Below are 69,637 nucleotides of genomic sequence, written 5' to 3'. Positions count from 1 at the left end.
TAACACAAAAACTCTGCGGTGATATGTACTATGATTTCCAGGAACGAATTGAAACTTTAAAAAACACCTATGGTTTGAATGTACTGGTGATTTGGGAACACGCGTGGACGACCCTGAAGCAACAGGATGTGGGGGTACAACGGTTTATGGAAACCTTGGACTTTCCTGAACGTCTAGAGCCCAGGGATGCGTTATTTGGGGGTCGTACCAACGCCCTCTGTTTACATTATGAGGTAAAGGAGGGTGAGAGAGTAGATTACTATGATTTCACCAGTCTGTACCCTTATGTCAACAAGACCAAAATGTACCCGGTGGGGCATCCAACCATTGTTTATCGTGACTTTCTCGAAATCGGACAGTACTTTGGTTTGATCAAAGTCAGCATGTACCCTCCTCGCGAGCTGTTCTTACCCGTGTTGCCTTACAGGTGTTCGGGAAAATTGATGTTCCCTCTGTGTAGAACGTGTGTGGAAACTGAAAATCAAAATACCTCTTGTCTGCACAGTGATGACGAGAGAGCGCTGACGGGTGTCTGGTGTAGCATTGAGCTTGACAAGGCGGTGGAGAAAGGTTACAGAGTCGGTAAGGTGTATGAGGTTTGGCATTTTTCTGAAAAATCTGATACTCTTTTTGCTGAGTACATTATGACCCATCTGAAAGGGAAACAGGAGGCATCGGGCTATCCCTCATGGTGTGTTGACTCCGCTGCCAAAGAGCGGTACGTTCAGCAATATTTTGAAAAGGAAGGGATCCGTCTAGAGCCGGGGAACATAACTGTAAACCCCGCCAAGAGACAAATGTCCAAACTGATTTTAAACAGTCTGTGGGGTAAGTTTGGGGAAAGAAATAACCGTCTAAACACAACCTTGATTAAAACCCCTGAACAGTTTATAGAATTTATGTTTTCCAAACAACATGCAGTATCACACTTTCAATTCTTAAATGACCACGTGGCACAGGTCCAGTGGAGGGCCCCTAAAGATTTCCCCACCAAACAGGGAAACGTTAATGTTTTCATAGCGGTTTTTACCACGGCTTACGCCCGGCTTGAACTGTACAACTTAATGGATCAGCTGCAGGAACGCACGCTCTATCATGATACTGACTCTGTAATCTTTGTCACCAGGCCAGGGGATTGGGTCCCTCCCCTCGGGGACTACCTTGGGGAGTTAACGAGTGAGCTAGATCCTCAGGACCACATAGTTGAGTTTGTTTCAGGGGGTCCTAAGACTTACGCATACAGAACGGCTGCGGGTAAGACCTGTATGAAAGTTAAGGGTTTCACTCTGAACCATTGTAACAACAAGCTCATTAACATCAAGTCTCTGACGACCCTGGTACAAAGTTTTGTAACCGAGAAAGACGCGCCTCCTCGCGAGATTATTACAGCCGGAAATCAGATCTATCGCAATAAAAAGGGGTACACATTGGAAAATAGATCACTAAACAAACGGTTCAGGGTGGTGTACAATAAAAGAGTGTTGAAGACTGATTATACCACTCTGCCTTATGGATATTAGCGGTGGTTTTGATAACAGACTTCAACACCCTTTCTCCTGTATTATAGCCGGTCCCTCCAATTCGGGTAAGAGCTATCTTATAAAGAACATCATAGAAGATGTGGACGCAACCGTGTCCCAAGCTCTTGACAACATAGTGTGGTGTTACTCTTGCTGGCAACCTCTCTACGATGATTTGGCATCAAAAAAAAATAATCTGAAATTTGTGCAAGGTCTCCCCGCCTCGTTGTGTGACGATGACCTGTTCCCGCCCGGACAAACTAATCTAGTGATCCTTGATGACCTGATGGAGCAGGCCGGTGACAACAGTGAAGTGGAAAAAGCTTTACAAAAGTACACTCATCATAGGAATTTAAGTATTATTTATTTAGTTCAAAATCTATTTTTTCAAGGTAAAAAAAGCCGCACTATTAATTTAAATGCCAATTATATAATTCTTTTTAAAAACCCCAGAGATAAACTACAGGTCACCGTCTTGGCTCGTCAAATGTACCCTAACCAGACCAAATTCTTTTTGGAGGCATTTGAGGATGCCACCAAAAAACCCTACGGGTACTTGATTGTGGACTTAAAAGCACAAACCCCAGAAGACTTTCGCCTCAGAACAGGTTTGTGCCCGCCCGATTGGCCGGCAGTGTATGTGCTAAAGAAAAGGAAATAAATAAGAATGTCTGTTCGGATTAAAAGAAATCTGCCGCTTTTGCAAATGTTATTTGAGGGGAGCCCGTGCCATAGGAAAGCTGTGCTGGCAGGGGCCCCCTCGGATTTGATCGAGACCCTGTGTGAAATAGCTTTTAACATCTTACGCGGTAATATACCCCTAACCCCTTCTCAACATTCTAAACTCAAAAAACAAAAAGCGGTTATCAAGATCATCGCTAATAAGAAGTATTCTATTAAAAGAAAAAGAAAGAAGATTAATCAAACCGGAGGTTTTATAGGACCGCTGTTGAGCATAGCCGTGCCTTTCCTAACCAGTCTTCTAGCTTCCAGAGTGGGTTAATAATGGAATATGCTCAGAAAATGTTTTTGATCCCTCAGGAGCAGCTTGAGAAACTGAGAAAAAATGTTGTCGGGCCAGAGCCCATTAGACAAACGGCCGAAAACAACCTGGACTCTGAAATGAAAGCTATACTGGCCAGGGCCGATTTAAATCAGTATTCCAAAGCCCAGATGTATAGCAACACGTTACAGCTCTACCTCCGTCTGGTTAGACAGGGTGAAAAAGATCAAAACATTTTAACTTTAACCATGGCCTCTCAAGAAAATGGTTCTGGGACTGATGCGGGGGGTACGGTTGATAAAGATGTTGCGGTGCCCGAACCTGTTGAGAGTTCAGAGGGAGATGTTGTAACGGATGTTTTGAGAAACATGCCGGCCAGAAGCAAAAGACATGCAGAATATATTCTGCACAAAATGGTTCAGAAACCGCGGGTAACGACTTGGAATGAACAGGGTGAATTTGTTTTTAAAGGACAACTGCTCAAAGGTTCACACATGTTTGATTTGTTGAAGAGTGTCACTAGCACTAATAAGGTACCCGATAGTCGCCGACCTGTAGGCTGGAATGCTTTCCTACAGGCGATGGCCTGTCTGAACATACCCCAATCAACAGTCCCTAACCAGGAAACGCGACAAAAAATCCGTCTGTGTAAAGAGGTGGTGACTGATCTGACGCCGATATCTCATTACTCTGACCGTGTTGAGCAACCCTCCTCAGGATCTATCCATCGTTGGGAAGCTTATTAATCTCATGTTTTTATTTGTCTCCCCTGTAAATAAGGAACCGACAAACCATTTTTTTTTTTTTTTTTTTTATTTTCAAATGTTGTACATTTATTTATAACATAACCCTGCTTTGTATAAGATTTGTGCTGAATAAAAACAAAACTAATGATTCAAAGGCTGTTTTCATTATTTTTTCACTTTAACACGCATGACATCTTTTAAAATCCTCACAAGAACACCCCATCTGTATACATGGCTGGCTAGGGTCGTAAGTAATTGTGTTATAAGGGGGGGTCCACAGTGTCCTGACAAACTCTGCCACTTTTTTATCATTTTGGCCTAAATCCTCACTGTACAAGGACATAATATCGGGGTATGACCTTCCTTTAGATCTATGATATAAGAAAAACACACAGTGTTGACCACAAGTGAAGGTCTGAAGACTTTGTACTTGACGACCGCTGTAAATGGTTTCTTGACAGTTGTTGAGCAGAAAGTTATTGATCTTCCGAGGGAAAGGTCTGAAATCCGGGGGGTTTCCATAGGAATCAAAAAATTCCCCACGGCGGTCCTCCCTTAGATAAATAGCCAGCCAATGTTCTCCGGGCATATTTTTAGGGTGTGTGTTGATTATGTACATTGCAGGTAAATTCTTGATCTTAAATTTAGGCTGCTGGTCGCAGGCGTAGACTCCTTGAAACACTTTCCGTGAGCCGTCCAGGGCATTCATGATGTGGTTGAGCTCTCTGGTGTTCATTTTAATAATAATCATACAGAACGTTTCTCCTCTGATTCACCTCAATAATGTTGTCAAACACAGCATACACGACCATATTTACAGTGCGTGGTAGAGGCTGCTTGAAACGCATCTCCAAACGCATATTGCCCGTCTTCATCAGTGAAAAATGTTGTCCACACTCTTCGTCAGGGGTCAGGTTGAAACCGTACAGGGTGTAACCGCTGCAGTATTCCCGGCGATCGATCAGCAGAGGTTGATCCTTGAGATGGCGACCCGTAGCCAGTACTAGACTGTAATATTCACGAACCGCGTTGCCGTTTTCAAAGTCAGGTTGAAAAGGTCTGGATGGAACCTGCACACCATCGACGTACAGTGCTATAAATTCCGCGTTATAATGTTTAAAGTTAAAGGGGTTCTTGTTGTAAACCCCGGTAAATGCATCATTATCCACGAGACCTATAATAACCTGTTTTGGGAGCTGGCCTAGAAACAGATTTTCCTGGTTCATCACCCGTGTCCCTGCGGGGATACTGTGGACTTTCATATAGACTCTTTCGATCGGGTACTTGGCGTTTGCCGTCATTAAAGCCTGCGCATGTCCTAGTTTAACCGCCGGGGAGACGGATACTTTTTTCACAAACAGCGAGGCCGATAATATGGTCAGTTTATATTTTTCAGTATCAGGGGTCATCAGACAAAAAGCACTTTTACTACGGATCATTTTAATTTTAATGTCTACCCCGTTGAGCATGAGTTTTTCTTGGAAAAATATGTCTGCATGAATATGTCCCATTAGCTCAAAGGTCCTCCCTTCTGTTGAAAAGGCCGTTCTTTTTTGCAAACCCTTATTGAGTCCCTCTGGATCCTGGTCGTCCATAGCTTCCGGGGTGTCTTTGAAGAAAAGGCCGGGGCTGAACTGTTTGCTTAGGGTCTCCTCACTATAATTAAGGATACACTCCATCATGGCCCTATAGGGGTAAGTATTGCTGCTTTGACTAATGAGCCGATCTCCCAGGGTCACATCCACCTGTGAAAACATGGTGGCCACCGGGTAATTGATGACCCCAGCGTTGGCCGTCTTCTCGATTGCATCGCCATCCTCATCAGTCACTTTACAGTTCATTAAAATAAATGTGTTATTCAAATCAATATAATCCTCGCCATTGCCAGCTATAAAAAACTCCAGAGGGGCCGTATCTGAAATTGCGGAAAGAGGGGGTATCTCTACATATATGCTCTTATCTATACTCGTTTGAGTGTATGGAACTGTAAACAGATCCAGTTCTGATTTGACGCATTCTTCCGATAGACTGTGGACAAAAGACATTTTTAAAAGATGTATCCTGAGGCTCTATTTGTCTTTCTTTGAGATTTTCTTTTTGCAGGTTTTTTCTTGTGCTGCTTCCTTCTCCGAGTGTTTCCACGATATGTTGGAGAATGAGAGCTTCTTCGTTTTTTGTTAGCCACGGATCTTCGTCGCCCTGGTGGACACATACTGTTTCTTCTTTTACCCCCCCTCCTCGCCATTACCATGAGACCCGAACCCTCCTGCTGCTCATGGCTAGCTGCCCGGTTCATAACATTGGTGAACACGTCACTAACAATATTTTTAGCCGCTGATTTCAAGTGGGGTCTGGCTATAGCAAAGCCTCTCTTAAGCAGGGGTACGGCCATTCTAAAGAGACCACGAAAGAGTCCTCCTAGACCGGCTCCATACATTGTGGGGGCTCCTACAAAACCGGGCAAGCCGTTCCCGGCTTGCATCTTGTAATAATCCACATAGGCGCTAGGATCTACATAACCCCTCGAGGTAGCCATTTTAATAATGTACACACTGTTTCAGGGGTCGAAAATGTAGTTTGACAATAACTTTACCGAAGCGGAAGGGTACGTTGATATTCTGATCCGATTTTACTTCGATCGTGATGTTGTCAAAGTGGGTCTTTGAGACTGGTACGTAGTGTGGCTTGTCATAAGTAATTGTGACCATGTCATTGCTTTTACCTTTAATAAGTACATTTCTCAAAAGGGGGACATAGCTATCCCCGACCCTCTGGTGTGTTATGATATCCGTATACACATAAAGAGTGTAAAAGCCGCCCCTGATGTCAGCCGGGAAGGGGGCCACCACTTCTGAGAACCTGCTCTCTGTGTCAGAATAGAACCCTAATATACGCCCCAGTTGTCCTTTGGTTTGAATGCTAATACCAGGTTTTGACACCTTGTACACTCTGTTTTTAATAGGGTTGTAATATAGCTTGATGTTGGGGGTGCCTTCTGAGAACTGTTTATGCATCTCATCTAATATTGTATCCACATTGTCATAATAACCTCCTTGCATCGTGAATGTCCATTGACTCTTTTTAACATCGTCAAAAATGGCGAAGGTGGCATCCTTATCTTGTAAAACAGCCCAAGTGTAAGGATACTGTATTTCCGCCAACCCCACTTCCCACGACCCCCTTAGATCTATAGATTTTCCAAATTGTACCGTGTAACTGGATATTTCATTTTTAGGGTATATATCGAGAGAGGCGTTACTGGGTAGAGTCACGTAGAAGCCTCCTGATTCCATCTTGAGTATCGAATGTAATGACCCCCTCACACCGGCGGGCATGTTGTTATAAGGCTTGAATATCACAAACCTGTTGTTCAGGGACCCAACTATTGAACTTTTCAGGCCATCCAAGCCATTTCACCAACACATATTTTTTCCGGTTCTGGGTTTTCTCAGCTAATATCTTTTCAACTCTGTATACAATGTCTTTACCCACAATAATTTTTTGTAACTCGGCTTCGTAAAACGTTCCTTCTATATCCTCCCCGTCATAGTCTTTTAACCGGTACACGGGCGGGTCTCTAGCCACCTGTTCGGTAACTGTAAAATATTCGTCAGAAAATGTTTGTTCATAATCTTTGGCAAAAGTACTCCTTAGCTTTGAAACGCGAACCACATCGCCGATGTTGAACTTATAAGTAGTTTTCCCCTTCTTAATAAATGGGCCGTATAATTTTTTATAGACCTTAAAAGAATTACTTTGATCAACATCTATAGGCTTCATTTTAATACTGGCGTGATACCCTTGGTTGTAAGCATCGATAAAATCCTGAACTTTATCAAAATACTTGAACGTGTTGACCGCTGTAAAATATCTCCACATTTTGGTCTTTATGGTGCGGTTAAACCTCTCCACCACCGATGCCTTAAGCTCATTACCGGTGGTGAAATGATGTATTTTGTGTCTCTTCAGTAGATTCTGAAATTCTCTGTTGAGAAACTCTTTTCCTTTATCAGTCTGCAGTTTTTTAGGACATCGTCCCTGGGACAATATATCCTCAAAGGCCCTTGTCACCGCCCGACCTGTTTTATTATGTAGAATGCGAGCCCAGGCATATTTTGATAACACATCGATACACATCAACATAAATTTGTGACCATTGTTATGTTTTGATAAATTTGACATATCGACTAGATCCATTTGCCATTGTGAGTCTATGTCAGTTGCATATACACGGTTTCTTTTAAAGTTAATCCTGAGAGGTTTATGTAAGGTATAGGCGTCTTGTTCCCGTAACCATTCTGAAACAACCACATCATTAACCTTCACACCGGCCTCAGCGAGTCCCCTTTGAAAACCCTTCTTACCCGCCAAACCCCCAATCTTGGCTGGGTTGTAGTATAGTTCATGCATTTGGGGAGCTTGCCGAGTCATTCTGCCAAATAAACACACAGACCCACACTATGCGCAAAGTTTTTATACAAGGTTTTTTATTCAACTTCAGGAGAGCAGATACCCCTTTTTAGACATTTGAGAAAAGTATAACATACACAACAATTTTTTCTACGGTCCAGACAAAAAGAAATCAGATGATTGGTTACTTGATCTATATCAACAAATACCTGTTTCTTTATCTTGTAGGCACACACCTCAGTTACATATGTAAATAAAACAACAATATGACCTATTTTAAAAGTAAACAGAGGGGTATTAAACATGCTCAGTAAAAGGTCATACAGATGTTGATGAAATGGCCTAATATCATTCTTGGCCCCCTTGAGCGCTTCATCCCAGTGTTCGTACCCCCCGGTCTTTGTTACAGCAGCCATGAACTTTTCCAGGTTTGAAAGTTGATCCTCATCGATGGTTAAATCTGTAGAGAAAAGGCTCGCGTTGGCTACTTTTCTGTCAAGCACATGGTGTAATAGCGCTCTCAGGTTAGCTGCAGAGTGTTGATGACAGAACCAGTTGCAGCAGCAGTCCAGAACATTCCCCATGTTCAAAGTCCCTTAGTTCAGGTCAGAGTCTGAATCAGTGGCGTAGATGTCGAATTCTTCGTCGCTGCCCCCAGCTTTAACTTCTTTACGGAAGAAATAAGCTTTTAGCTTGCCAGCGGTTTTTCTACTTGGCTCATCCAGGTCATTGAGCAGCTGCCCAAGTTTCTCTATTATAAACGGCTCCTTTTTCAGCTCCAGCAAAATCTCATCTATGATTTTCTGGACTTGTCCAGCAGTGACATGTATGTGGGAGTAAGACAGAGCCTTGATTAGTGCCGGTTTCAGCCACGGTTTGTTCAGTCTTCTGTAAAACACGTTGAAATAGAACAGGAAATAGTAACGGTCTGGTTCAAACAAACAACTGTGTCTCAACTGACTGGGGTGATTCACTTCACACCCCCGACAGACTTCTTTCAGAGCTCGGTCGATGAGAGCACTCAGAATATACACCAGGGTGCTTTTAACCACTCTGCTTACTTGGACACCTACCCCGGGCATAAATCCTGCGTCTTCATCACGCCCCCGAGACAGTCCGATGCTCATTGGGTCGCCTGGTGGTTTGTGGGGTGTTTCTACATCCATTGGACTGACCCCCTCCTGAGACGCACAGACGGTAGACAGTTCGGCAAAATCGAGGCCCTCCATGAGCTCCAGAGGCTGGGGATCCCCGAGACTCATTTGGACATCCATCGCTCCGCATGTTGTTTCGTCCTGAGGGACCGGGGTCTGAGGTCTTGGAGGGTAACCGCAGTCAGAGGGTTCCGGAGTGTATACAAAATCTGGGGAATAGAACCAGGGGTGATCCCGGGTTTGAAGAGGCCTGTAGAGCCTGTCGACGTCCGCAGCTTTCGGGTAAGACATTCTCTTTAATTTTAAACCATGAATGAATTGTTGCGCCTTTTATCCTATCTCTTCACTACGTCACGACACACCGCACTCTTAGAAGAGAGTAGACCCTGAGCCGTCAGACCCCCCTCCAACCCCCCACAGGTCGTCTGTTTTATCATCGTCGTCGTCATTCAAGGGGGATATATAATCCATAATCCAGCATATTCTCCTTCTAACAGAATCCAGTTGTGAACATTTGGTCAAGATGTCAAAACCATCATTTATACAGTTTATGACCTCTTTCAAGAACGGCCAGTCCACGGCGTCAAACATAATTTCAGTAACCTGTTTTTCTGGATCCTCCACAACCCCTTCAATAGGGTTTGTAATCAGGGTACTGCTAAACAAAACCTTACGATCAGTAGTTAGAGATAGACTCTTCACCACTGTACCGTAGTTCTGCAAGCTTTCCCATTCACACCTTTCAAAACTCTGAGTCGGAGACTCCGTTTCGCCTTCTCTTGGACCCTCTTGCAAGCCTTCTAGAGTCTTATCCACAAGCCCCAGGTCTCTCCATGCCATCACCTTCAACCAGTCCTCAAAAGAGTATTCAATCACCGTCTCAAAAGGTTCCAACGTACCCTCCTTCTCTCCCAAAGCAAAAAGCTCCACTCCAACATAGCTGGGATCCCTTTTAAAGCGGTAACCCCGTCGACCCCCCCAGAACAACACCCAGGAGCGTTCAATCTTCAAATTGGTGAGTACAGGAACCCTTGCCCGGGATTGTTTCTTGCGGGGTTTCATGTTGATGTCGCTGGACATGTTGAAGAAGCGGGATGTTTCAGATGCTGAGAATTAAAGAGGTATTGCCTAAAAGCAGCGCGGGGTCTTAAATAGAGAGGAGAGTTTCGGGGCGTTGCCTTCAGAGGGGGGGGGGGGTCTTTATGGGTGGCCTTGTTGTTCAGGGTTTTAGGGGTGTACACTTTCTGACGGATATGACGTAGGAATAATTAAGGAAATAACTCTAAAATCACGCCCCCCAATTATGACGTAGGAATATTAATAAGCTTAGGGCATACGTCATAACAAAATAGGCCGCGCCCAAAAAACCCTACTATCTACTGATGTGCGGTCCTAATTAATCGGCTACGTAAATCATGCCTTTCCGACCGAACCTGTAACGCTCAAATAAATAATCTGTATAATTTATTTAGCCATCTAACTTCAAGTTAACCTGACACTGAGCAGGTTTGATTTTTGTTTGTCCGTGTTCCACCTCGGGGGGTAAATTCAATAAACTATGCGCTAAATAAAAACTGACCTTTAAATAAACAGTATTCATCTATCGAGAATCTATGTTCATGGTTTGTATAGAAGTATTTCCACATATGCATCTGGACACTCGGGCAAGCCAGCTGAGAAGTCGCTCAAGTCGCCGCAGCTAAGTATCGCCTTTTTCTCTCGCGTTTCCTAGTTTAGTTAAGAGTCACATTGATTGTTTACGTGGTTTGTTTAGCTAAGAATGATATATCTTGCACCTGTTTTGTAGTAAGAGCAGCGACTGTTTGTTAGTGAATTTAGCAAGTTACTTAGCACACTCAACACGCCCTGTCTGTAATCAGAAGCTTTACACTGTAGGCTGTGATTATTCGCATGTATCTAGTCAGATGAATGATCTGAAATGCATCAAAAGTCATGGAATGAGAGACTTTCTGGGCGTTGGTGGTATAGTGGTGAGCATAGCTGCCTTCCAAGCAGTTGACCCGGGTTCGATTCCCGGCCAACGCAACGTTTTCTTTCTAGGCTTCCGCCAATAGCCATCATTCAAGCTATTGCGACCCTACTAAGCCTGCACTTATTGCTGTTTTCACTAACACACTTCTGGTGAACCGTTGCGCATGAACAGATGACGAATAAATGGCCTTACACTAGTATCCCACAGCACCAGCTTCGTCTGTAGAAAAACAAAGGTTCCTCTGCCTGCTGCAGGATACCCACATCACACTTGACTCGCAGACCTTTACTGCGCCCTCTTGCTTGACGTGGGCCGTGCTCCCAGAAGCGCTGTAACATACATGTGCACTTGCGTGCAAAAGTATTCGGTATTACATTTATTTGACGTGTTCATTGCTTGAATATACTTTAAAAGCTAATACACTCCTCTCCATGCTCACCAACAACAATGTTGGCGACGATGACGGCTAAAGTAAGGAGAAATAGAAATGCCACTTCCATTCACTCCAATTACTATTGTTGTTATTATTACAAGGGAAAACTATGACCCTTGGTCATCAGTGTCTTGGGCGGACAGTTATGTCATTTAACAACATCCAAGATACCCGAGCCATCAGTCATGGCGGCAGTCAGACACTCATGCAATGTTTGAAGGAGAAAGTGTTCAAATAGAGGAGCGCACAACTCTCTACGTGGCACCGATGTTAACTAGTTTTCACAGAAACCTGTGCTATGTGGCTCGTTGGTCTAGGGGTATGATTCAAAGGGTTCAAATCCCGGACGAGCCCTTTGTTTTAGTCTTCTCTCATTCATTTTCATTTTGACAGGGTACTTTTGCCAACATGAAAAACATTTCCTTCATGTATCATGACTTCATTATGGTAATATCTCATTTCGTATGTTTCCAAATAGGCCTCTTAACAATCATCTACAAGCCTACATATACCAGCATGATTTCATACAATGTGCACGATATGTAGTCCATGTCTGTCTCTCTGTCTGTCTAGATATATGTTTATAATTGAGTTGATGATAGTTGCATCTGTGCGCCAAACTGTGTCTGAGCAGCAGACTGTAACTTGAAATAATTGCATGAAAATGTCTGTATCTTCTTAATTTTATGCAGGTTAGTTCAGCTAGTAAGAAAGGTCACTATCTTTTTTATCTTTTTCTGTAACTAAACCATTCAGTCTTTCTACATGATGCCGTGAATCCAACATTTCCCCAATTCGCTCCCTGCGAGAAGACAATGCGATGTGCAATGAAAGTAATAGCCTGTCACTTGGCACTTCAGTTCTGCGTACCACCAAGTCTTATTAGACTCCTTAGTTCTAACTGCAAGTTCCCTGCCATGTCCATGAAAGGGGATTGAGTCCGTATTGAACCATTATCTAAAACACAAAACTATGAGAAAGCTTTCGTGATCTATTGGTGCGCATCGCTGCCTTCCGAGTAGTGGCCAGTACTACTACTACTAAAGGTAATTATACTAAGGAACGAATGAACGAAAGAGAGAGTATCATTACTCAGTACACTTAGAGGCTATGTGTGTACTAGTAACTTGTTACTTGATTTAAGTCACGAAAAGTCCCATCCAACGTCAGTCCCATCCTATGTAATGTGTGATGTCCAGAGCCGGCCCTAGCCATTTGGGGGCCATATGCGAGATTTGATAGTAGCCCCAGAACCATCCCCCCTCTCGATGAAAAACATTTTAGTGGTGCCCATGTTTATGGCGTATAGAGAATGTTTAGTTAAAACTAAAATAAACACAAACAATTAAATAATGCACATCACAGAACATGTATTGCACTTTAACATTCACTGTACTTGTTGAAGAAATTGATGTAATAATCAATACAAATGTAAATAGTGCACTATGCATATTGAAATCAGAGCAATAACTAATAAACTGTTTAGGTAAAATAACATCCACACCAAAAATACTCAATACTGAAAATACTATAGTGCACAAGAAACTGAATTTAAATAATACAATACTATGAAAAATCATTAGCTGACAACTGGCAAACTACTGCAGTACTTAACTACTAGCTGATCATTATCATCATTTGGATGGCAACTGGCAGTAGGCTAGCTAGCAAAGTGAGCTGGATTATTACTTTATAATGATATATAATTTATAAAGACATGTAAATTCCTCACAAAGTTATGACTTAAAGTCCCACTGCTTGGAATTTAGAAAACACAGAACATCACTAAAGTTCCCCTGACATTATCTTTATAAACTCCACCACAATATACATTATATCCATCATATTTACATTACATTTAGCATACATATCCCTGACGCATGTATTGACCTCACTGGAGACAATATGCTCGAGTCACAGATTAAATGCCCCTCTCCCTCTCGGGTTTACATGGTCTTAGTTTATTGCACTAGAGACGAGTTGTTTACCCGCAGCACTGCACAGGGCAAAGGACTGTCTTGTGCATTGCGCCTTGTTTAATACTTTGTTTTAATGATCTTACCGAGTGGTTTTTTACGTCACTGGTGGGGCTACAAAGCCATGAATCGAAGTGTTTTATCAAGTTAGGATTAAAACACGATGTACAGTACTGAACAGTGTACAACAGACCCACAACAATTTAGAGAGCATAATGATAAAGGAAACCACTGATCCGCATTATCCATGAAACGTCCATCAGCAATGTACTTTACCTTGAAACCCACAATAAATGGACCAGACCGTTACCTTGCACTTTTAAAATGCGTCCATTTCGGGAATGTTACATGGATACCATCATCTCAGACATTAGATTTTGCATGTAAACTGTGGGCTTAGATCGTGGAAAATTGTGCATGTTTTCAAAATTTCTACGCCATTTACTGGTGTTCTTGGGATGCTCCTTCTGTGTGACCGTATACCTCGAGTAAACGTATACTCGGTCTGCTTGAGCAAGTGGGTTGAAATGACGTGTGTAAGCCGAAAGCCAGTAATGTATTTTGATACCAGACATTACAGCTTTCATGACCAGGGGCGCAGCGAGGATTTCAGGGCCCCATGAAAGTAAAAAAGGTAGTTACCGAAGTGTGACCCATCGGGAGGATAGCTAAACCCGGGGGTTATGCCTGTGAGGAGAGGTTGAGGGGTGGATGAGGAAGCTCGCCACTTGATAGGTCCGGTCGTTGAGGTAGGAGGAGAAGCAAGTGAGAGCAGTCCCAGAGATTCCAAGGTCAGCGAGGCAGGAGAGGAGGATGGAGTGATCGACGGTGTCAAATGTTGCAGAGAGACCAAGGAGGATGAGGATTGAGGAGAGGGAGGCTGCCCGAGCACAGTTGAGGGAGTCAGTGACTGCCAGGACAGCAGTCTCAGTGGTGTGAGCGGTGTTTGGAAGGCGGATTGCAGAGGATCAAGAAGTGAGAGATGGGAAAGGAATGCAGAGAGCTGACAGTGGACCGCACGCTCGAGGGTCTTTGAGAGGAAGGGGAGTAGGGCGACAGGGCAGAGACAGGTGCCTCTGAGGAGAGGTGGGGTCAAGGGTAGGTTTCTTGAGGAGTGGGATGACCGCAGCTTGTTTAAATGCAAGAGGGGAAACAGCCAGAGAGGAGTGAGGAGTTGAGGAGGGAGGTGAAGAAGGGGAGTTGAAATGGAGCAGACGCTTGCAGGAGGCGAGTAGAGAGAGGGTCCAGGGGACATATTATGGGTTTGTGACCTAGGAGGAGAGAGGAAAGTTCAGAGTCTGAGAGAGGAGAGAATGAAGAAATGGAAGCTTGATCGGTGGGAGACTTGGGCAGGGTGGGAGTGGAGAGGAGACTGTTGAAGAGCTTGTGGATTTCTGTGATCTTGTAGAAGAATGAGGCAAAATGATGAGGTGAGATGAGATGAGGGAGGAGGGGGGAGATGAGAGAGAAGGTGGAGTAAAGCTTGCAGGGGTTGTGGACAGTGGATTCAAAGAATGACTGGAAGTAAGACTGAGGTGAGCGAGGAGGGGAATGTGGGCAGTAGAGAGTGGTAGAGTGCGAGGGTCGTTGGGAGTTTGGATCTCTTCCACTTGTGCTCAGTGGTGCGCAGACTGGATCAGGTCGAGCGGAGAACAGAAGAGATCCAAGGCTGAGGAGGGGAGGGACGGACAGAACGAGACGGTGTAAATGAAGAACTTTTTCCTGAATCAGGAGCGATTCAAACTTCCGGTTTGAAATAGCTGTAGAACTGTCGCTATTTCAGTTGGAATTTCATGAATAAATTAATATAGGGACAACCTATGGACTGCCTACAAGACGCACAATCCCAAGAAAAAGGGAGCAAAGTCGATCCACGAATTGTTTATGAAGGCAAAAAAAAAATAGGCAATTAACCAATCGTGAAGCATGAACCGATTCCAAAGTACAACAACCCTGCTAGCACATTGCCTCAATGCTGTAGCAATATAAATGATATTGCTACAATGTTATTGGCAATGTTGTGTGTTAGCAGGGAATACCTGTACAGTTTTTTTCCAACAATCTGCAAAGTTAAATACTGGTGCTGAAAAATTAGGTACTAATAAAACAGAAGTATTTGGCACACACAAGTAATGTGTGTTGGTTCGGCAGTTACTGCTCTCAGGAAGGTAATGTGACTGCCTCCCGTCTCCCCAAAGCTCCCGTCATTGATGAAGCAGGCGTGACCGCACCTTCCCAAGCTCTTCACTATGACTTCACATCTTGTCGCTATTAAAATCTAGGATGTGTCACAGAGTGGAAGTTATACAGTACCACTGGGGGGTAAAACTTATGGAAGCACGACTACACCACCTAGCGGTTGTCTACAGCCGCTAGGACCCATTGGGAGGTTGTCGATTGCCCAAATATGCCCATTTTGCATTTACTACCTCTCAATTCTCCCTTCGATTTAGGTTATTTAAATTGGGGAATCTCAAGCCAGGAGCACACCACAGACCACACAAGACAGGTATACAATTAACTGGATTACAAATCTCTAATATAAAATCCATCAGACTTCCTCTTTATGTTAAAAAGACAAAAGTTCAAACTAAAAAATGCATTCGTGGAGGGTTCTGTTGGTCTCCTCCGGCAGCACCAGGAGCTGGAATGGGGCAGGCAATAGTCCACGTGTCCTAGTACAAAGTAATGAGGGGCTCCGACAAAAATTCAGCTTCTGCTCTGGTCCGGGTTTGGCAATACAAAGAAATTACAATGTCCATGTACAGTCCAAGAAAACAATGGCCGAGTAAAAAAAAAAAAAAAAACAGGTTGTTTGTTGTTATCCTTTGAAACACTACTGTAGTTCAAAAAGCCTGTACGCTATCCCTTCTCTGGATACTCTCGCTAGCGTTGCAGAGGTCGCCTCAGCTCTCCTCTGGGTCTCTTAGCCCTTTCCGTTACTTGTCCATCAAGTCCTTCGTTCGCCTTTGGCTCCACGTTTCGTTCCCGTTGCTCTGCAATCCCGTCCCCCCCAGCTCCACCCCGGGAGCATTTTATCTCCAGCCTAACAGGTGCTCCTCATGGTCAATTATTGAATTTCGTAGAACCTGGCGAATAAGCGGGTACTCTCATGAATGCGTGATTAGCCATGTGTATATTTAAATCAATCAATCGTAAATAAAACTCGTGCATTTCCGTGAAGTGAAGCGGGACATTCAAAGTAAACAAACGTGATTTTAATGGGAATAATGTGATAATATAAGAGGTTTAAAGTGAATTAATAAAACAAAACAAAAAGCAATAAAAAACACACAAAACAAATACCAAAATACCATTGCTAGTGATGCAGTAAAGGGACACTGTTTGGAATGAATGAGAATTGTGCATTCTTACCGATGCCCCACAACGATCACACCTTTTGATCGATCAGCTATTTAACTCTTTCATCAACCTCCATTACCTATAACATAATTCTGAGAAATATACCTTTTCTTTCAAGTGTGCTGCAGGAAACATCCACTTATTTATAATTCGTTTTATGTCACTTGTTTGCTGCAAGAAAGGCAAGGCGGTAAGGCTGTAGAACACTGCTACATTATGCATCTTGCACTATGGTGTCGGTAATATAGTTTTTTCGTGCAATACTTATTTATATTGTATTCATAATTCGTTTTGTCACTTGTTTCTTGCATACTGTTTTTATTTTGTGTGTTTTTTTCTTGTTTCAAACATAAAGAAAATCTAAGACATGAAGCTATGCAGTTTCTGTGTAAGTGTATGAACACAATGATCGGTGGTGGAATTGGCTGCGATGCAAGGGGACCAGCTAAAATCTTGCCTAGGGCATCAAATTGGTCAGGGCCGGCCCAGGGCGGAATGACTGATGTGAGTAGATAGTAGGGTTTTTTGGGCGCGGCCTATTTTGTTATGACGTATGCCCTAAGCTTATTAATATTCCTACGTCATAATTGGGGGGCGTGATTTTAGAGTTATTTCCTTAATTATTCCTACGTCATATCCGCCAGAAAGTGTACACCCCTAAAACCCTGAACAACAAGGCCCCCCATAACCGGTTGTTCTTGTTGTTCTTGTTGGTCAACTGTAGAGTGTGAATGGGTCGGCTCTTCCTGTAGCGGTTGGGGGTCTTTTTTAAATATACATGTAAGGGGCCCAGGTCTTAACAATGCCATTTTGAATAGTGCGTTTATCATATTCACACTGTCTCTGTCTCTGTCACTGTCTGTCTCTCTCTCTCTGTCTCTCTCGCCCAAGCATTTTATAAGATCAACAAGTTCTGTTGTCTGTAATGGTCCCAGGTCTTAACAATGCCATTTTGAATAGTGCGTTTATCATATTCACACTGGCTCTGTCTCTGTCTGTCTCTATATCTCTCTCTCTCGCCCAATCATTTTATAAGATCAACAAGTTCTGTTGTCTGTAATGGTCACAGGTCCTAACAATGCCTGTTTTGCATAGGGTACTTATGTTAACCCCAATGTATATGGCTCTGTCTCTCCCCTCAAATTTAATTAAAAATAAAATTAAAAAAAAGAGGGTGTGTGTGTGTGTGGGTGTTTGTGGGTATAGGTTAATTGTATTTGTATATAAAAAAATAAATAAAAAATAAAAAAAATAAAAGCTGTGGTTATATTTTATCTCACACATAATGTGTTCATTCGTTTTACTTAAATACATTCTAGGGTCTTAAAGCTCATAAGAGTTAGACTTAAGATAAGGATATGTTTTTAAGGTATTTTAGCAGGCTCAATCCCTGATGATAAGGAATCATTTAAAAAATAAAAACAACTGATCACTCAATGCTAAATAGATCACAACACTCAAGGCTAAATCACTCACACCACGGGGGACGGGGGTGGGCTCAGACAAACGTAGGCATGGCGTGTGGTCTCAAAACATTCAGAATACTTTTAAACTATATAATTTATAAGCTTTGTAAAATAAACCCAAATATCTCTTTTGTGGGGATAAATGCTGTTCTGAGTAGTTTGTGACTTGTTTAATACCAAACAAAGCATCGCTATTAAAAAAAAAAAAAAAAAAAAAAAATCACTGTAAAAGCGCTACTTATTTTAGATCTTTATAGTTATTTTCTTGGCTCAGGTTGTTTTTTAGCGCGTATAAAGGCCTGAAATATTCTTAGTGTTTATTGACTATAGGTCTTGATGCTTAAAAATGTTTTTTTGAGAGACCAAAAGGTTCTAATAAAAGTTTAGAGTAGAGAGGAGAGAGATCGTCGCCATCTTGGTTTCTATTTGAAATTGATGCAGGGTCATTTTATTGGTTGGTTTTGATATGTTAATTGATAACAGGACGGCACAAAGGCCAGCCCAGAACAATGCCTTACAAGCAGATCCGGCATCCGGCCATCAGTATAAGTATGAAGGTCTGGTCTTCAGCTCGACAGACTCATACTGACCTTTCGATTTAAGCCTAAAGATCAACAATGTCCGGAAACAACATCAACGACTTCGATTTAAACGAGTTTTTAGGTAAGTCTTCAGATTATTTTCATTGACTCAGAGCGTGGGCATGTATTGTAAATAAGGTTATAACATCTGTTTTAAGTTCTGTAAAATTATTTTTCAGCCAGTCAACAGGAGTTAATTCCCAACGCTGAGGAGATCATCTGGAACAACGACGGTAAGATTTTTGTGTTTGCGCTCAAGGGTTCTTATGTATGGGTGTGTGGTTGTGTTTTGAAGCGGCTCATTAGAGTTATGAAAACGTTTTAATATATATTAATGGCGGTCTCTTTAATTACACAGAAACTATCGAAAGGCCTGTGATTAATGTCTCCGAGGATCAACCAAGAGAAGTGGTTGTCCCTAGACAGGCTGTCTGCCGACCGGGTAAGAACTAAACCCCTGTTTGTTTGTATAACGTTTCGGTAAGATGTTTGAGGCCCGTTTTGTTAATTTAAAAAAATATCCTTTCTAACAGTATTAAGAAACGTGGTTCGAGACAACGAAAGGCCTTCCACATCGAGGGATTGTTTCGTTTTACCTTCGAGAACCGTAACCTTTCAAGAATCTGAAAGGCCGTCAGCCCCTGTATCTGATAGCGGTGAGTATATATCTGCCGCTTGTAAGAGGTTAAAGCTTTTTATAAAGAGGGGTGGTTAAAGGTTAAACATGTCTCTTACCTTCACAGAAGTGCAAAAAGCTAAATCAGCTGAAAAACATAAGAAACGATTATTCTTTGGAGGTAAGTAAGATCTTTCAAACTTTAATGTTTTTAAAAGGGTTTTGTTTGCCCGTTGAGGGCTAATATTTAAGCGAGGGGTGTCCATTTCCTGTAGGTCTTGGGGGTTCTGGGAAAGATCTTTAGAAGTCCGGACAGGTCTAGGCTTGTTTCTGGGGCATGTGTTTAGAAATGACCGATTGCCCGACCGTCTGGTTAGGAAGTAAAGCTGTCCGAAAGGTTTTAGTAAGTTGTTTGGCTTATCTCCCGCAATTATACTTCTGTTTTAAAGTGGCTGTAGGAAAAGGCTTGAAGGTGTTCATTGTATTTAATATTTAAACAGATCGTGAAAACGTTTGTGAAACAGGAAGTCCCGGGATCAGGAAGCGTTTACACTTGGAAGGTTCGTTTAAAAATGAAATGTGGTGTGTGTGTGTATAAAAAGTGTTTTATTAACAATATTACATTTAAGAAACAGTTTATTTACAGAGGCTTCTCTGTTTTACATTTATTATCAAGTCCTAATAAATATATTGTCTGTAAATAATAAGGCGTTGTAGTGAATGTCTAAGCCTATTTTCAAAGGTCTAAAAAAGCTAAAGGTTTTGAAGGTCCTGGACATGTTGTTTTAAGTTTGATTTCTGTCGCCGTTTAAAGATGTAAATGTAATGTATATTTTTATTCTTCCCAAGACTCTTGGGATAGTCATTCTGTGGATGAGCTATTGAGGACAATTACCCCGTCTAAGTGGGATCAAACATCTTCCCCGGAGAGATCACCGAGAGGATCCCCCACGGTGGTCTTGGAGACCCCCCAACATCTACTCAGGCCACAGCCTTCTGGGGGTAATTCAACAATCCAGATTCAGCCCGCCGCATTGTCGGGCGGAACAAATACAGGCAACCAACAACCTCAGGGGTCGCCGTCAGTCAGGGTTGACACACCACCCAACGACGGACTGGTTTCAACATCGTCCCCCCAGCCCCGTTTCTTGGCTACAGAAACGCTGAACAGTACACCGCGATTGGCCAGGGTGTCACCGCAAAGGCCTTCTTGGTCTCCGTCCGTGAGTATACGCTCGCTCCCTGCCTCCTTCGACCGAGATTTACCGGAGCGACCATCCTCTGCAGCTGAGCCAGGACACCATCCCCCGGAGCTACTTCCTGAAGGTCGGCATGAGTTGCTACATACCTTGTTACTAAATCAAAGACTTGTGTTAGTGGGGCAAAACCTTGTGATAGAGAGTCAAAACACCCTTATTAATACCCTTACTAACGAATTGTACCGTATTTAATGTTTTAATAGATACAAAACGCCTTACTATTGTGGGTTGTTGGAAAAATAAAAAATAAAAAAAAATGTCCGGACTTGGTAAAAGAACTCACAAACTAAAGGATTATGAACAAGTTAGGGCCCCAAAAAGACCTTCCCGAGAGAACACCCCCGGCCCTGTTGTGAACTCCTCTGATGTCCCAATGAACCAGGAACTATTACAAATGATAAATGATTTAAATAACCCCCAATCACCACCGATAGAATGTGAATTACCAGATTTACCGGTGAACCCCGACCTGTTACAGATGGTCAATGATCTAAATAACCACCTCCCAACGGTAGCGCTTATAGAGGTTCAACCCCTAGTTCACCCCGATTTGTTTGAAATGGTGGAGGCTTTGGAGACGCTACCCCGACCAAATTCTGCCCCTATTATAAATGATTTGAGACCATTAGAACACAGTACGGCGGCAGAAGCAGCCGTCACTATAGAGGAGGGTCTTGACATTAACCGGGTGGATATCTTTGAAGGACTTTTACAGGCTTTAAATGAGCCTCCTCAAAAAGGGGGTTTTGTAGATGTCAGCGGTGGGGGTGTTCGGAATGTGGAGGGTTCTGAGACTGATAAGGCTGTGGATGACATGCTCTGTGAGAATGTAGGGGTTGAAGGCTTTGTTCAAAATGATGATGTGTCCAAGAGTACCAGTGATCCCGTGATTATAGATAGACCGGCCTATAACAATTTTGAAATGATTCAGCGTTTTAATTTTGCAGAACTTTTAAATTGTGACAATTATGCAGAAATATTTGTCAACATACACGAGGCCTTGCAAAACATGCTTGAACAGGTTGCTGAAAGGGTCAGACCTCGAGATGTTGTACAGTTAGAACTCAGAGGGGATGATTTGTTTAGCAACCTATCTGTAATGCTGAGTGGAGATAATTTAGATGTTGATGAATTTCTGGCTAAAATCGAAGCGTTATTGCAAAGTAACGCATCCATCTTAGCTGATGAAAGTCTGTCTCTGGTAATGAATGTGTTTCGTAACCCTGAGGGTGGGGCGCTTAGAAGACTGTCGAAATGCTTGAAGAACGACATAATTAGGAACAAGCTCAGGCAATTAGTGGTGAGTTCCAATGGTGACAATAAGCTCTGTTTTGCTTACAGTTTAATAAAACTACTCACCCCCGACATGCCTGAACCCCAAGCTATGCAAGAGGCTTTAATGCTTCATCAGAGGGCCGGCTTAAACTCTCAACAGATGGTTGCCTTTTCAGACATTGCCATGTTTGAGGAGTTGTTGTCTTTAAAAATTGTTGTGTGGTACCGTTGTGAGGTAAAGGAAGTATTTGTGAAATTTCAGACACATCCTGAAACCCATACACAGACACTGTTTCTCTTCCTAAGTGATAGTCATTACTTTGGAATAAAGAGTTTGACGGCTTTTTTGGGTTGTTCGTATGTTTGTCATTGGTGTTATAAGGCCTTCAATGATAAGCTTAAGCACCGCTGTGACGGTTACTGTAACGTCTGTTTCAATCCGCAATGTCGTAAGGGTTTGGCCCCTACCATTCGATGTAAAGATTGCTTAAGGATTTGTCTCTCCGCGTTCTGTTTTTCCGAACATAAGGTGCAGAGGGCCGCTGCTGAGGGGGTTAAAAAACGGAGTTATTGTGATCAAACTAAATATTGCCCGCAGTGTTGCCTCCAGTACCGTTTTCATGAGGTTAAACCACACAAATGTCTGGAACCGAGATGTAGGATCTGTAATGCGGATTTAACCCCGGGGTCTGAACACCAGTGCTTTATTCAGCCGGTTAAAAAGGAGCCGCCGCACAACCGGTATGTCGTTTTTTATTTTGAATGCCGGCAAGAAAACGGGGTCCATGTTGCTAATTATATACACTGTATTGACATGTTGGATTGTGAGTGGTCAGCTAGCTAAACCAAAATACCTCAATTACACATTTATTGCCCACAATGCTAAGGGTTATGATTCTTACATATTGATGAAGTATCTGGTGGAAAATGGGGTGACCCCAAAAATAATAGCTCAGGGTAGCAAGATCATGTGTTTCACCGACGAGGCTTTCAACCAACGTTACATAGACTCGTTAAATTTCCTCCCCATGAAATTGAGCGCTTTGCCTAAAGCTCTGGGTTTTGAGGCTCAGAAGAAAGGTTGGTTCTGCCATTTTTTTAATACTAAGGACACTCAAAATTATCGAGGGTCCTACCCGCCCGCCTCTTATTATGGGGTTGATACTATGATGTCTCATGAGAGGGAGGAATTCTTTAAATGGTACAATACGGTTAAGGGAGGTGTTTTTGATTTCCGAGAAGAGATGGCCGCTTATTGTAAAAATGATGTGGTGATCCTTAAAGAAGCCTGTTTGCGTTTCCGCGCCGAGGTTATCAACACGTCGGGTCTCGACCCTTTGCAAAGTGTGACCATAGCGTCTCTCTGCATGAAAATGTATCGATCCAATTTCTTGCAGAAAAACACTATAGCGGTCACCACTTCTGACAACTATCGTGCTAGACAAAAGAACTTTTCGACTGTCTCCATACAGTGGCTGGAATATCTGAGTGCCCGGGATAACATCTTCATCAGACATGCTTTAAATCAAGGGGAAGTCAAAATGGGTCCTTACTACTTAGACGGTTTTAGCGACGTGTCCGGGCGGCGTACCGCTTATGAGTTTGCTGGTTGTATTTACCAGGGCTGTCCTCAGTGCTTCGACCCAAACACCTTTAACCCCGTAACACAAAAACTCTGCGGTGATATGTACTATGATTTCCAGGAACGAATTGAAACTTTAAAAAACACCTATGGTTTGAATGTACTGGTGATTTGGGAACACGCGTGGACGACCCTGAAGCAACAGGATGTGGGGGTACAACGGTTTATGGAAACCTTGGACTTTCCTGAACGTCTAGAGCCCAGGGGTGCGTTATTTGGGGGTCGTACCAACGCCCTCTGTTTACATTATGAGGTAAAGGAGGGTGAGAGAGTAGATTACTATGATTTCACCAGTCTGTACCCTTATGTCAACAAGACCAAAATGTACCCGGTGGGGCATCCAACCATTGTTTATCGTGACTTTCTCGAAATCGGACAGTACTTTGGTTTGATCAAAGTCAGCATGTACCCTCCTCGCGAGCTGTTCTTACCCGTGTTGCCTTACAGGTGTTCGGGAAAATTGATGTTCCCTCTGTGTAGAACGTGTGTGGAAACTGAAAATCAAAATACCTCTTGTCTGCACAGTGATGACGAGAGAGCGCTGACGGGTGTCTGGTGTAGCATTGAGCTTGACAAGGCGGTGGAGAAAGGTTACAGAGTCGGTAAGGTGTATGAGGTTTGGCATTTTTCTGAAAAATCTGATACTCTTTTTGCTGAGTACATTATGACCCATCTGAAAGGGAAACAGGAGGCATCGGGCTATCCCTCATGGTGTGTTGACTCCGCTGCCAAAGAGCGGTACGTTCAGCAATATTTTGAAAAGGAAGGGATCCGTCTAGAGCCGGGGAACATAACTGTAAACCCCGCCAAGAGACAAATGTCCAAACTGATTTTAAACAGTCTGTGGGGTAAGTTTGGGGAAAGAAATAACCGTCTAAACACAACCTTGATTAAAACCCCTGAACAGTTTATAGAATTTATGTTTTCCAAACAACATGCAGTATCACACTTTCAATTCTTAAATGACCACGTGGCACAGGTCCAGTGGAGGGCCCCTAAAGATTTCCCCACCAAACAGGGAAACGTTAATGTTTTCATAGCGGTTTTTACCACGGCTTACGCCCGGCTTGAACTGTACAACTTAATGGATCAGCTGCAGGAACGCACGCTCTATCATGATACTGACTCTGTAATCTTTGTCACCAGGCCAGGGGATTGGGTCCCTCCCCTCGGGGACTACCTTGGGGAGTTAACGAGTGAGCTAGATCCTCAGGACCACATAGTTGAGTTTGTTTCAGGGGGTCCTAAGACTTACGCATACAGAACGGCTGCGGGTAAGACCTGTATGAAAGTTAAGGGTTTCACTCTGAACCATTGTAACAACAAGCTCATTAACATCAAGTCTCTGACGACCCTGGTACAAAGTTTTGTAACCGAGAAAGACGCGCCTCCTCGCGAGATTATTACAGCCGGAAATCAGATCTATCGCAATAAAAAGGGGTACACATTGGAAAATAGATCACTAAACAAACGGTTCAGGGTGGTGTACAATAAAAGAGTGTTGAAGACTGATTATACCACTCTGCCTTATGGATATTAGCGGTGGTTTTGATAACAGACTTCAACACCCTTTCTCCTGTATTATAGCCGGTCCCTCCAATTCGGGTAAGAGCTATCTTATAAAGAACATCATAGAAGATGTGGACGCAACCGTGTCCCAAGCTCTTGACAACATAGTGTGGTGTTACTCTTGCTGGCAACCTCTCTACGATGATTTGGCATAAAAAAAAAAAAATCTGAAATTTGTGCAAGGTCTCCCCGCCTCGTTGTGTGACGATGACCTGTTCCCGCCCGGACAAACTAATCTAGTGATCCTTGATGACCTGATGGAGCAGGCCGGTGACAACAGTGAAGTGGAAAAAGCTTTCACAAAGTACACTCATCATAGGAATTTAAGTATTATTTATTTAGTTCAAAATCTATTTTTTCAAGGTAAAAAAAGCCGCACTATTAATTTAAATGCCAATTATATAATTATTTTTAAAAACCCCAGAGATAAACTACAGGTCACCGTCTTGGCTCGTCAAATGTACCCTAACCAGACCAAATTCTTTTTGGAGGCATTTGAGGATGCCACCAAAAAACCCTACGGGTACTTGATTGTGGACTTAAAAGCACAAACCCCAGAAGACTTTCGCCTCAGAACAGGTTTGTGCCCGCCCGATTGGCCGGCAGTGTATGTGCTAAAGAAAAGGAAATAAATAAGAATGTCTGTTCGGATTAAAAGAAATCTGCCGCTTTTGCAAATGTTATTTGAGGGGAGCCCGTGCCATAGGAAAGCTGTGCTGGCAGGGGCCCCCTCGGATTTGATCGAGACCCTGTGTAAAATAGCTTTTAACATCTTACGCGGTAATATACCCCTAACCCCTTCTCAACATTCTAAACTCAAAAAACAAAAAGCGGTTATCAAGATCATCGCTAATAAGAAGTATTCTATTAAAAGAAAAAGAAAGAAGATTAATCAAACCGGAGGTTTTATAGGACCGCTGTTGAGCATAGCCGTGCCTTTCCTAACCAGTCTTCTAGCTTCCAGAGTGGGTTAATAATGGAATATGCTCAGAAAATGTTTTTGATCCCTCAGGAGCAGCTTGAGAAACTGAGAAAAAATGTTGTCGGGCCAGAGCCCATTAGACAAACGGCCGAAAACAACCTGGACTCTGAAATGAAAGCTATACTGGCCAGGGCCGATTTAAATCAGTATTCCAAAGCCCAGATGTATAGCAACACGTTACAGCTCTACCTCCGTCTGGTTAGACAGGGTGAAAAAGATCAAAACATTTTAACTTTAACCATGGCCTCTCAAGAAAATGGTTCTGGGACTGATGCGGGGGGTACGGTTGATAAAGATGTTGCGGTGCCCGAACCTGTTGAGAGTTCAGAGGGAGATGTTGTAACGGATGTTTTGAGAAACATGCCGGCCAGAAGCAAAAGACATGCAGAATATATTCTGCACAAAATGGTTCAGAAACCGCGGGTAACGACTTGGAATGAACAGGGTGAATTTGTTTTTAAAGGACAACTGCTCAAAGGTTCACACATGTTTGATTTGTTGAAGAGTGTCACTAGCACTAATAAGGTACCCGATAGTCGCCGACCTGTAGGCTGGAATGCTTTCCTACAGGCGATGGCCTGTCTGAACATACCCCAATCAACAGTCCCTAACCAGGAAACGCGACAAAAAATCCGTCTGTGTAAAGAGGTGGTGACTGATCTGACGCCGATATCTCATTACTCTGACCGTGTTGAGCAACCCTCCTCAGGATCTATCCATCGTTGGGAAGCTTATTAGTCTCATGTTTTTATTTGTCTCCCCTGTAAATAAGGAACCGACAAACCATTTTTTTATTTTTATTTTTTATTTTCAAATGTTGTACATTTATTTATAACATAACCCTGCTTTGTATAAGATTTGTGCTGAATAAAAACAAAACTAATGATTCAAAGGCTGTTTTCATTATTTTTTCACTTTAACACGCATGACATCTTTTAAAATCCTCACAAGAACACCCCATCTGTATACATGGCTGGCTAGGGTCGTAAGTAATTGTGTTATAAGGGGGGGTCCACAGTGTCCTGACAAACTCTGCCACTTTTTTATCATTTTGGCCTAAATCCTCACTGTACAAGGACATAATATCGGGGTATGACCTTCCTTTAGATCTATGATATAAGAAAAACACACAGTGTTGACCACAAGTGAAGGTCTGAAGACTTTGTACTTGACGACCGCTGTAAATGGTTTCTTGACAGTTGTTGAGCAGAAAGTTATTGATCTTCCGAGGGAAAGGTCTGAAATCCGGGGGGTTTCCATAGGAATCAAAAAATTCCCCACGGCGGTCCTCCCTTAGATAAATAGCCAGCCAATGTTCTCCAGGCATATTTTTAGGGTGTGTGTTGATTATGTACATTGCAGGTAAATTCTTGATCTTAAATTTAGGCAGCTGGTCGCAGGCGTAGACTCCTTGAAACACTTTCCGTGAGCCGTCCAGGGCATTCATGATGTGGTTGAGCTCTCTGGTGTTCATTTTAATAATAATCATACGGAACGTTTCTCCTCTGATTCACCTCAATAATGTTGTCAAACACAGCATACACGACCATATTTACAGTGCGTGGTAGAGGCTGCTTGAAACGCATCTCCAAACGCATATTGCCCGTCTTCATCAGTGAAAAATGTTGTCCACACTCTTCGTCAGGGGTCAGGTTGAAACCGTACAGGGTGTAACCGCTGCAGTATTCCCGGCGATCGATCAGCAGAGGTTGATCCTTGAGATGGCGACCCGTAGCCAGTACTAGACTGTAATATTCACGAACCGCGTTGCCGTTTTCAAAGTCAGGTTGAAAAGGTCTGGATGGAACCTGCACACCATCGACGTACAGTGCTATAAATTCCGCGTTATAATGTTTAAAGTTAAAGGGGTTCTTGTTGTAAACCCCGGTAAATGCATCATTATCCACGAGACCTATAATAACCTGTTTTGGGAGCTGGCCTAGAAACAGATTTTCCTGGTTCATCACCCGTGTCCCTGCGGGGATACTGTGGACTTTCATATAGACTCTTTCGATCGGGTACTTGGCGTTTGCCGTCATTAAAGCCTGCGCATGTCCTAGTTTAACCGCCGGGGAGACGGATACTTTTTTCACAAACAGCGAGGCCGATAATATGGTCAGTTTATATTTTTCAGTATCAGGGGTCATCAGACAAAAAGCACTTTTACTACGGATCATTTTAATTTTAATGTCTACCCCGTTGAGCATGAGTTTTTCTTGGAAAAATATGTGTGCATGAATATGTCCCATTAGCTCAAAGGTCCTCCCTTCTGTTGAAAAGGCCGTTCTTTTTTGCAAACCCTTATTGAGTCCCTCTGGATCCTGGTCGTCCATAGCTTCCGGGGTGTCTTTGAAGAAAAGGCCGGGGCTGAACTGTTTGCTTAGGGTCTCCTCACTATAATTAAGGATACACTCCATCATGGCCCTATAGGGGTAAGTATTGCTGCTTTGACTAATGAGCCGATCTCCCAGGGTCACATCCACCTGTGAAAACATGGTGGCCACCGGGTAATTGATGACCCCAGCGTTGGCCGTCTTCTCGATTGCATCGCCATCCTCATCAGTCACTTTACAGTTCATTAAAATAAATGTGTTATTCAAATCAATATAATCCTCGCCATTGCCAGCTATAAAAAACTCCAGAGGGGCCGTATCTGAAATTGCGGAAAGAGGGGGTATCTCTACATATATGCTCTTATCTATACTCGTTTGAGTGTATGGAACTGTAAACAGATCCAGTTCTGATTTGACGCATTCTTCCGATAGACTGTGGACAAAAGACATTTTTAAAAGATGTATCCTGAGGCTCTATTTGTCTTTCTTTGAGATTTTCTTTTTGCAGGTTTTTTCTTGTGCTGCTTCCTTCTCCGAGTGTTTCCACGATATGTTGGAGAATGAGAGCTTCTTCGTTTTTTGTTAGCCACGGATCTTCGTCGCCCTGGTGGACACATACTGTTTCTTCTTTTACCCCCCCTCCTCGCCATTACCATGAGACCCGAACCCTCCTGCTGCTCATGGCTAGCTGCCCGGTTCATAACATTGGTGAACACGTCACTAACAATATTTTTAGCCGCTGATTTCAAGTGGGGTCTGGCTATAGCAAAGCCTCTCTTAAGCAGGGGTACGGCCATTCTAAAGAGACCACGAAAGAGTCCTCCTAGACCGGCTCCATACATTGTGGGGGCTCCTACAAAACCGGGCAAGCCGTTCCCGGCTTGCATCTTGTAATAATCCACATAGGCGCTAGGATCTACATAACCCCTCGAGGTAGCCATTTTAATAATGTACACACTGTTTCAGGGGTCGAAAATGTAGTTTGACAATAACTTTACCGAAGCGGAAGGGTACGTTGATATTCTGATCCGATTTTACTTCGATCGTGATGTTGTCAAAGTGGGTCTTTGAGACTGGTACGTAGTGTGGCTTGTCATAAGTAATTGTGACCATGTCATTGCTTTTACCTTTAATAAGTACATTTCTCAAAAGGGGGACATAGCTATCCCCGACCCTCTGGTGTGTTATGATATCCGTATACACATAAAGAGTGTAAAAGCCGCCCCTGATGTCAGCCGGGAAGGGGGCCACCACTTCTGAGAACCTGCTCTCTGTGTCAGAATAGAACCCTAATATACGCCCCAGTTGTCCTTTGGTTTGAATGCTAATACCAGGTTTTGACACCTTGTACACTCTGTTTTTAATAGGGTTGTAATATAGCTTGATGTTGGGGGTGCCTTCTGAGAACTGTTTATGCATCTCATCTAATATTGTATCCACATTGTCATAATAACCTCCTTGCATCGTGAATGTCCATTGACTCTTTTTAACATCGTCAAAAATGGCGAAGGTGGCATCCTTATCTTGTAAAACAGCCCAAGTGTAAGGATACTGTATTTCCGCCAACCCCACTTCCCACGACCCCCTTAGATCTATAGATTTTCCAAATTGTACCGTGTAACTGGATATTTCATTTTTAGGGTATATATCGAGAGAGGCGTTACTGGGTAGAGTCACGTAGAAGCCTCCTGATTCCATCTTGAGTATCGAATGTAATGACCCCCTCACACCGGCGGGCATGTTGTTATAAGGCTTGAATATCACAAACCTGTTGTTCAGGGACCCAACTATTGAACTTTTCAGGCCATCCAAGCCATTTCACCAACACATATTTTTTCCGGTTCTGGGTTTTCTCAGCTAATATCTTTTCAACTCTGTATACAATGTCTTTACCCACAATAATTTTTTGTAACTCGGCTTCGTAAAACGTTCCTTCTATATCCTCCCCGTCATAGTCTTTTAACCGGTACACGGGGGGGTCTCTAGCCACCTGTTCGGTAACTGTAAAATATTCGTCAGAAAATGTTTGTTCATAATCTTTGGCAAAAGTACTCCTTAGCTTTGAAACGCGAACCACATCGCCGATGTTGAACTTATAAGTAGTTTTCCCCTTCTTAATAAATGGGCCGTATAATTTTTTATAGACCTTAAAAGAATTACTTTGATCAACATCTATAGGCTTCATTTTAATACTGGCGTGATACCCTTGGTTGTAAGCATCGATAAAATCCTGAACTTTATCAAAATACTTGAACGTGTTGACCGCTGTAAAATATCTCCACATTTTGGTCTTTATGGTGCGGTTAAACCTCTCCACCACCGATGCCTTAAGCTCATTACCGGTGGTGAAATGATGTATTTTGTGTCTCTTCAGTAGATTCTGAAATTCTCTGTTGAGAAACTCTTTTCCTTTATCAGTCTGCAGTTTTTTAGGACATCGTCCCTGGGACAATATATCCTCAAAGGCCCTTGTCACCGCCCGACCTGTTTTATTATGTAGAATGCGAGCCCAGGCATATTTTGATAACACATCGATACACATCAATATAAATTTGTGACCATTGTTATGTTTTGATAAATTTGACATATCGACTAGATCCATTTGCCATTGTGAGTCTATGTCAGTTGCATATACACGGTTTCTTTTAAAGTTAATCCTGAGAGGTTTATGTAAGGTATAGGCGTCTTGTTCCCGTAACCATTCTGAAACAACCACATCATTAACCTTCACACCGGCCTCAGCGAGTCCCCTTTGAAAACCCTTCTTACCCGCCAAACCCCCAATCGTGGCTGGGTTGTAGTATAGTTCATGCATTTGGGGAGCTTGCCGAGTCATTCTGCCAAATAAACACACAGACCCACACTATGCGCAAAGTTTTTATACAAGGTTTTTTATTCAACTTCAGGAGAGCAGATACCCCTTTTTAGACATTTGAGAAAAGTATAACATACACAACAATTTTTTCTACGGTCCAGACAAAAAGAAATCAGATGATTGGTTACTTGATCTATATCAACAAATACCTGTTTCTTTATCTTGTAGGCACACACCTCAGTTACATATGTAAATAAAACAACAATATGACCTATTTTAAAAGTAAACAGAGGGGTATTAAACATGCTCAGTAAAAGGTCATACAGATGTTGATGAAATGGCCTAATATCATTCTTGGCCCCCTTGAGCGCTTCATCCCAGTGTTCATACCCCCCGGTCTTTGTTACAGCAACCATTAACTTTTCCAGGTTTGAAAGTTGATCCTCATCGATGGTTAAATCTGTAGAGAAAAGGCTCGCGTTGGCTACTTTTCTGTCAAGCACATGGTGTAATAGCGCTCTCAGGTTAGCTGCAGAGTGTTGATGACAGAACCAGTTGCAGCAGCAGTCCAGAACATTCCCCATGTTCAAAGTCCCTTAGTTCAGGTCAGAGTCTGAATCAGTGGCGTAGATGTCGAATTCTTCGTCGCTGCCCCCAGCTTTAACTTCTTTACGGAAGAAATAAGCTTTTAGCTTGCCAGCGGTTTTTCTACTTGGCTCATCCAGGTCATTGAGCAGCTGCCCAAGTTTCTCTATTATAAACGGCTCCTTTTTCAGCTCCAGCAAAATCTCATCTATGATTTTCTGGACTTGTCCAGCAGTGACATGTATGTGGGAGTAAGACAGAGCCTTGATTAGTGCCGGTTTCAGCCACGGTTTGTTCAGTCTTCTGTAAAACACGTTGAAATAGAACAGGAAATAGTAACGGTCTGGTTCAAACAAACAACTGTGTCTCAACTGACTGGGGTGATTCACTTCACACCCCCGACAGACTTCTTTCAGAGCTCGGTCGATGAGAGCACTCAGAATATACACCAGGGTGCTTTTAACCACTCTGCTTACTTGGACACCTACCCCGGGCATAAATCCTGCGTCTTCATCACGCCCCCGAGACAGTCCGATGCTCATTGGGTCGCCTGGTGGTTTGTGGGGTGTTTCTACATCCATTGGACTGACCCCCTCCTGAGACGCACAGACGGTAGACAGTTCGGCAAAATCGAGGCCCTCCATGAGCTCCAGAGGCTGGGGATCCCCGAGACTCATTTGGACATCCATCGCTCCGCATGTTGTTTCGTCCTGAGGGACCGGGGTCTGAGGTCTTGGAGGGTAACCGCAGTCAGAGGGTTCCGGAGTGTATACAAAATCTGGGGAATAGAACCAGGGGTGATCCCGGGTTTGAAGAGGCCTGTAGAGCCTGTCGACGTCCGCAGCTTTCGGGTAAGACATTCTCTTTAATTTTAAACCATGAATGAATTGTTGCGCCTTTTATCCTATCTCTTCACTACGTCACGACACACCGCCCTCTTAGAAGAGAGTAGACCCTGAGCCGTCAGACCCCCCTCCAACCCCCCACAGGTCGTCTGTTTTATCATCGTCGTCGTCATTCAAGGGGGATATATAATCCATAATCCAGCATATTCAACTTCTAACAGAATCCAGTTGTGAACATTTGGTCAAGATGTCAAAACCATCATTTATACAGTTTATGACCTCTTTCAAGAACGGCCAGTCCACGGCGTCAAACATAATTTCAGTAACCTGTTTTTCTGGATCCTCCACAACCCCTTCAATAGGGTTTGTAATCAGGGTACTGCTAAACAAAACCTTACGATCAGTAGTTAGAGATAGACTCTTCACCACTGTACCGTAGTTCTGCAAGCTTTCCCATTCACACCTTTCAAAACTCTGAGTCGGAGACTCCGTTTCGCCTTCTCTTGGACCCTCTTGCAAGCCTTCTAGAGTCTTATCCACAAGCCCCAGGTCTCTCCATGCCATCACCTTCAACCAGTCCTCAAAAGAGTATTCAATCACCGTCTCAAAAGGTTCCAACGTACCCTCCTTCTCTCCCAAAGCAAAAAGCTCCACTCCAACATAGCTGGGATCCCTTTTAAAGCGGTAACCCCGTCGACCCCCCCAGAACAACACCCAGGAGCGTTCAATCTTCAAATTGGTGAGTACAGGAACCCTTGCCCGGGATTGTTTCTTGCGGGGTTTCATGTTGATGTCGCTGGACATGTTGAAGAAGCGGGATGTTTCAGATGCTGAGAATTAAAGAGGTATTGCCTAAAAGCAGCGCGGGGTCTTAAATAGAGAGGAGAGTTTCGGGGCGTTGCCTTCAGAGGGGGGGGGGGGTCTTTATGGGTGGCCTTGTTGTTCAGGGTTTTAGGGGTGTACACTTTCTGACGGATATGACGTAGGAATAATTAAGGAAATAACTCTAAAATCACGCCCCCCAATTATGACGTAGGAATATTAATAAGCTTAGGGCATACGTCATAACAAAATAGGCCGCGCCCAAAAAACCCTACTATCTACTGATGTGCGGTCCTAATTAATCGGCTACGTAAATCATTCCTTTCCGACCGAACCTGTAACGCTCAAATAAATAATCTGTATAATTTATTTAGCCATCTAACTTCAAGTTAACCTGACACTGAGCAGGTTTGATTTTTGTTTGTCCGTGTTCCACCTCGGGGGGTAAATTCAATAAACTATGCGCTAAATAAAAACTGACCTTTAAATAAACAGTATTCATCTATCGAGAATCTATGTTCATGGTTTGTATAGAAGTATTTCCACATATGCATCTGGACACTCGGGCAAGCCAGCTGAGAAGTCGCTCAAGTCGCCGCAGCTAAGTATCGCCTTTTTCTCTCGCGTTTCCTAGTTTAGTTAAGAGTTACATTGATTGTTTACGTGGTTTGTTTAGCTAAGAATGATATATCTTGCACCTGTTTTGTAGTAAGAGCAGCGACTGTTTGTTAGTGAATTTAGCAAGTTACTTAGCACACTCAATCAGAAGCTTTACACTGTAGGCTGTGATTATTCGCATGTATCTAGTCAGATGAATGATCTGAAATGCATCAAAAGTCATGGAATGAGAGACTTTCCGGGCGTTGGTGGTATAGTGGTGAGCATAGCTGCCTTCCAAGCAGTTGACCCGGGTTCGATTCCCGGCCAACGCAACGTTTTCTTTCTAGGCTTCCGCCATCACACTTGTGATGCTTCGGGGGAGTTCGACACCATTCAAGCTATTGCGACCCTACTAAGCCTGCACTTACCGCTGTTTTCACTAACACACTTCTGGTGAACCGTTGCGCATGAACAGATGACGAATAAATGGCCTTACACTAGTATCCCACAGCACCAGCTTCGTCTGTAGAAAAACAAAGGTTCCTCTGCCTGCTGCAGGATACCCACATCACACTTGACTCGCAGACCTTTACTGCGCCCTCTTGCTTGACGTGGGCCGTGCTCCCAGAAGCGCTGTAACATACATGTGCACTTGCGTGCAAAAGTATTCGGTATTACATTTATTTGACATGTTCATTGCTTGAATATACTTTAAAAGCTAATACACTCCTCTCCATGCTCACCAACAACAATGTTGGCGACGATGACGGCTAAAGTAAGGAGAAATAGAAATGCCACTTCCATTCACTCCAATTACTATTGTTGTTATTATTACAAGGGAAAACTATGACCCTTGGTCATCAGTGTCTTGGGCGGACAGTTATGTCATTTAACAACATCCAAGATACCCGAGCCATCGGTCAGTCAGCACCGCTAGATGGCGGCAGTCAGACACTCATGCAATGTTTGAAGGAGAAAGTGTTCAAATAGAGGAGCGCACAACTCTCTACGTGGCACCGATGTTAACTAGTTTTCACAGAAACCTGTGCTATGTGGCTCGTTGGTCTAGGGGTATGATTCAAAGGGTTCAAATCCCGGACGAGCCCTTTGTTTTAGTCTTCTCTCATTCATTTTCATTTTGACAGGGTACTTTTGCCAACATGAAAAACATTTCCTTCATGTATCATGACTTCATTATGGTAATATCTCATTTCGTATGTTTCCAAATAGGCCTCTTAACAATCATCTACAAGCCTACATATACCAGCATGATTTCATACAATGTGCACGATATGTAGTCCATGTCTGTCTCTCTGTCTCTCTAGATATATGTTTATAATTGAGTTGATGATAGTTGCATCTGTGCGCCAAACTGTGTCTGAGCAGCAGACTGTAACTTGAAATAATTGCATGAAAATGTCTGTATCTTCTTAATTTTATGCAGGTTAGTTCAGCTAGTAAGAAAGGTCACTATCTTTTTTTTATCTTTTTCTGTAACTAAACCATTCAGTCTTTCTACATGATGCCGTAAATCCAACATTTCCCCAATTCGCTCCCTGCGAGAAGACAATGCGGTGTGCAATGAAAGTGATAGCCTGTCACTTGGCACTTCAGTTCTGCGTACCACCAAGTCTTATTAGACTCCTTAGTTCTAACTGCAAGTTCCCTGCCATGTCCATGAAAGGGGATTGAGTCCGTATTGAACCATTATCTAAAACACAAAACTATGAGAAAGCTGGTGCGCATCGCTACCTTCCGAGTAGTGGCCAGTACTACTACTACTAAAGGTAATTATACTAAGGAACGAATGAACGAAAGAGAGAGTATCATTACTCAGTACACTTAGAGGCTATGTGTGTACTAGTAACTTGTTACTTGATTTAAGTCACGAAAAGTCGCATCCAACGTCAGTCCCATCCTATGTAATGTGTGATGTCCAGAGCCGGCCCTAGCCATTTGGGGGCCATATGCGAGATTTGATAGTAGCCCCAGAACCATCCCCCCTCTCGATGAAAAACATTTTAGTGGTGCCCATGTTTATGGCGTATAGAGAATGTTTAGTTAAAACTAAAATAAACACAAACATTTAAATAATGCACATCACAGAACATGTATTGCACTTTAACATACACTGTACTTGTTGAAGAAATTGATGTAATAATCAATACAAATGTAAATAGTGCACTATGCATATTGAAATCAGAGCAATAACTAATAAACTGTTTAGGTAAAATAACATCCACACCAAAAATACTCAATATTGAAAATACTGTAGTGCACAAAAAACTGAATTTAAATAATACAATACTATCAAAAATCATTAGCTGACAACTGGCAAACTACTGCAGTACTTAACTACTAGCTGATCATTATCATCATTTGGATGGCAACTGGCAGTAGGCTAGCTAGCAAAGTGAGCTGGATTATTACTTTATAATGATATATAATTTATAAAGACATGTAAATTCCTCACAAAGTTATGACTTAAAGTCCCACTGCTTGGAATTTAGAAAACACAGAACATCACTAAAGTTCCCCTGACATTATCTTTATAAACTCCACCACAATATACATTATATCCATCATATTTACATTACATTTAGCATACATATCCCTGACGCGTGTATTGACCTCACTGGAGACAATATGCTCGAGTCACAGATTAAATGCCCCTCTCCCTCTCGGGTTTACATGGTCTTAGTTTATTGCACTAGAGACGAGTTGTTTACCCGCAGCCCTGCACAGGGCAAAGGACTGTCTTGTGCATTGCGCCTTGTTTAATACTTTGTTTTAATGATCTTACAGAGTGGTTTTTTACGTCACTGGTGGGGCTACAAAGCCATGAATCGAAGTGTTTTATCAAGTTAGGATTAAAACACGATGTACAAAACTGAACAGTGTACAACAGACCCACAACAATTTAGAGAGCATAATGATAAAGGAAACCACTGATCTGCATTAACCATGAAACGTCCATCAGCAATGTACTTTACCTTGAAACCCACAATAAATGGACCAGACCGTTACCTTGCACTTTTAAAATGCGTCCATTTCCGGAATGTTACATGGATACCATCATCTCAGACATTAGAATTTGCACGTAAACTGTGGGCTTAGATCGTGGAAAATTGTGCGTGTTTTCAAAATTTCTACGCCATTTACTGGTGTTCTTGGGATGCTCCTTCTGTGTGACCGTATACCTCGAGTAAACGTTTACTCGGTCTGCTTGAGCAAGTGGGTTGAAATGACGTGTGTAAGCCGAAAGCCAGTAATGTATTTTGATACCAGACATTACAGCTTTCATGACCAGGGGCGCAGCGAGGATTTCAGGGCCCCATGAAAGTAAAAAAGGTAGTTACCGAAGTGTGACCCATCGGGAGGATAGCTAAACCCGGGGGTTATGCCTGTGAGGAGAGGTTGAGGGGTGGATGAGGAAGCTCGCCACTTGATAGGTCCGGTCGTTGAGGTAGGAGGAGAAACAAGTGAGAGCAGTCCCAGAGATTCCAAGGTCAGCGAGGCAGGAGAGGAGGATGGAGTGATCGACGGTGTCAAATGTTGCGGAGAGACCAAGGAGGATGAGGATTGAGGAGAGGGAGGCTGCCCGAGCACAGTTGAGGGAGTCAGTGACTGCCAGGACAGCAGTCTCAGTGGTGTGAGCGGTGTTTGGAAGGCGGATTGCAGAGGATCAAGAAGTGAGAGATGGGAAAGGAATGCAGAGAGCTGACAGTGGACCGCACGCTCGAGGGTCTTTGAGAGGAAGGGGAGTAGGGCGACAGGGCAGAGACAGGTGCCTCTGAGGAGAGGTGGGGTCAAGGGTAGGTTTCTTGAGGAGTGGGATGACCGCAGCTTGTTTAAATGCAAGAGGGGAAACAGCCAGAGAGGAGTGAGGAGTTGAGGAGGGAGGAGAAGAAGGGGAGTTGAAATGGAGCAGACGCTTGCAGGAGGCGAGTAGAGAGAGGGTCCAGGGGACATATTATGGGTTTGTGACCTAGGAGGAGAGAGGAAAGTTCAGAGTCTGAGAGAGGAGAGAATGAAGAAATGGAAGCTTGATCGGTGGGAGACTTGGGCAGGGTGGGAGTGGAGAGGAGACTGTTGAAGAGCTTGTGGATGTCTGTGATCTTGTAGAAGAATGAGGCAAAATGATGAGGTGAGATGAGATGAGGGAGGAGGGGGGAGAAGAGAGAGAAGGTGGAGTAAAGCTTGCGGGGGTTGTGGACAGTGGATTCAAAGAATGACTGGAAGTAAGACTGAGGTGAGCGAGGAGGGGAATGTGGGCAGTAGAGAGTGGTAGAGTGCGAGGGTAGCTGGGAGTTTGGATCTCTTCCACTTGTGCTCAGTGGTGCGCAGACTGGTTGAGCAGAGAACAGAAGAGGTCCAAGGCTGAGGAGGGGAGGGACGGACAGAACGAGACAGTTCTTTATTTACACCTTTTCCTGAAATCAGGAGCGATTCAAACTTCTGGTTTGAAATAGCTGTAGAACTGTCGCTATTTCGGTTGGAATTTCATGAATAAATTAATATAGGGACAACCTATGGACTGCCTACAAGACGCACAATCCCAAGAAAAAGGGAGCAAAGTCGATACACGAATTGTTTATGAAGGCAAAAAAAAAAATAGGCAATTAACCAATCGTGAAGCATGAACCGATTCCAAAGTACAACAACCCTGCTAGCACATTGCCTCAATGCTGTAGCAATATAAATTATATTGCTACAATGTTATTGGCAATGTTGTGTGTTAGCAGGGAATACCTGTACAGTTTTTTTCCAACAATCTGAAAAGTTAAATACTGGTGCTGAAAAATTAGGTACTAATAAAACAGAAGTATTTGGCACACACAAGTAATGTGTGTTGGTTCGGCAGTTACTGCTCTCAGGAAGGTAATGTGACTGCCTCCCGTCTCCCCAAAGCTCCCGTCATTGATGAAGCAGGCGTGACCGCACCTTCCCAAGCTCTTCACTATGACTTCACATCTTGTCGCTATTAAAATCTAGGATGTGTCACAGAGTGGAAGTTATACAGTACCACTGGGGGGTAAAACTTATGGAAGCACGACTACACCACCTAGCGGTTGTCTACAGCCGCTAGGACCCATTGGGAGGTTGTCGATTGCCCAAATATGCCCATTTTGCATTTACTACCTCTCAATTCTCCCTTCGATTTAGGTTATTTAAATTGGGGAATCTCAAGCCAGGAGCACACCACAGACCACACAAGACAGGTATACAATTAACTGGATTACAAATCTCTAATATAAAATCCATCAGACTTCCTCTTTATGTTAAAAAGACAAAAAAGTTCAAACTAAAAAATGCATTCGTGGAGGGTTCTGTTGGTCTCCTCCGGCAGCACCAGGAGCTGGAATGGGGCAGGCAATAGTCCACGTGTCCTAGTAAAAAGTAATGAGGGGCTCCGACAAAAATTCAGCTTCTGCTCTGGTCCGGGTTTGGCAATACAAAGAAATTACAATGTCCATGTACAGTCCAAGAAAACAATGGCCGAGTTGAAAAAAAAAAAAAACAGGTTGCTCGTTGTTATCCTTTGAAACACCACTGTAGTTCAAAAAGCCAGTACGCTATCCCTTCTCTGGATACTCTCGCTAGCGTTGCAGAGGTCGCCTCAGCTCTCCTCTGGGTCTCTTAGCCCTTTCCGTTACTTGTCCATCAAGTCCTTCGTTCGCCTTTGGCTCCACGTTTCGTTCCCGTTGCTCTGCAATCCCGTCCCCCCCAGCTCCACCCCGGGAGCATTTTATCTCCAGCCTAACAGGTGCTCCTCATGGTCAATTATTGAATTTCGTAGAACCTGGCAAATAAGCGGGTACTCTCATGAATGCGTGATTAGCCATGTGTATATTTAAATCAATCAATCGTAAATAAAACTCGTGCATTTCCGTGAAGTGAAGCGGGACATTCAAAGTAAACAAACGTGATTTTAATGGGAATAATGTGATAATATAAGAGGTTTAAAGTGAATTAATAAAACAAAACAAAAAGCAATAAAAAACACACAAAACAAATACCAAAATAGGCTAACGCCCATTGCTAGTGATGCAGTAAAGGGACACTGTTTGGAATGAATGAGAATTGTGCATTCTTACCGATGCCCCACAACGATCACACCTTTTGATCGATCAGCTATTTAACTCTTTCATCAACCTCCATTACCTATAACATAATTCTGAGAAATATACCTTTTCTTTCAAGTGTGCTGCAGGAAACATCCACTTATTTATAATTCGTTTTATGTCACTTGTTTGCTGCAAGAAAGGCAAGGCGGTAAGGCTGTAGAACACTGCTACATTATGCATCTTGCACTATGGTGTCGGTAATATAGTTTTTTCGTGCAATACTTATTTATATTGTATTCATAATTCGTTTTTTCACTTGTTTCTTGCATACTGTTTTTATTTTGTGTGTTTTTTTCTTGTTTCAAAAATAAAGAAAATCTAAGACATGAAGCTATGCAGTTTCTGTGTAAGTGTATGAACACAATGATCGGTGGTGGAATTGGCTGCGATGCAAGGGGACCAGCTAAAATCTTGCCTAGGGCATCAAATTGGTCAGGGCCGGCCCAGGGCGGAATGACTGATGTGCGGTCCTAATTAATCGGCTACGTAAATCATTCCTTTCCGACCGAACCTGTAACGCTCAAATAAATAATCTGTATAATTTAAATCTATAATCTCTATGAATTATTCCTCGCAGAAAAGCTACTGGGTCTGGATCACTACTGGATCTGTTAGGAACGGCGCCGTCATTGTTGGGGGACACAGTCAGCTGTCATTTAACTGGGCAGATGAAATACAGTCAGATTGTTAGCCATCTAACTTCAAGTTAACCTGACAGGGAGCAGGTTTGAGATGCTGGACATGCTGCTCTGGAAACATAGCTGGCTGAACTTTAAACTCGCTACGGAGAATGGAAAATCCCGAGTTAATGCCAAGTTATCCTGAAACTTAGCCGGCTAACCTACTTATCCAAGTAGGAAGAACACACCCAGGTGCCTATATGTTGTTGGTTTCTTTACAATGCTTGTGTAACTTAATAATATATAAACTTCTCCTTGTACAGAAAACATATCGGCACAATTCGAACTTATGCAAGTTTTATTGTAGAATACTACTACTACTAATAATAATTACAATTATTATGATAATAAACACGAAACAGAGACTGATTAGCATACGTTGAGGTTATCAACAAAGCTATTAACTCTTTACCATAATGCATTTTTACTATTAAGTTGTATCTGAAGCATATCATCTTTCGTGAAACTTGATTTGATTATGTACTTACCCAGCGTTACTTTTAACTTTTCTGTATGTGCACATATTCCTGTTATCCACAAACCACTGTAGTTATTTAAAGCAACTAAACGCAATAACTTCATCGTCACTCTTGTAACATTAAAACCCAATATTCACTGGCGCTGTTTAAACTGTGAATAACTAGGTGAGTGCATGTTTTTTCAGACAATGGCCAATTCTACCTGTTCACCAAAAGCAAGCATGTGCAAATATGTACATTTATTATTTGGACCTTATTATATTAAACCTATTGTAAAATAAAATACAATATTAGTAAAGGCAAATACACTCACCTAAAGGATTATTAGATACACCTGTTCAATTTCTCATTAATGCAATTATCTAACCAACCAATCACATGGCAGTTGCTTCAATGCATTTAGGGGTGTGGTCCTGGTCAAGACAATCTCCTGAACTCCAAACTGGATGTCTGAATGGGAAAGAAAGGTGATTTAAGCAATTTTGAGCGTGGCATGGTTGTTGGTGCCAGACGGGCCGGTCTGAGTATTTCACAATCTGCTCAGTTACTGGGATTTTCACGCACAACCATTTCTAGGGTTTACAAAAAATGGTGTGAAAAGGGAAAAACATCCAGTATGCAGCAGTCCTGTGGGCGAAAATGCCTTGTTGATGCTAGAGGTCAGAGGAGAATGGGCCGACTGATTCAAGCTGATAGAAGAGCAACTTTGACTGAAATAAACACTCGTTACAACCGAGGTATGCAGCAAGGCATTTGTGAAGCCACAACACGTACAACCTTGAGGCGGATGGGCTACAACAGCAGAAGACCCCACCGGGTACCACTCATCTCCACTACAGATAGGAAAAAGAGGCTACAATTTGCACAAGCTCACCAAAATTGGACAGTTGAAGACTGGAAAAATGTTGCCTGGTCTGATGAGTCTCGATTTCTGTTGAGACATTCAGATGGTAGAGTCAGAATTTGGCGTAAACAGAATGAGAACATGGATCCATCATGCCTTGTTACCACTGTGCAGGCTGGTGGTGGTGGTGTAATGGTGTGGGGGATGTTTTCTTGGCACACTTTAGGCCCCTTAGTGCCAATTGGGCATCGTTTAAATGCCACGGCCTACCTGAGCATTGTTTCTGAGCATGTCCATCCCTTTATGACCACCATGTACCCATCCTCTGATGGCTACTTCCAGCAGGATAATGCACCATGTCACAAAGGTCGAATCATTTCAAATTGGTTTCTTGAACATGACAATGAGTTCACTGTACTAAACTGGCCCCCACAGTCACCAGATCTCGACCCAATTGAGCATCTTTGGGATGTGGTGGAACGGGAGCTTCGTGCCCTGGATGTGCATCCCACAAATCTCGATCAACTGCAAGATGCTATCCTATCAATATGGGCCAACATTTCTAAAGAATGCTTTCAGCACCTTGTTGAATCAATGCCACGTAGAATTAAGGCAGTTCTGAAGGCGAAAGGGGGTAAAACACAGTATTAGTATGGTGTTCCTAATAATCCTTTAGGTGAGTGTATAAGCGGAATATATTTGTTATAAATACAGCAAATATAGTTTTATATTCACTGTATTTTCCATTTCATGGGATTCCAGAATAATTTCTGTATCAAATTTAAACTACTGAGATATCATATTAAAGATATAGGAAAGACCAAACACATGTGCAGTATCCGTTTTTTTTTCTTTCTTTCTGTAATTTCTGCTTTAAGTTTAACTTGGTATTCACGTCATGCCATGTGTTCTGTGTCATGCTCACTGTCACTATCTCTTTAGCATTCTGTTTAACTTCTTCATCACGTCAATGCTTCAGTTGCCCATTCATTAACCTAAATGGTCACTAGCAAAACATCACCATAGTTCCCAATATTTTTCCTTGACGTCCTGTGTTAACTGAAGTTTAAGGACCTCGTGGCGCAACGGTAGCGCGTCTGACTCCAGATCAGAAGGTTGTGTGTTCAAATCACGTCGGGGTCAGTCTTTTACTCTACATTCCCTGTAATATCACTCAATAATTCCTGCTGTGGAGAGTGTTATTAATATCCTAGAATGCAAACGTTGTTAGTCTAAGTAACATGCATCTACACCCGAGAGGATGCATAAAAGTCAGTCTGGTCTCCTGCACGTTGAAATTATATTTGATTTTAAGAATCCGTATCGTTTGTTATATTTTAATCTGCCTTGTTATAGGCTATTAACAGTAGACTGTCACAATCCGTGTTTTATTCACCTGCTGTATAGCTCCCTTTTATGTATTTCTTGTGCTTTCGATTACCGCCTACCCAATACTGTCTCACTTTCTGATCCCTGGTCGACACTATTCATACACTAATAAAAACGTATAGAAATACTTTAGATAACATCAACACTACTAGGTAATAATAGTAGATGGGATTCAATGTTCATTTCTCGGTTCATGTTTGAGCGATTCCGAGGCCTCGCTAAGGTGCCTTTTAGTGATGCGCTAAGGTCGCTGCACTGTGGCGCGGCACACCGACCCCCCAGGATGTTGCCATATTATTAGGAATATTATTAGGGTTCCACTGTACAAGATCTGCTGCCGTGCTCGGCATTACCAGCAGCTTATCCAGACGGAGGCGCCGGGTGTCACAGAGAGATGCAGGTCGGTGCTGCTAGTGGAGCGAGTCACTCATACTTTGACAATCACTCTTTGGGTGCATCGGGGTGTGTATATTGAAGTCACTAGACTTTCATTGACGTACACGGAGTAGCCTACACAGCATCAGCTGAGTTTGCGCCTGTAGAAAAGCCTGGCTGAATTTCTGCCAGCCCCAGCTCCTCTAGTCCAATAGTGCTATTAGTCAGCAACATTAGATGGCAGTCACACACAAGGTGCTTGAACTTGAGACTGAGAAAGTTTCCAGCTGTTGGAGCGCACCGCTTTCTACGTGGCACTAGTGTAAAGATGTCACTAATGTAAGTTTGTTCGAGATATGATTCTCTCTTAGAGTGCGAGAGGTCCTGGTTTAAAATGCCTTTCTTTTACGGTTTTCTTAATTTCTCATTGTATAAAACACATTATTATTATTTTTATTTCTTGGCAGACGCCCTTATGCAGGGCGACTTGCAACATAAGTGCAAGAATACAGTTAAGTACAAGGCATCAAACATTACAAATTCAAATTTACATTAAACAAAGCAATTCAAGATAATACATTTTACAACTTCCAATGTATACAGTTAAGTACAGTAAGTGCAGTCATACATTGTGAAAAGTAAAGCTAAGTGCCGTCAAGATGTACGACAATTGTCGAAATCATGTATTTGGCCAGTGAATAAGATCTCTTCTCCTCTCATCAGCATTTTATTATGGTATTACCCCTTTTATGTAAAGATTAGTTTATAATGCACATGCATATACTACATATACTATTATCATTTAAAATATTGTAGACAGACGCCATCCGACTGTCTATCCGTCTATTTTTAAATCCATCTAGTTTTGTCCATTTGTCCAAAATGTGGCTAGAGACAGTGGCTTGCTTTCTACCTAGTTCCCCCAGTAAAAGCCATTAACCACTGAAGAAACTCAATTCATTTCTGACAGTCATTTAAGGTAAGGTACATCCTTGCCATTCTTAACAATGACTGTGATGTCATCTACGTAAGCCACCGCTTTGAAAAGTTTCATTAATACACCAGGAACAATCAGCCCAAATAGTCTGTAGGTTATGTAAATGCATCACTACCAGCAGGTGACACACACACACACACACACACACACACTTTTCTCTCGAGTTTGTTTTTCCATTCCAATGGGTGTCCAAGTTACTCCAACAGTCCAAGTTACACTGTCAATCAAATACATCATTGTCCGTGTTCCACCTTGGTGGGTAAATTCAATAAACTATGCGCTAAATAAAAACTGACCTTTAAATAAACAGTATTCATCTATCGAGAATCTATGTTCATGGATTGTATAGAAGTATTTCCACATATGCATCTGGACACTCGGGCAAGCCAGCTGAGAAGTCGCTCAAGTCGCCGCAGCTAAGTATCGCCTTTTTCTCTCGCGTTTCCTAGTTTAGTTAAGAGTTACATTGATTGTTTACGTGGTTTGTTTAGCTAAGAATGATATATCTTGCACCTGTTTTGTAGTAAGAGCAGCGACTGTTTGTTAGTGAATTTAGCAAGTTACTTAGCACACTCAACACGCCCTGTCTGTAATCAGAAGCTTTACACTGTAGGCTGTGATTATTCGCATGTATCTAGTCAGATGAATGATCTGAAATGCATCAAAAGTCATGGAATGAGAGACTTTCTGGGCGTTGGTGGTATAGTGGTGAGCATAGCTGCCTTCCAAGCAGTTGACCCGGGTTCGATTCCCGGCCAACGCAACGTTTTCTTTCTAGGCTTCCGCCATCACACTTGTGATGCTTCGGGGGAGTTCGACACCATTCAAGCTATTGCGACCCTACTAAGCCTGCACTTACCGCTGTTTTCACTAACACACTTCTGGTGAACCGTTGCGAACCGTTGACGAATAAATGGCCTTACACTAGTATCCCACAGCACCAGCTTCGTCTGTAGAAAAACAAAGGTTCCTCTCCCTGCTGCAGGATACCCACATCACACTTGACTCGCAGACCTTTACTGCGCCCTCTTGCTTGACGTGGGCCGTGCTCCCAGTAGCGCTGTAACATACATGTGCACTTGCGTGCAAAAGTATTCGGTATTACATTTATTTGACGTGTTCATTGCTTGAATATACTTTAAAAGCTAATACACTCCTCTCCATGCTCACCAACAACAATGTTGGCGACGATGACGGCTAAAGTAAAGTGAAATAGAAATGCCACTTCCATTCACTCCAATTACTATTGTTGTTATTATTACAAGGGAAAACTATGACCCTTGTTCATCAGTGTCTTGGGCGGACAGTTATGTCATTTAACAACATCCAAGATACCCGAGCCATCGGTCAGTCAGCACCGCTAGATGGCGGCAGTCAGACACTCATGCAATGTTTGAAGGAGAAAGTGTTCAAATAGAGGAGCGCACAACTCTCTACGTGGCACCGATGTTAACTAGTTTTCACAGAAACCTGTGCTATGTGGCTCGTTGGTCTAGGGGTATGATTCAAAGGGTTCAAATCCCGGACGAGCCCTTTGTTTTAGTCTTCTCTCATTCATTTTCATTTTGACAGGGTACTTTTGCCAACATGAAAAACATTTCCTTCATGTATCATGACTTCATTATGGTAATATCTCATTTCGTATGTTTCCAAATAGGCCTCTTAACAATCATCTACAAGCCTACATATACCAGCATGATTTCATACAATGTGCACGATATGTAGTCCATGTCTGTCTCTCTGTCTCTCTAGATATATGTTTATAATTGAGTTGATGATAGTTGCATCTGTGCGCCAAACTGTGTCTGAGCAGCAGACTGTAACTTGAAATAATTGCATGAAAATGTCTGTATCTTCTTAATTTTATGCAGGTTAGTTCAGCTAGTAAGAAAGGTCACTATCTTTTTTTTATCTTTTTCTGTAACTAAACCATTCAGTCTTTCTACATGATGCCGTAAATCCAACATTTCCCCAATTCGCTCCCTGCGAGAAGACAATGCGGTGTGCAATGAAAGTGATAGCCTGTCACTTGGCACTTCAGTTCTGCGTACCACCAAGTCTTATTAGACTCCTTAGTTCTAACTGCAAGTTCCCTGCCATGTCCATGAAAGGGGATTGAGTCCGTATTGAACCATTATCTAAAACACAAAACTATGAGAAAGCTGGTGCGCATCGCTACCTTCCGAGTAGTGGCCAGTACTACTACTACTAAAGGTAATTATACTAAGGAACGAATGAACGAAAGAGAGAGTATCATTACTCAGTACACTTAGAGGCTATGTGTGTACTAGTAACTTGTTACTTGATTTAAGTCACGAAAAGTCGCATCCAACGTCAGTCCCATCCTATGTAATGTGTGATGTCCAGAGCCGGCCCTAGCCATTTGGGGGCCATATGCGAGATTTGATAGTAGCCCCAGAACCATCCCCCCTCTCGATGAAAAACATTTTAGTGGTGCCCATGTTTATGGCGTATAGAGAATGTTTAGTTAAAACTAAAATAAACACAAACATTTAAATAATGCACATCACAGAACATGTATTGCACTTTAACATACACTGTACTTGTTGAAGAAATTGATGTAATAATCAATACAAATGTAAATAGTGCACTATGCATATTGAAATCAGAGCAATAACTAATAAACTGTTTAGGTAAAATAACATCCACACCAAAAATACTCAATACTGAAAATACTATAGTGCACAAAAAACTGAATTTAAATAATACAATACTATGAAAAATCATTAGCTGACAACTGGCAAACTACTGCAGTACTTAACTACTAGCTGATCATTATCATCATTTGGATGGCAACTGGCAGTAGGCTAGCTAGCAAAGTGAGCTGGATTATTACTTTATAATGATATATAATTTATAAAGACATGTAAATTCCTCACAAAGTTATGACTTAAAGTCCCACTGCTTGGAATTTAGAAAACACAGAACATCACTAAAGTTCCCCTGACATTATCTTTATAAACTCCACCACAATATACATTATATCCATCATATTTACATTACATTTAGCATACATATCCCTGACGCGTGTATTGACCTCACTGGAGACAATATGCTCGAGTCACAGATTAAATGCCCCTCTCCCTCTCGGGTTTACATGGTCTTAGTTTATTGCACTAGAGACGAGTTGTTTACCCGCAGCACTGCACAGGGCAAAGGACTGTCTTGTGCATTGCGCCTTGTTTAATACTTTGTTTTAATGATCTTACCGAGTGGTTTTTTACGTCACTGGTGGGGCTACAAAGCCATGAATCGAAGTGTTTTATCAAGTTAGGATTAAAACACGATGTACAGTACTGAACAGTGTACAACAGACCCACAACAATTTAGAGAGCATAATGATAAAGGAAACCACTGATCCGCATTAACCATGAAACGTCCATCAGCAATGTACTTTACCTTGAAACCCACAATAAATGGACCAGACCGTTACCTTGCACTTTTAAAATGCGTCCATTTCGGGAATGTTACATGGATACCATCATCTCAGACGTTAGATTTTGCACGTAAACTGTGGGCTTAGATCGTGGAAAATTGTGCATGTTTTCAAAATTTCTACGCCATTTACTGGTGTTTTTGGGATGCTCCTTCTGTGTGACCGTATACCTCGAGTAAACGTTTACTCGGTCTGCTTGAGCAAGTGGGTTGAAATGACGTGTGTAAGCCGAAAGCCAGTAATGTATTTTGATACCAGACATTACAGCTTTCATGACCAGGGGCGCAGCGAGGATTTCAGGGCCCCATGAAAGTAAAAAAGGTAGCTACCGAAGTGTGAACCATCGGGAGGATAGCTAAACCCGGGGGTTATGCCTGTGAGGAGAGGTTGAGGGGTGGATGAGGAACCTCGCCACTTGATAGGTCCGGTCGTTGAGGTAGGAGGAGAAACAAGTGAGAGCAGTCCCAGAGATTCCAAGGTCAGCGAGGCAGGAGAGGAGGATGGAGTGATCGACGGTGTCAAATGTTGCGGAGAGACCAAGGAGGATGAGGATTGAGGAGAGGGAGGCTGCCCGAGCACAGTTGAGGGAGTCAGTGACTGCCAGGAGAGCAGTCTCAGTGGTGTGAGCGGTGTTTGGAAGGCGGATTGCAGAGGATCAAGAAGTGAGAGATGGGAAAGGAATGCAGAGAGCTGACAGTGGAAAGTGAATAAATAAAACAAAACAAGAAGCAATAAAAAACACACAAAACAAATACCAAAATAGGCTAACGCCCATTGCTAGTGATGCAATAAAGGGACACTGTTTGGAATGAATGAGAATTGTGCATTCTTACCGATGCCCCACAACGATCACACCTTTTGATCGATCAGCTATTTAACTCTTTCATCAACCTCCATTACCTATAACATAATTTTGAGAAATGTACTTTTTCTTTCAAGTGTGCTGCAGGAAACATCCACTTATTTATAATTCGTTTTATGTCACTTGTTTGCTGCAAGAAAGGCAAGGCGGTAAGGCTGTAGAACACTGCTACATTATGCATCTTGCACTATGGTGTCGGTAATATAGTTTTTTCGTGCAATACTAATTTATATTGTATTCATAATTCGTTTTGTCACTTGTTTCTTGCATACTGTTTTTATTTTGTGTGGTTTTTTATTGTTTCAAAAATAAAGAAAATCTAAGACATGAAGCTATGCAGTTTCTGTGTGAGTGTATGAACACAATGATCGGTGGTGGAATTGGCTGCGATGCCAGGGGCACCAGCTAAAATCTTGCCTAGGGCATCAAATTGGTCAGGGCCGGCCCAGGGCGGAATGACTGATGTGCGGTCCTAATTAATCGGCTACGTAAATCATTCCTTTCCGACCGAACCTGTAACGCTCAAATAATTAATCTGTATAATTTAAATCTATAATCTCTATGAATTATTCCTCGCAGAAAAGCTACTGGGTCTGGATCACTACTGGATCTGTTAGGAACGCCGCCGTCATTGTTGGGGGACACAGTCAGCTGTCATTTAACTGGGCAGATGAAATACAGTCAGATTGTTAGCCATCTAACTTCAAGTTAACCTGACAGGGAGCAGGTTTGAGATGCTGGACATGCTGCTCTGGAAACATAGCTGGCTGAACTTTAAACTCGCTACGGAGAATGGAAAATCCCGAGTTAATGCCAAGTTATCCTGAAACTTAGCCGGCTAACCTACTTATCCAAGTAGGAAGAACACACCCAGGTGCCTATATGTTGTTGGTTTCTTTACAATGCTTGTGTAACTTAATAATATATATACTTTTCCTTGTGCAGAAAACATATCGGCACAATTCGAACTTATGCAAGTTTTATTGTAGAATACTACTACTACTAATAATAATTACAATTATTATGATAATAAACACGAAACAGAGACTGATTAGCATACGTTGAGGTTATCAACAAAGCTATTAACTCTTTACCATAATGCATTTTTACTATTAAGTTGTATCTGAAGCATATCATCTTTCGTGAAACTTGATTTGATTATGTACTTACCCAGCGTTACTTTTAACTTTTCTGTATGTGCACATATTCCTGTTATCCACAAACCACTGTAGTTATTTAAAGCAACTAAACGCAATAACTTCATCGTCACTCCTGTAACATTAAAACCCAATATTCACTGGCGCTGTTTAAACTGTGAATAACTAGGTGAGTGCATGTTTTTTTCAGATAATGGCCAATTCTACCTGTTCACCAAAAGCAAATACACTCACCTAAAGGATTATTAGATACACCTGTTCAATTTCTCATTAATGCAATTATCTAACCAACCAATCACATGGCAGTTGCTTCAATGCATTTAGGGGTGTGGTCCTGGTCAAGACAATCTCCTGAACTCCAAACTGGATGTCTGAATGGGAAAGAAAGGTGATTTAAGCAATTTTGAGCGTGGCATGGTTGTTGGTGCCAGACGGGCCGGTCTGAGTATTTCACAATCTGCTCAGTTACTGGGATTTTCACGCACAACCATTTCTAGGGTTTACAAAAAATGGTGTGAAAAGGGAAAAACATCCAGTATGCGGCAGTCCTGTGGGCGAAAATGCCTTGTTGATGCTAGAGGTCAGAGGAGAATGGGCCGACTGATTCAAGCTGATAGAAGAGCAACTTTGACTGAAATAACCACTCGTTACAACCGAGGTATGCAGCAAGGCATTTGTGAAGCCACAACACGTACAACCTTGAGGCGGATGGGCTACAACAGCAGAAGACCCCACCGGGTACCACTTTGCACAAGCTCACCAAAATTGGACAGTTGAAGACTGGAAAAATGTTGCCTGGTCTGATGAGTCTCGATTTCTGTTGAGACATTCAGATGGTAGAGTCAGAATTTGGCGTAAACAGAATGAGAACATGGATCCATCATGCCTTGTTACCACTGTGCAGGCTGGTGGTGGTGGTGTAATGGTGTGGGGGATGTTTTCTTGGCACACTTTAGGCCCCTTAGTGCCAATTGGGCATCGTTTAAATGCCACGGCCTACCTGAGCATTGTTTCTGAGCATGTCCATCCCTTTATGACCACCATGTACCCATCCTCTGATGGCTACTTCCAGCAGGATAATGCACCATGTCACAAAGGTCGAATCATTTCAAATTGGTTTCTTGAACATGACAATGAGTTCACTGTACTAAACTGGCCCCCACAGTCACCAGATCTCGACCCAATTGAGCATCTTTGGGATGTGGTGGAACGGGAGCTTCGTGCCCTGGATGTGCATCCCACAAATCTCGATCAACTGCAAGATGCTATCCTATCAATATGGGCCAACATTTCTAAAGAATGCTTTCAGCACCTTGTTGAATCAATGCCACGTAGAATTAAGGCAGTTCTGAAGGCGAAAGGGGGTAAAACACAGTATTAGTATGGTGTTCCTAATAATCCTTTAGGTGAGTGTATAAGCGGAATATATTTGTTATAAATACAGCAAATATAGTTTTATATTCACTGTATTTTCCATTTCATGGGATTCCAGAATAATTTCTGTATCAAATTTAAACTACTGAGATATCATATTAAAGATATAGGAAAGACCAAACACATGTGCAGTATCCGTTTTTTTTTCTTTCTTTCTGTAATTTCTGCTTTAAGTTTAACTTGGTATTCACGTCATGCCATGTGTTCTGTGTCATGCTCACTGTCACTATCTCTTTAGCATTCTGTTTAACTTCTTCATCACGTCAATGCTTCAGTTGCCCATTCATTAACCTAAATGGTCACTAGCAAAACATCACCATAGTTCCCAATATTTTTCCTTGACGTCCTGTGTTAACTGAAGTTTAAGGACCTCGTGGCGCAACGGTAGCGCGTCTGACTCCAGATCAGAAGGTTGTGTGTTCAAATCACGTCGGGGTCAGTCTTTTACTCTACATTCCCTGTAATATCACTCAATAATTCCTGCTGTGGAGAGTGTTATTAATATCCTAGAATGCAAACGTTGTTAGTCTAAGTAACATGCATCTACACCCGAGAGGATGCATAAAAGTCAGTCTGGTCTCCTGCACGTTGAAATTATATTTGATTTTAAGAATCCGTATCGTTTGTTATATTTTAATCTGCCTTGTTATAGGCTATTAACAGTAGACTGTCACAATCCGTGTTTTATTCACCTGCTGTATAGCTCCCTTTTATGTATTTCTTGTGCTTTCGATTACCGCCTACCCAATACTGTCTCACTTTCTGATCCCTGGTCGACACAATTCATACACTAATAAAAACGTATAGAAATACTTTAGATAACATCAACACTACTAGGTAATAATAGTAGATGGGATTCAATGTTCATTTCTCGGTTCATGTTTGAGCGATTCCGAGGCCTCGCTAAGGTGCCTTTTAGTGATGCGCTAAGGTCGCTGCACTGTGGCGCGGCACACCGACCCCCCAGGATGTTGCCATATTATTAGGAATATTATTAGGGTTCCACTGTACAAGATCTGCTGCCGTGCTCGGCATTACCAGCAGCTTATCCAGACGGAGGCGCCGGGTGTCACAGAGAGATGCAGGTCGGTGCTGCTAGTGGAGCGAGTCACTCATACTTTGACAATCACTCTTTGGGTGCATCGGGGTGTGTATATTGAAGTCACTAGACTTTCATTGACGTACACGGAGTAGCCTACACAGCATCAGCTGAGTTTGCGCCTGTAGAAAAGCCTGGCTGAATTTCTGCCAGCCCCAGCTCCTCTAGTCCAATAGTGCTATTAGTCAGCAACATTAGATGGCAGTCACACACAAGGTGCTTGAACTTGAGACTGAGAAAGTTTCCAGCTGTTGGAGCGCACCGCTTTCTACGTGGCACTAGTGTAAAGATGTCACTAATGTAAGTTTGTTCGAGATATGATTCTCTCTTAGAGTGCGAGAGGTCCTGGTTTAAAATGCCTTTCTTTTACGGTTTTCTTAATTTCTCATTGTATAAAACACATTATTATTATTTTTATTTCTTGGCAGACGCCCTTATGCAGGGCGACTTGCAACATAAGTGCAAGAATACAGTTAAGTACAAGGCATCAAACATTACAAATTCAAATTTACATTAAACAAAGCAATTCAAGATAATACATTTTACAACTTCCAATGTATACAGTTAAGTACAGTAAGTGCAGTCATACATTGTGAAAAGTAAAGCTAAGTGCCGTCAAGATGTACGACAATTGTCGAAATCATGTATTTGGCCAGTGAATAAGATCTCTTCTCCTCTCATCGGCATTTTATTATGGTATTACCCCTTTTATGTAAAGATTAGTTTATAATGCACATGCATATACTACATATACTATTATCATTTAAAATATTGTAGACAGACGCCATCCGACTGTCTATCCGTCTATTTTTAAATCCATCTAGTTTTGTCCATTTGTCCAAAATGTGGCTAGAGACAGTGGCTTGCTTTCTACCTAGTTCCCCCAGTAAAAGCCATTAACCACTGAAGAAACTCAATTCATTTCTGACAGTCATTTAAGGTAAGGTACATCCTTGCCATTCTTAACAATGACTGTGATGTCATCTACGTAAGCCACCGCTTTGAAAAGTTTCATTAATACACCAGGAACAATCAGCCCAAATAGTCTGTAGGTTATGTAAATGCATCACTACCAGCAGGTGACACACACACACACACACACACACACACTTTTCTCTCGAGTTTGTTTTTCCATTCCAATGGGTGTCCAAGTTACTCCAACAGTCCAAGTTACACTGTCAATCAAATACATCATTGTCCGTGTTCCACCTTGGTGGGTAAATTCAATAAACTATGCGCTAAATAAAAACTGACCTTTAAATAAACAGTATTCATCTATCGAGAATCTATGTTCATGGATTGTATAGAAGTATTTCCACATATGCATCTGGACACTCGGGCAAGCCAGCTGAGAAGTCGCTCAAGTCGCCGCAGCTAAGTATCGCCTTTTTCTCTCGCGTTTCCTAGTTTAGTTAAGAGTTACATTGATTGTTTACGTGGTTTGTTTAGCTAAGAATGATATATCTTGCACCTGTTTTGTAGTAAGAGCAGCGACTGTTTGTTAGTGAATTTAGCAAGTTACTTAGCACACTCAACACGCCCTGTCTGTAATCAGAAGCTTTACACTGTAGGCTGTGATTATTCGCATGTATCTAGTCAGATGAATGATCTGAAATGCATCAAAAGTCATGGAATGAGAGACTTTCTGGGCGTTGGTGGTATAGTGGTGAGCATAGCTGCCTTCCAAGCAGTTGACCCGGGTTCGATTCCCGGCCAACGCAACGTTTTCTTTCTAGGCTTCCGCCATCACACTTGTGATGCTTCGGGGGAGTTCGACACCATTCAAGCTATTGCGACCCTACTAAGCCTGCACTTACCGCTGTTTTCACTAACACACTTCTGGTGAACCGTTGCGCATGAACAGATGACGAATAAATGGCCTTACACTAGTATCCCACAGCACCAGCTTCGTCTGTAGAAAAACAAAGGTTCCTCTGCCTGCTGCAGGATACCCACATCACACTTGACTCGCAGACCTTTACTGCGCCCTCTAGCTTGACGTGGGCCGTGCTCCCAGTAGCGCTGTAACATACATGTGCACTTGCGTGCAAAAGTATTCGGTATTACATTTATTTGACGTGTTCATTGCTTGAATATACTTTAAAAGCTAATACACTCCTCTCCATGCTCACCAACAACAATGTTGGCGACGATGACGGCTAAAGTAAAGTGAAATAGAAATGCCACTTCCATTCACTCCAATTACTATTGTTGTTATTATTACAAGGGAAAACTATGACCCTTGTTCATCAGTGTCTTTGGCGGACAGTTATGTCATTTAACAACATCCAAGATACCCGAGCCATCGGTCAGTCAGCACCGCTAGATGGCGGCAGTCAGACACTCATGCAATGTTTGAAGGAGAAAGTGTTCAAATAGAGGAGCGCACAACTCTCTACGTGGCACCGATGTTAACTAGTTTTCACAGAAACCTGTGCTATGTGGCTCGTTGGTCTAGGGGTATGATTCAAAGGGTTCAAATCCCGGACGAGCCCTTTGTTTTAGTCTTCTCTCATTCATTTTCATTTTGACAGGGTACTTTTGCCAACATGAAAAACATTTCCTTCATGTATCATGACTTCATTATGGTAATATCTCATTTCGTATGTTTCCAAATAGGCCTCTTAACAATCATCTACAAGCCTACATATACCAGCATGATTTCATACAATGTGCACGATATGTAGTCCATGTCTGTCTCTCTGTCTCTCTAGATATATGTTTATAATTGAGTTGATGATAGTTGCATCTGTGCGCCAAACTGTGTCTGAGCAGCAGACTGTAACTTGAAATAATTGCATGAAAATGTCTGTATCTTCTTAATTTTATGCAGGTTAGTTCAGCTAGTAAGAAAGGTCACTATCTTTTTTTTATCTTTTTCTGTAACTAAACCATTCAGTCTTTCTACATGATGCCGTAAATCCAACATTTCCCCAATTCGCTCCCTGCGAGAAGACAATGCGGTGTGCAATGAAAGTGATAGCCTGTCACTTGGCACTTCAGTTCTGCGTACCACCAAGTCTTATTAGACTCCTTAGTTCTAACTGCAAGTTCCCTGCCATGTCCATGAAAGGGGATTGAGTCCGTATTGAACCATTATCTAAAACACAAAACTATGAGAAAGCTGGTGCGCATCGCTACCTTCCGAGTAGTGGCCAGTACTACTACTACTAAAGGTAATTATACTAAGGAACGAATGAACGAAAGAGAGAGTATCATTACTCAGTACACTTAGAGGCTATGTGTGTACTAGTAACTTGTTACTTGATTTAAGTCACGAAAAGTCGCATCCAACGTCAGTCCCATCCTATGTAATGTGTGATGTCCAGAGCCGGCCCTAGCCATTTGGGGGCCATATGCGAGATTTGATAGTAGCCCCAGAACCATCCCCCCTCTCGATGAAAAACATTTTAGTGGTGCCCATGTTTATGGCGTATAGAGAATGTTTAGTTAAAACTAAAATAAACACAAACATTTAAATAATGCACATCACAGAACATGTATTGCACTTTAACATACACTGTACTTGTTGAAGAAATTGATGTAATAATCAATACAAATGTAAATAGTGCACTATGCATATTGAAATCAGAGCAATAACTAATAAACTGTTTAGGTAAAATAACATCCACACCAAAAATACTCAATACTGAAAATACTATAGTGCACAAAAAACTGAATTTAAATAATACAATTCTATCAAAAATCATTAGCTGACAACTGGCAAACTACTGCAGTACTTAACTACTAGCTGATCATTATCATCATTTGGATGGCAACTGGCAGTAGGCTAGCTAGCAAAGTGAGCTGGATTATTACTTTATAATGATATATAATTTATAAAGACATGTAAATTCCTCACAAAGTTATGACTTAAAGTCCCACTGCTTGGAATTTAGAAAACACAGAACATCACTAAAGTTCCCCTGACATTATCTTTATAAACTCCACCACAATATACATTATATCCATCATATTTACATTACATTTAGCATACATATCCCTGACGCGTGTATTGACCTCACTGGAGACAATATGCTCGAGTCACAGATTAAATGCCCCTCTCCCTCTCGGGTTTACATGGTCTTAGTTTATTGCACTAGAGACGAGTTGTTTACCCGCAGCACTGCACAGGGCAAAGGACTGTCTTGTGCATTGCGCCTTGTTTAATACTTTGTTTTAATGATCTTACCGAGTGGTTTTTTACGTCACTGGTGGGGCTACAAAGCCATGAATCGAAGTGTTTTATCAAGTTAGGATTAAAACACGATGTACAGTACTGAACAGTGTACAACAGACCCACAACAATTTAGAGAGCATAATGATAAAGGAAACCACTGATCCGCATTAACCATGAAACGTCCATCAGCAATGTACTTTACCTTGAAACCCACAATAAATGGACCAGACCGTTACCTTGCACTTTTAAAATGCGTCCATTTCGGGAATGTTACATGGATACCATCATCTCAGACGTTAGATTTTGCACGTAAACTGTGGGCTTAGATCGTGGAAAATTGTGCATGTTTTCAAAATTTCTACGCCATTTACTGGTGTTTTTGGGATGCTCCTTCTGTGTGACCGTATACCTCGAGTAAACGTTTACTCGGTCTGCTTGAGCAAGTGGGTTGAAATGACGTGTGTAAGCCGAAAGCCAGTAATGTATTTTGATACCAGACATTACAGCTTTCATGACCAGGGGCGCAGCGAGGATTTCAGGGCCCCATGAAAGTAAAAAAGGTAGCTACCGAAGTGTGACCCATCGGGAGGATAGCTAAACCCGGGGGTTATTCCTGTGAGGAGAGGTTGAGGGGTGGATGAGGAAGCTCGCCACATGATAGGTCGTTGAGGTAGGAGGAGAAACAAGTGAGAGCAGTCCCAGAGATTCCAAGGTCAGCGAGGCAGGAGAGTAGGATGGAGTGATCGACGGTGTCAAATGTTGCGGAGAGACCAAGGAGGATGAGGATTGAGGAGAGGGAGGCTGCCCGAGCACAGTTGAGGGAGTCAGTGACTGCCAGGAGAGCAGTCTCAGTGGTGTGAGCGGTGTTTGGAAGGCGGATTGCAGAGGATCAAGAAGTGAGAGATGGGAAAGGAATGCAGAGAGCTGACAGTGGAAAGTGAATAAATAAAACAAAACAAGAAGCAATAAAAAACACACAAAACAAATACCAAAATAGGCTAACGCCCATTGCTAGTGATGCAATAAAGGGACACTGTTTGGAATGAATGAGAATTGTGCATTCTTACCGATGCCCCACAACGATCACACCTTTTGATCGATCAGCTATTTAACTCTTTCATCAACCTCCATTACCTATAACATAATTTTGAGAAATGTACTTTTTCTTTCAAGTGTGCTGCAGGAAACATCCACTTATTTATAATTCGTTTTATGTCACTTGTTTGCTGCAAGAAAGGCAAGGCGGTAAGGCTGTAGAACACTGCTACATTATGCATCTTGCACTATGGTGTCTGTAATATAGTTTTTTCGTGCAATACTAATTTATATTGTATTCATAATTCGATTTGTCACTTGTTTCTTGCATACTGTTTTTATTTTGTGTGGTTTTTTATTGTTTCAAAAATAAAGAAAATCTAAGACATGAAGCTATGCAGTTTCTGTGTGAGTGTATGAACACAATGATCGGTGGTGGAATTGGCTGCGATGCCAGGGGCACCAGCTAAAATCTTGCCTAGGGCATCAAATTGGTCAGGGCCGGCCCAGGGCGGAATGACTGATGTGCGGTCCTAATTAATCGGCTACGTAAATCATTCCTTTCCGACCGAACCTGTAACGCTCAAATAATTAATCTGTATAATTTAAATCTATAATCTCTATGAATTATTCCTCGCAGAAAAGCTACTGGGTCTGGATCACTACTGGATCTGTTAGGAACGGCGCCGTCATTGTTGGGGGACACAGTCAGCTGTCATTTAACTGGGCAGATGAAATACAGTCAGATTGTTAGCCATCTAACTTCAAGTTAACCTGACAGGGAGCAGGTTTGAGATGCTGGAAATGCTGCTCTGGAAACATAGCTGGCTGAACTTTAAACTCGCTACGGAGAATGGAAAATCCCGAGTTAATGCCAAGTTATCCTGAAACTTAGCCGGCTAACCTACTTATCCAAGTAGGAAGAACACACCCAGGTGCCTATATGTTGTTGGTTTCTTTACAATGCTTGTGTAACTTAATAATATATATACTTTTCCTTGTGCAGAAAACATATCGGCACAATTCGAACTTGTGCAAGTTTTATTGTAGAATACTACTACTAATAATAATAATTACAATTATTATGATAATAAACACGAAACAGAGACTGATTAGCATACGTTGAGGTTATCAACAAAGCTATTAACTCTTTACCATAATGCATTTTTACTATTAAGTTGTATCTGAAGCATATCATCTTTCGTGAAACTTGATTTGATTATGTACTTACCCAGCGTTACTTTTAACTTTTCTGTATGTGCACATATTCCTGTTATCCACAAACCACTGTAGTTATTTAAAGCAACTAAACGCAATAACTTCATCGTCACTCTTGTAACATTAAAACCCAATATTCACTGGCGCTGTTTAAACTGTGAATAACTAGGTGAGTGCATGTTTTTTCAGACAATGGCCAATTCTACCTGTTCACCAAAAGCAAGCATGTGCAAATATGTACATTTATTATTTGGACCTTATTATATTAAACCTATTGTAAAATAAAATACAATATTAGTAAAGGCAAATACACTCACCTAAAGGATTATTAGATACACCTGTTCAATTTCTCATTAATGCAATTATCTAACCAACCAATCACATGGCAGTTGCTTCAATGCATTTAGGGGTGTGGTCCTGGTCAAGACAATCTCCTGAACTCCAAACTGGATGTCTGAATGGGAAAGAAAGGTGATTTAAGCAATTTTGAGCGTGGCATGGTTGTTGGTGCCAGACGGGCCCGTCTGAGTATTTCACAATCTGCTCAGTTACTGGGATTTTCACGCACAACCATTTCTAGGGTTTACAAAAAATGGTGTGAAAAGGGAAAAACATCCAGTATGCGGCAGTCCTGTGGGCGAAAATGCCTTGTTGATGCTAGAGGTCAGAGGAGAATGGGCCGACTGATTCAAGCTGATAGAAGAGCAACTTTGACTGAAATAAACACTCGTTACAATCGAGGTATGCAGCAAGGCATTTGTGAAGCCACAACACGTACAACCTTGAGGCGGATGGGCTACAACAGCAGAAGACCCCACCGGGTACCACTCATGTCCACTACACATAGGAAAAAGAGGCTACAATTTGCACAAGCTCACCAAAATTGGACAGTTGAAGACTGGAAAAATGTTGCCTGGTCTGATGAGTCTCGATTTCTGTTGAGACATTCAGATGGTAGAGTCAGAATTTGGCGTAAACAGAATGAGAACATGGATCCATCATGCCTTGTTACCACTGTGCAGGCTGGTGGTGGTGGTGTAATGGTGTGGGGGATGTCTTCTTGGCACACTTTAGGCCCCTTAGTGCCAATTGGGCATCGTTTAAATGCCACGGCCTACCTGAGCATTGTTTCTGAGCATGTCCATCCCTTTATGACCACCATGTACCCATCCTCTGATGGCTACTTCCAGCAGGATAATGCACCATGTCACAAAGGTCGAATCATTTCAAATTTTGTTTCTTGAACATGACAATGAGTTCACTGTACTAAACTGGCCCCCACAGTCACCAGATCTCAACCCAATAGAGCATCTTTGGGATGTGGTGGAACGGGAGCTTCGTGCCCTGGATGTGCATCCCGCAAATCTCGATCAACTGCAAGATGCTATCCTATCAATATGGGCCAACATTTCTAAAGAATGCTTTCAGCACCTTGTTGAATCAATGCCACGTAGAATTAAGGCAGTTCTGAAGGTGAAAGGGGGTAAAACACAGTATTAGTATGGTGTTCCTAATAATCCTTTAGGTGAGTGTATAAGCGGAATATATTTGTTATAAATACAGCAAATATAGTTTTATATTCACTGTATTTTCCATTTCATGGGATTCCAGAATAATTTCTGTATCAAATTTAAACTACTGAGATATCATATTAAAGATATAGGAAAGACCAAACATATGTGCAGTGTCCGGTTTTCTTTGTTTTCTTTCTTTCTGTAATTTCTGCTTTAAGTTTAACTTGGTATTCACGTCATGCCATGTGTTCTGTGTCATGCTCACTGTCACTATCTCTTTAGCATTCTGTTTAACTTCTTCATCACGTCAATGCTTCAGTTGCCCATTCATTAACCTAATGGTCACTAGCAAAACATCACCATAGTTCCCAATATTTTTCCTTGACGTCCTGTGTTAACTGAAGTTTAAGGACCTCGTGGCGCAACGGTAGCGCGTCTGACTCCAGATCAGAAGGTTGTGTGTTCAAATCACGTCGGGGTCAGTCTTTTACTCAACATTCCCTGTAATATCACTCAATAATTCCTGCTCTGGAGAGTGTTATTAATATCCTAGAATGCAAACGTTGTTAGTCTAAGTAACATGCATCTACACCCGAGGGGATGCATAAAAGTCAGTCTGGTCTCCTGCACGTTGAAATTATATTTGATTTTAAGAATCCGTATCGTTTGTTATATTTTAATCTGCCTTGTTATAGGCTATTAACAGTCGACTGTCACAATCCGTGTTTTATTCACCTGCTGTATAGCTCCCTTTTATGTATTTCTTGTGCTTTCGATTACCGCCTACCCTATACTGTCTCACTTTCTGATCCCTGGTCGACACAATTCATACACTAATAAAAACGTATAGAAATACTTTAGATAACATCAACACTACTAGGTAATAATAGTAGATGGGATTCAATGTTCATTTCTCGGTTCATGTTTGAGCGATTCCGAGGCCTCGCTAAGGTGCCTTTTAGTGATGCGCCAAGGTCGCTGCACTGTGGCGCGGCACACCGACCCCCCAGGATGTTGCCATATTATTAGGAATATTATTAGGGTTCCACTGTACAAGATCTGCTGCCGTGCTCGGCATTACCAGCAGCTTATCCAGACGGAGGCGCCGGGTGTCACAGAGAGATGCAGGTCGGTGCTGCTAGTGGAGCGAGTCACTCATACTTTGACAATCACTCTTTGGGTGCATCGGGGTGTGTATATTGAAGTCACTAGACTTTCATTGACGTACACGGAGTAGCCTACACAGCATCACCTGAGTTTGCGCCTGTAGAAAAGCCTGGCTGAATTTCTGCCAGCCCCAGCTCCTCTAGTCCAATAGTGCTATTAGTCAGCAACATTAGATGGCAGTCACACACAAGGTGCTTGAACTTGAGACTGAGAAAGTTTCCGGCTGTTGGAGCGCACCGCTTTCTACGTGGCACTAGTGTAAAGATGTCACTAATGTAAGTTTGTTCGAGATATGATTCTCTCTTAGAGTGCGAGAGGTCCTGGTTTAAAATGCCTTTCTTTTACGGTTTTCTTAATTTCTCATCAGCATTTTATTATGGTATTACCCCTTTTCTGTAAAGATTAGTTTATAATACACATGCATATACTACATATACTATTATTAAACATTATTATTATTTTTATTTCTTGGCAGACGCCCTTATGCAGGGCGACTTGCAACATAAGTGCAAGAATACAGTTAAGTACAAGGCATCAAACATTACAAATTCAAATTTACATTAAACAAAGCAATTCAAGATAATACATTTTACAACTTCCAATGTATACAGTTAAGTACAGTAAGTGCAGTCATACATTGTGAAAAGTAAAGCTAAGTGCCGTCAAGATGTACGACAATTGTCGAAATCATGTATTTGGCCAGTGAATAAGATCTCTTCTCCTCTCATCAGCATTTTATTATGGTATTACCCCTATTCTGTAAAGATTAGTTTATAATACACATGCATATACTACATATACTATTATCATTTAAAATATTGTAGACAGACGCCATCCGACTGTCTATCCGTCTATTTTTAAATCCATCTAGTTTTGTCCATTTGTCCAAAATGTGGCTAGAGACAGTGGCTTGCTTTCTACCTAGTTCCCCCAGTAAAAGCCATTAACCACTGAAGAAACTCAATTCATTTCTGACAGTCATTTAAGGTAAGGTACATCCTTGCCATTCTTAACAATGACTGTGATGTCATCTACGTAAGCCACCGCTTTGAAAAGTTTCATTAATACACCAGGAACAATCAGCCCAAATAGTCTGTAGGTTATGTAAATGCATCACTACCAGCAGGTGACACACACACACACACACACACACACACACACACACACACACACACACACACACACACACACACACACACACACACACACACTTTTTTCTCGAGTTTGTTTTTCCATTCCAATGGGTGTCCAAGTTACTCCAACAGTCCAAGTTACACTGTCAATCAAATACATCATTGTCCGTGTTCCACCTTGGTGGGTAAATTCAATAAACTTTGCGCTAAATAAAAACTGACCTTTAAATAAACAGTATTCATCTATCGAGAATCTATGTTCATGGTTTGTATAGAAGTATTTCCACATATGCATCTGGACACTCGGGCAAGCCAGCTGAGAAGTCGCTCAAGTCGCCGCAGCTAAGTATCGCCTTTTTCTCTCGCGTTTCCTAGTTTAGTTAAGAGTTACATTGATTGTTTACGTGGTTTGTTTAGCTAAGAATGATATATCTTGCACTTGTTTTGTAGTAAGAGCAGCGACTTTTTGTTAGTGAATTTAGCAAGTTACTTAGCACACTCAACACGCCCTGTCTGTAATCAGAAGCTTTACACTGTAGGCTGTGATTATTCGCATGTATCTAGTCAGATGAATGATCTGAAATGCATCAAAAGTCATGGAATGAGAGACTTTCTGGGCGTTGGTGGTATAGTGGTGAGCATAGCTGCCTTCCAAGCAGTTGACCCGGGTTCAATTCCCGGCCAACGCAACGTTTTCTTTCTAGGCTTACGCCATCACACTTGTGATGCTTCGGGGGAGTTCGACACCATTCAAGCTATTGCGACCCTACTAAGCCTGCACTTACCGCTGTTTTCACTAACACACTTCTGGTGAACCGTTGCGCATGAACAGATGACGAATAAATGGCCTTACACTAGTATCCCACAGCACCAGCTTCGTCTGTAGAAAAACAAAGGTTCCTCTCCCTGCTGCAGGATACCCACATCACACTTGACTCGCAGACCTTTACTGCGCCCTCTTGCTTCACGTGGGCCGTGCTCCCAGAAGCGCTGTAACATACATGTGCACTTGCGTGCAAAAGTATTCGGTATTACATTTATTTGACGTGTTCATTGCTTGAATATACTTTAAAAGCTAATACACTCCTCTCCATGCTCACCAACAACAATGTTGGCGACGATGACGGCTAAAGTAAGGAGAAATAGAAATGCCACTTCCATTCACTCCAATTACTATTGTTGTTATTATTACAAGGGAAAACTATGACCCTTGGTCATCAGTGTCTTGGGCGGACAGTTATGTCATTTAACAACATCCAAGATACCCGAGCCATCGGTCAGTCAGCACCGCTAGATGGCGGCAGTCAGACACTCATGCAATGTTTGAAGGAGAAAGTGTTCAAATAGAGGAGCGCACAACTCTCTACGTGGCACCGATGTTAACTAGTTTTCACAGAAACCTGTGCTATGTGGCTCGTTGGTCTAGGGGTATGATTCAAAGGGTTCAAATCCCGGACGAGCCCTTTGTTTTAGTCTTCTCTCATTCATTTTCATTTTGACAGGGTACTTTTGCCAACATGAAAAACATTTCCTTCATGTATCATGACTTCATTATGGTAATATCTCATTTCGTATGTTTCCAAATAGGCCTCTTAACAATCATCTACAAGCCTACATATACCAGCATGATTTCATACAATGTGCACGATATGTAGTCCATGTCTGTCTCTCTGTCTGTCTAGATATATGTTTATAATTGAGTTGATGATAGTTGCATCTGTGCGCCAAACTGTGTCTGAGCAGCAGACTGTAACTTGAAATAATTGCATGAAAATGTCTGTATCTTCTTAATTGTATGCAGGTTAGTTCAGCTAGTAAGAAAGGTCACTATCTTTTTTATCTATTTCTGTAACTAAACCATTCAGTCTTTCTACATGATGCCGTAAATCCAACATTTCCCCAATTCGCTCCCTGTGAGAAGACAATGCGGTGTGCAATGAAAGTGATAGCCTGTCACTTGGCACTTCAGTTCTGCGTACCACCAAGTCTTATTAGACTCCTTAGTTCTAACTGCAAGTTCCCTGCCATGTCCATGAAAGGGGATTGAGTCCGTATTGAACCATTATCTAAAACACAAAACTATGAGAAAGCTTTCGTGATCTATTGGTGCGCATCGCTACCTTCCGAGTAGTGGCCAGTACTACTACTACTAAAGGTAATTATACTAAGGAACGAATGAACGAAAGAGAGAGTATCATTACTCAGTACACTTAGAGGCTATGTGTGTACTAGTAACTTGTTACTTGATTTAAGTCACGAAAAGTCGCATCCAACGTCAGCCCCATCCTATGTAATGTGTGATGTCCAGAGCCGGCCCTAGCCATTTGGGGGCCATATGCGAGATTTGATAGTAGCCCCAAAACCATCCCCCCTCTCAATGAAAAAAATTTTAGTGGTGCCCATGTTTATGGCGTATAGAGAATGTTTAGTTAAAACTAAAATAAACACAAACATTTAAATAATGCACATCACAGAACATGTATTGCACTTTAACATACACTGTACTTGTTGAAGAAATTGATGTAATAATCAATACAAATGTAAATAGTGCACTATGCATATTGAAATCAGAGCAATAACTAATAAACTGTTTAGGTAAAATAACATCCACACCAAAAATGGCAACTGGCAGTAGGCTAGCTAGCAAAGTGAGCTGGATTATTACTTTATAATGATATATAATTTATAAAGACATGTAAATTCCTCACAAAGTTATGACTTAAAGTCCCACTGCTTGGAATTTAGAAAACACAGAACATCACTAAAGTTCCCCTGACATTATCTTTATAAACTCCACCACAATATACATTATATCCATCATATTTACATTACATTTAGCATACATATCCCTGACGCGTGTATTGACCTCACTGGAGACAATATGCTCGAGTCACAGATTAAATGCCCCTCTCCCTCTCGGGTTTACATGGTCTTAGTTTATTGCACTAGAGACGAGTTGTTTACCCGCAGCACTGCACAGGGCAAAGGACTGTCTTGTGCATTGCGCCTTGTTTAATACTTTGTTTTAATGATCTTACCGAGTGGTTTTTTACGTCACTGGTGGGGCTACAAAGCCATGAATCGAAGTGTTTTATCAAGTTAGGATTAAAACACGATGTACAGTACTGAACAGTGTACAACAGACCCACAACAATTTAGAGAGCATAATGATAAAGGAAACCACTGATCCGCATTAACCATGAAACGTCCATCAGCAATGTACTTTACCTTGAAACCCACAATAAATGGACCAGACCGTTACCTTGCACTTTTAAAATGCGTCCATTTCGGGAATGTTACATGGATACCATCATCTCAGACATTAGATTTTGCACGTAAACTGTGGGCTTAGATCGTGGAAAATTGTGCATGTTTTCAAAATTTCTACGCCATTTACTGGTGTTCTTGGGATGCTCCTTCTGTGTGACCATATACCTCGAGTAAACGTTTACTCGGTCTGCTTGAGCAAGTGGGTTGAAATGACGTGTGTAAGCCGAAAGCCAGTAATGTATTTTGATACCAGACATTACAGCTTTCATGACCAGGGGCGCAGCGAGGATTTCAGGGCCCCATGAAAGTAAAAAAGGTAGTTACCGAAATGTGACCCATCGGGAGGATAGCTAAACCCGGGGGTTATGCCTGTGAGGAGAGGTTGAGGGATGGATGAGGAAGCTCGCCACTTGATAGGTCCGGTCGTTGAGGTAGGAGGAGAAACAAGTGAGAGCAGTCCCAGAGATTCCAAGGTCAGCGAGGCAGGAGAGGAGGATGGAGTGATCGACGGTGTCAAATGTTGCGGAGAGACCAAGGAGGATGAGGATTGAGGAGAGGGAGGCTGCCCGAGCACAGTTGAGGGAGTCAGTGACTGCCAGGACAGCAGTCTCAGTGGTGTGAGCGGTGTTTGGAAGGCGGATTGCAGAGGATCAAGAAGTGAGAGATGGGAAAGGAATGCAGAGAGCTGACAGTGGACCGCACGCTCGAGGGTCTTTGAGAGGAAGGGGAGTAGGGCGACAGGGCAGAGACAGGTGCCTCTGAGGAGAGGTGGGGTCAAGGGTAGGTTTCTTGAGGAGTGGGATGACCGCAGCTTGTTTAAATGCAAGAGGGGAAACAGCCAGAGAGGAGTGAGGAGTTGAGGAGGGAGGAGAAGAAGGGGAGTTGAAATGGAGCAGACGCTTGCAGGAGGCGAGTAGAGAGAGGGTCCAGGGGACATATTATGGGTTTGTGACCTAGGAGGAGAGAGGAAAGTTCAGAGTCTGAGAGAGGAGAGAATGAAGAAATGGAAGCTTGATCGGTGGGAGACTTGGGCAGGGTGGGAGTGGAGAGGAGACTGTTGAAGAGCTTGTGGATGTCTGTGATCTTGTAGAAGAATGAGGCAAAATGATGAGGTGAGATGAGATGAGGGAGGAGGGGGGAGATGAGAGAGAAGGTGGAGTAAAGCTTGCAGGGGTTGTGGACAGTGGATTCAAAGAATGACTGGAAGTAAGACTGAGGTGAGCGAGGAGGGGAATGTGGGCAGTAGAGAGTGGTAGAGTGCGAGGGTCGCTGGGAGTTTGGATCTCTTCCACTTGTGCTCAGTGGTGCGCAGACTGGATCAGGTTGAGCGGAGAACAGAAGAGATCCAAGGCTGAGGAGGGGAGGGATGGACAGAACGAGACGGTGTAAATGAAGAACTTTTTCCTGAAATCAGGAGCGATTCAAACTTCCGGTTTGAAATAGCTGTAGAACTGTCGCTATTTCGGTTGGAATTTCATGAATAAATTAATATAGGGACAACCTATGGACTGCCTACAAGACGCACAATCCCAAGAAAAAGGGAGCAAAGTCGATCCACGAATTGTTTATGAAGGCAAAAAAAAAATAGGCAATTAACCAATCGTGAAGCATGAATCGATTCCAAAGTACAACAACCCTGCTAGCACATTGCCTCAATGCTGTAGCAATATAAATTATATTGCTACAATGTTATTGGCAATGTTGTGTGTTAGCAGGGAATACCTGTACAGTTTTTTTCCAACAATCTGAAAAGTTAAATACTGGTGCTGAAAAATTAAGTACTAATAAAACAGAAGTATTTGGCACACACAAGTAATGTGTGTTGGTTCGGCAGTTACTGCTCTCAGGAAGGTAATGTGACTGCCTCCCGTCTCCAAAAAAGCTCCCGTCATTGATGAAGCAGGCGTGACCGCACCTTCCCAAGCTCTTCACTATGACTTCACATCTTGTCGCTATTAAAATCTAGGATGTGTCACAGAGTGGAAGTTATACAGTACCACTGGGGGGTAAAACTTATGGAAGCACGACTACACCACCTAGCGGTTGTCTACAGCCGCTAGGACCCATTGGGAGGTTGTCGATTGCCCAAATATGCCCATTTTGCATTTACTACCTCTCAATTCTCCCTTCGATTTAGGTTATTTAAATTGGGGAATCTCAAGCCAGGAGCACACCACAGACCACACAAGACAGGTATACAATTAACTGGATTACAAATCTCTAATATAAAATCCATCAGACTTCCTCTTTATGTTAAAAAGACAAAAGTTCAAACTAAAAAATGCATTCGTGGAGGGTTCTGTTGGTCTCCTCCGGCAGCACCAGGAGCTGGAATGGGGCAGGCAATAGTCCACGTGTCCTAGTACAAAGTAATGAGGGGCTCCGACAAAAATTCAGCTTCTGCTCTGGTCCGGGTTTGGCAATACAAAGAAATTACAATGTCCATGTACAGTCCAAGAAAACAATGGCCGAGTTGAAAAAAAAAAAAAACAGGTTGCTCGTTGTTATCCTTTGAAACACCACTGTAGTTCAAAAAGCCTGTACGCTATCCCTTCTCTGGATACTCTCGCTAGCGTTGCAGAGGTCGCCTCAGCTCTCCTCTGGGTCTCTTAGCCCTATCCGTTACTTGTCCATCAAGTCCTTCGTTCGCCTTTGGCTCCACGTTTCGTTCCCGTTGCTCTGCAATCCCGTCCCCCCCAGCTCCACCCCGGGAGCATTTTATCTCCAGCCTAACAGGTGCTCCTCATGGTCAATTATTGAATTTCGTAGAACCTGGCGAATAAGCGGGTACTCTCATGAATGCGTGATTAGCCATGTGTATATTTAAATCAATCAATCGTAAATAAAACTCGTGCATTTCCGTGAAGTGGGGCGGGACATTCAAAGTAAACAAACGTGATTTTAATGGGAATAATGTGATAATATAAGAGGTTTAAAGTGAATTAATAAAACAAAACAAAAAGCAATCAAAAACACACAAAACAAATACCAAATGCTAGTGATGCAGTAAAGGGACACTGTTTGGAATGAATGAGAATTGTGCATTCTTACTGATGCCCCACAACGATCACACCTTTTGATCGATCAGCTATTTAACTCTTTCATCAACCTCCATTACCTATAACATAATTCTGAGAAATATACCTTTTCTTTCAAGTGTGCTGCAGGAAACATCCACTTATTTATAATTCGTTTTATGTCACTTGTTTGCTGCAAGAAAGGCAAGGCGGT

The 69,637-nt window shown here is 42.3% G+C and overlaps 8 non-coding genes across 8 annotated transcripts; all 8 read left to right on the top strand.

Moving 5' to 3' along the window:
* Positions 1-10,807: 10,807 nt before the first annotated feature.
* On the top strand, positions 10,808-10,879 carry trnag-ucc (transfer RNA glycine (anticodon UCC)). The gene has a single exon. It is a non-coding gene; the product is annotated as a tRNA-Gly (tRNA).
* Positions 10,880-34,248: 23,369 nt separating this feature from the next.
* Positions 34,249-34,320, top strand: trnag-ucc (transfer RNA glycine (anticodon UCC)). The gene has a single exon. It is a non-coding gene; the product is annotated as a tRNA-Gly (tRNA).
* An 8,870-nt stretch (positions 34,321-43,190) lies between these two features.
* trnaw-cca (transfer RNA tryptophan (anticodon CCA)) lies at positions 43,191-43,262 on the top strand. Its single transcript has one exon. It is a non-coding gene; the product is annotated as a tRNA-Trp (tRNA).
* Positions 43,263-45,571: 2,309 nt separating this feature from the next.
* On the top strand, positions 45,572-45,643 carry trnag-ucc (transfer RNA glycine (anticodon UCC)). The gene has a single exon. It is a non-coding gene; the product is annotated as a tRNA-Gly (tRNA).
* A 6,514-nt stretch (positions 45,644-52,157) lies between these two features.
* Positions 52,158-52,229, top strand: trnaw-cca (transfer RNA tryptophan (anticodon CCA)). Its single transcript has one exon. It is a non-coding gene; the product is annotated as a tRNA-Trp (tRNA).
* A 2,309-nt stretch (positions 52,230-54,538) lies between these two features.
* On the top strand, positions 54,539-54,610 carry trnag-ucc (transfer RNA glycine (anticodon UCC)). The gene has a single exon. It is a non-coding gene; the product is annotated as a tRNA-Gly (tRNA).
* A 6,636-nt stretch (positions 54,611-61,246) lies between these two features.
* trnaw-cca (transfer RNA tryptophan (anticodon CCA)) lies at positions 61,247-61,318 on the top strand. Its single transcript has one exon. It is a non-coding gene; the product is annotated as a tRNA-Trp (tRNA).
* Positions 61,319-63,753: 2,435 nt separating this feature from the next.
* Positions 63,754-63,825, top strand: trnag-ucc (transfer RNA glycine (anticodon UCC)). The gene has a single exon. It is a non-coding gene; the product is annotated as a tRNA-Gly (tRNA).
* The last annotated feature ends 5,812 nt before the right edge of the window (positions 63,826-69,637 follow it).

This window comes from Amia ocellicauda, unplaced genomic scaffold (assembly GCF_036373705.1).
Source record: "Amia ocellicauda isolate fAmiCal2 unplaced genomic scaffold, fAmiCal2.hap1 HAP1_SCAFFOLD_84, whole genome shotgun sequence".
Lineage (NCBI taxonomy): Eukaryota > Metazoa > Chordata > Actinopteri > Amiiformes > Amiidae > Amia > Amia ocellicauda.
This window is presented reverse-complemented; position numbering and strand designations above follow the sequence as displayed.